At 40.7% G+C, this 72,089-nt stretch overlaps 1 protein-coding gene across 1 annotated transcript; it reads right to left on the minus strand.

Moving 5' to 3' along the window:
• Positions 1-6,244: 6,244 nt before the first annotated feature.
• Positions 6,245-55,075, minus strand: SUSD1 (sushi domain containing 1). The gene is made up of 16 exons (XM_054397432.1): positions 54,997-55,075; positions 53,074-53,205; positions 51,818-51,973; positions 51,073-51,225; positions 49,680-49,856; positions 47,220-47,399; positions 44,449-44,628; positions 34,538-34,632; positions 32,351-32,540; positions 31,293-31,387; positions 29,991-30,177; positions 21,300-21,393; positions 20,063-20,318; positions 12,815-12,854; positions 9,331-9,424; positions 6,245-7,116 (listed from the first exon to the last, which is right to left on the minus strand). Exons 1-16 carry the CDS (start codon positions 55,073-55,075, stop codon positions 6,978-6,980), a joined length of 2,247 nt encoding a protein of 748 aa, XP_054253407.1. The 3' UTR covers positions 6,245-6,977.
• Between the last annotated feature and the right edge of the window lie 17,014 nt (positions 55,076-72,089).

Genomic DNA, 72,089 nt, shown 5'->3' on the forward strand with positions numbered 1-72,089 from the left:
CAACAGCAAAAGAGACAAGTCTTGTTGGGATGGTGTTCTCAAGCATCCTGCCTCTCCAGTGTACTTTTAAAATATGAACTATCCATCCCTAGGACAATTTTTTTCTTAGGTCAATCATTTACCTTGAAGAAATACCAAAGTTTTGTTTGTGTCAGACTGTGAGGCAAGGATTTAAATGATATTAACAGGGACTTTATATCTTTCTGTTTTTTTTCTGCTGCTGGACAGAAAGTTCCAAATTTAAAGTGCATCCAAGCACTTTTTCTGCCCTGCTTTGAAACCTGAGAGGAGCAGTGCAAAAGAACAAACACCACAGCAAGAACATTTGAAATTCTCATCTCTATCTTCTGAATACAACATATTTCTTAGGGGTTTAATTGATGAATTATTTTTCATTTTCCAACAGAAAAGAGCCATAACTCTCCCCTCCCTACAGGGAGGGGAAAAATGTAATCATATGCTCCCACAGGATGTTGATTCCATTGGGAAAAAGACAAAGGGAAATATATTTATCTTATATCATAGGAGAAAATGAATACAAGATAAAAATGCAACAATGTGAAAATCAAAGAACAGTATTGTTGGCTAAAGGATGTCAAAGGCAGGAAGGGAAAGATTTATGTCCGTTTTGAAAGCTGCTTGTTTACTTGCAAAAACAAGGACTGATCATAGTGATTTGCAGTCAAAGATGGCTGGAAAGCAACCTGCTGCTTCTGCAGTTTTAAGACTTGTATCTGTAGCTTGTGATTTCTCAGCAGCTGGTAGCCAGATTTCTACAGCTGTTAGAAAAGCTATGACTGAAGTAAAAGCTTCTCCCAGATTACTCATTTCTCATCAAAAAGCAGCAGACTTTTGCTACAACCAAAACACAGCAGAATTAGAACAGAAACTATAAGCTGCAAAAACAATAGTGAGTTGCAGCTAACACACAAGGACCTGTAATCAGCAGCCTTTAAAACAGAGCTTTAGAGACACAGATACCTTGCAGACTCACTACAGTTCCTGGCAAGAAAAGCAGCATGTAAGAGCATGAATGTGGCACAAAGAGAATGGTTTTACAGGCCACCTTTAAATGCCCACTGTAAAAGTCTGAGACTCAGAGGTTAACTGAATTAATCCAATAATTATCTTGCTTCACATTTAAAATCTTCTATATTGCCCAGTTCGTGATGCATACCTGCATAAACCCATCTGCCTCCTCTATTCATATTTGACACCAACATTTGGCTTGTAAACCTTCTCCCATGCACTGCATCTTCTATGGATATTGCTTGCACTGCACCCATAGTTCCCACAACACCAGAGCACTGGGAAAATATATCGCTTGGTGAAGCCTGAGTCTGCCTGTAAACTCTTTCTGCTTACATGTCATCATTCTGGACCAGCAGCTCCTGGGTAAGACCTGCTTAAGGGAAGCTTGCCCTTGCATTAATGTTTTTCTCCTCTGTTCAAAGAGATGAGTTCAGAGACTACCCCTGCTTTTCTTCTATTGAAAAACTCTTCCATGATTCTCTCTGACAGTCACCTTGAACTCCACTGATTTTCTGACAGGTTTTAAGAATTAACAGACTGCAAATGAGGATTGAAAATAAATAAATAGATAGATAGATAGATAGATAGATAGATAGATAGATAGATAGATAGATAGATAGATAGATAAGTAAATAAATAAAACCTAAATCAAACCCAACCAAACAAAAAACCCAAAACCACCATCACCACAACAATAGACACTGCTCTGTAACTGTTTAAACCTGTCTGCATAAACCAGGCTGCAGACACATTGAAAGAGTTTAGATAACAAGCTGATCTGTGAGCACTGGGCTCAACCAAGTCTAGTTTTCCTTGGATCAGCATCTTGCAATTTACCTGAAATTTTAACAGAACTTGAGCATCACTGTTAAATGATCTCAAGTCTTAGCAGGCACAAGCGACTAATAACATATTCTGCAGTAAAACATTTTCATTACTATTAGCATGCAAGAGATAAAAAGAAGACGTTCAAGAAGCATGTAGATGTGGTACTTCAGGATATAGTTTAGTGGTCATGGTAGATGAATTATGGTTGGACTTCATGATCTTAAAGGTCTTTTCCAACCTTAATGATTCTATGATTCTATGACTGTGCAAAGGATTCTTCTGTATTGCATGTTTCCTACATCATGGACAGAGCATTACTAACACCATTTACTTGTGCACTGAATTCTCTGCTGTCTGACCAGAGTAGAATCTGGGTTGCAGTCCTTCTCAACTGTTTTCACCAAATTCACAACATGTTGTCTTTGTGATTCCGGTTGCTCTTGAGTGTGCCTACTGGCAAAGATACTACTATAGAGTGAGAGTTTGTAACACTCTAATTTCTTTAGAAAACGGTAGAACTGTAAAACACTTATAGCAAATAATCATAGAATCACAGAATCATAGAATCAGTCAGGGTTGGAAGGGACCACAAGGATCATCTAGTTCCAACTCCCCTGCCATGGGCAGGGACACCTTACACTACATCAGGCTGGCCAGAGCCTCATCCAGCCTGGCCTTAAACACCCCCAGGGATGGGGCCTCAACCACCTCCCTGGACAACCCATTCCAGCCTCTCACCACTCTCATGGGGAAGAACTTCTTCCTCATATCCAGTCTGAATCTCCCCACTTCCAGGTTTATTCCAATGCTGAAAGAACTTTCAACTATCACAAATTAATTTGGACAAACTGATCCCAAGCATAAAAATGACAGCAGCAGGGGCAGCAAAGGGGGAGGTCCCAATGTCCTTTCTCTAGTGACCAGGTACAAGACGCAAGGAAAGGGAATGAAGCTGTTAGAGGAACTTCAGATAAGTCATTAAGAAAAAGTTCTTTCTGAGATGGTGGTTGGTTCTTCTCCCTAGATGAAGTGATAGAACAAGAGGAAATGGCCTCAAATTGCGCTAGGGAGGTTTAGGTTGGATGCTAGGAAAAATTTCTTTACTGAAAGGGCAGTCAGGCTTCAGAACAGGATGCACAGCAAGGCGGTGGAGTCACCGCCCTTGACAACGTTCAGAAAACAACTCTGGGATGCAGCTTTATGGCCATGGTGGTGTTAAGCAGCTGAGGGAGCTGGGGTTGTTTAGCCTGGAGAAGAGGAGGCTCAGGGGAGACCTTATTGCTCTCTACAACTACCTGAAGGGAGGTTGTAGCCAGGTGGGGGTTGGTCTCTTCTCCCAGGCAACCAGCAGCATAACAAGAGGACACAGTCTCAAGCTGTGTAGGGGGAAGTTTAGGCTTGATCTTAGAAAGAAGTTCTTCACAGAAAGAGAGATTGGCCATTGGAATGGGCTGCCCAGGGAGGGGGTGGGGTCAGCATCCCTGGAGGTGTTTAGGAAGAGACTGGATGAGGCACTTAGTGCCATGGTCTAGTTGATTAGTTAGGGTTGGGTGATCAGTTGGACTTGATGATCTTGGAGTCTCTACCAACCTGGCTGATTCTGCGATTCTGTGACAATGAGACTTGATGATCTTAGAGGTCTTTTCCAACCAAAACAATTCTGTGATTTTGGAGCAGCCTTCCCACAAAAGTGGTCATGGCATCAAGAACTCAAGAGTTCAAGGAGCATCTGCATTACTCTTTACAGAATCATATAATGGTAGAGTTCTCTCCTCTGGAGAGCATCTATTTCAAACCTTCAGCTAAAGAAGGTTCATCTAAAACAGATTGCACAGGATCACATCCATGCAGGTTTTAAGTGTCTTTATAGAAGGATACTCCACAACCTCTCTGGGCAGTCTGTTCCAATGCTGTCCAGTGCTGCCCTTGAAGAATTTTTCCTCCTTGTATTTCGTGTCCATTGTGCCTTGTCCAGTTAACATGCACCACTGAAAAAAAAGTCTGACCCCCATTATCTGGATACTCAGCTTTTAGATACCTGAAAAGCATTAAGAGCCCTCTCAGTCTTCTGCAGGTTCCTCAGCTTTTCTTCACAAGAGACATGGTTCCATTTCCTGATTACCTTTGTAGCCTCTGCTGGATTCACTCCAGTAGTTCCTTGTGCCTCGAAGAGGGGAGCCAGAAATTGGACACTCTTAGTTATACCTTATGGATATTCTATGATTCTATGACCAGGGCCAGTCAACACAGATGCACAATGGGAAAGTCCTGCCTAAGTCTTTTGATAATCCTCTGATAAGATCACCTGCCTTGTAGGTGAAGGGGAGGTGGTTCATGTAGTTATGATGAACTTAGTGAGGTTTTTGATACTGTCCCTCACAGCATCCTCCTTCTAGACATGTTGCCCAGTTGTGAGGTAAGAGGGTTCACGGTGTACTGGGTGAGGAACTGGCTGGCTGGCAGGGCTCAGAGGACTGTAGTGAATGGGATTACATCTGGCTGGTATTCTTCAGGGCTCACTCCTAGGGACAGTTCTGTTCAATATTTTTATCAACCATTGGTACAGAGGAGTTAAATGTATCACTATCAAGTTTGCTGACGATCCCAAAATGGGAGGTACTATTGACTCTCTCAAGGGCCAAGGGGCCTTGCAGAGTGATCTAGATAGATTGGAGAATTGGACAATCTTCAATGACATGAAATTTGCCCAGAGGAAGGCAAGCTTGTTTCTGGAACAGACAAAAGTACAGACACTACAGTTTCATGTTACTCTTTTTGTCCAGTCCTGTAATAGTTGCCCTGAGTAGAACTTCTGAAAACCTTCTATTTTAGTTTAGTCTTAATTGAGTACTATTTAAGCCTTTTGACTTTCCTTGAAAAAAAAATATTTTTAGAAGTGTAATTGAAAAGCTTGGGAACAATACAGTAATGTTTCTGAAAGAGAGAGGCTCTAACAAACAAACTGTTAACATTTGCACTATTTTTGAGGAGGGCAAGGCTAAATTATTTCTTTATGCTTCCCACATTAAGCTGAAACAGATGTAGATGGAAGAAAGAGAAGTACACGACAGATGAAGACAGGCTCACAGCCAGAGGTATATCTGCCAAGAATGACAAAGGAGGCAGGGAGAAGGAAGGAAACTTGAAGGACTGGAGCTGTTTTGGAGAACTTAAGGTGGCAGGGAGTCCTGTCTCATAGCTTCTTCCTTCTCAGTTCATTCCAGGGTATTAGTACTGTGCTGCACTGTTCTGCTGTGCAGAGAAGTCCAAGTCAGTCATTAAATGCAGTAGAAGTGTGATTGTGTGGTAAGAGGAAACCTTGCTCTGAAAACCTTATGATATGAAAAGACAAGGCACACAGAAATTACTTGTTGAAGGTTACATGAAGACCTCAAACTTCCCAACTATACTCAGTGAAAAGATGGGACATCACTGAAAAGATGTTCCTGGTCCTGCATTACATATTGGAACACTGCTGGTCCTAGTAAAAGGCCAAAGACATTTTCTTTCACAGAGGATGGCATGTCTGTCTCTTTAAATAATTTCCTGCCTCTCCAGCTCTCCCTTATTCAGGAACAGCAGCTCATGAACTCTCTTTCAGGACCAGAGTAGCAGGAGAACGAAGCAGAATGAAGTGGTGCAGTTTGTACTGCTACGCCAAACCTTTTGCAACCTACTCTGCTGAGAGAGGGAACTATGAGCAGAATGTGTGAGAATGAGTTCCGCAGGAGACGGTGAAAAAGTTAGCAGTAGCCCAGTGTGAACACTGAAGTTGCTCTTTCTCAACCAGTGAAGGGAAATGTTACCAACTCTTAATCACTCATGTAGACAGAGGTAATCTTACTTGGCTACTAGCTCCTGAAAAGTGAAGGGCAATCTAGTTGGCAGTGGAAACGCTGAGTAACAGAAACTGTACCTGCCTAAATCTGAGAAAAGATGCAGCAGTTAACAGCTCTCTCATGTAACTCTGATTGTAATTCCTGTCTCCTACCAATTATGAGGTCTGCTGTTCCACTTTAAAATACTGTCTTGAAACACCAAAAAGAGAAATTACACAACCTAGAGAGACAGAACACCTAACATTATAAAGCCAGCATTTAAAATTCAATAAACAGGTATCATAGATTCAGAGTTGTAAAACACAAAACATAACTTGGAGAAAATGACAGAACTGAGTGAAAGCTAAAACTCTTGCTTCTCTATTTTACCACTTAACAGCATTATTTTGCTTATGTATCTCAAAGCAACTTCTGAACAGGAGTGAAATTAAGCAAAGGCATTCAATTCTTTCTTACAGCAGGAGAAAATGTTAACAGGGAGTAGAACACAGGAAATTGGTTAATTGTACTTTATTCAGTGATTCTAACCAAATATTACACACCAGCTCATTAATCAGACAACAATTTAATGTCTTTACTCAACTGTAATTATAGAACAGAGATTAACATAACTGCACTTAATGCAGGTAGCTCCTTATTTAAATTAGTTCCACCTGCCACTAAGGCTACTGAGCTTTCTGGCAAACTGTCATTTTATAGATTGGTGTATTATTTGAAGTTATTACTAATTGCTATGAGCAATGGTTGCTGTATCTCTGGAACAGATCTGCTGCTGACACTATTCAAATACGACAATTTAATGGCTAACACCTCTATTCTTGTTAGTGAAGAACCATTACCTGTAAGTGACTGCTGAAAATCTTCCACATTTATGCTTGGAAATACCATAGGACATTTTATCTGATGTAAGGGTTGAACTGCGTTTGCTCTCATCTAAAGCAGTAGTTGATTTTCAAACAGTCTCAACTGGAACAGGGGATGACTTATGTAATAAAGTACAACATGGACATTTGCTATCAGGCATTCATGTGGCTAAAATAGCTGAAAGCCTGCGGCCAACACATGGGATGCATGCTGAAGTCTCTGACACAAACCTATTTGTGAGGGAACCCTTACATACCACACCATCTGGAAACAAGGAAGACAATAAACACCCCACTTCCAGTAACAAACATTATTTCAACTGTCCATGCTATAGTCCATATGTGCTGTGCAGATATGTCCACACCCAACAGATGCTGGCTTTGGTAAGAAGAGTGTAGTTCAGGGGATAACACATCAGAGAAGAGAGACATTTTCATTCTCCAGGAATGATGATGTAATCCCTGTTTGTGCCATGTCCATTGTAGCAGATAAACGTACAGCCTCACAGGCCAAAGCAGAAGGTGGGGAATGCACTGTGCTGTGAAGATAAGAGCTGGAAAAAGAAGAAAAAAAACATCCTTAAGCATGGACCTGACAGAACTTGCATCATTCATACTGATGGAATAAATGACAGAATTGCTACAGTTTTTAAAGACTACAGAACTGGTATTAAGTTCTGAGCATTATAGCAGCACAAGATGGTTAGCAGGAAACGTTTCCATAGGATTTGATGACTACCTGACCTGTGTTCACCTTGGCTTTGACAACAGTAATGCCCAGTACAGACAGATCTTCAGAAAGCTGAAGCTTTGGCATTGTCCTTGTGCACTGAATAGGAATCCCATATAAAATGAAGCAAAGCATTAGGAGAAATGAAGCAAGGTGAATGTGTGACAAGGCACATATCCATGGGCTGATGCATTTTTAAAATGAAATAAATTAATAATGTCAAGGAACATCTGCAGTCAGGCTGTGCATTTTGGGAACCCATTGTGAAACTTCTACTCACTGAAGAACAGTTAAAACTGCTGTCAGCAAACACGCTTGTGGGAATTCACAAGCTGTCCCACTGCAGTAGTATAACCTCTGAGGCAGCAGACATGTGGCAAACTGGTGAGCAGTTGAATACAGTGGTTCTTTGTGACAGAAGCTGCAAAACCAGCAAATTTACAGACACCCCAAGAAATAATCCAAGACCATTCACCTGACACCATGGCAAGATCAGTGTAGCTGTAATGTTCCTGACAGATGTTTGCTTAACCTGCTTTTGCAGACCACCCAGAAGCCGCAGTTTCACAGCACTCACAGCAATCTGCTGCCATGCCTACCTCTCCTACTGTCCAGAAGCACGCAGGTATCCTGCCCACACACATGTACTGCAGGCACTACAGACAGGAGGAAGTTGGTCCTTCTGTAATGGCTTTTTGTGTATCTGTGTATCATCCTTCTTGGCAGTCTCTTCTCTGCCAGGCTAAGCAACCCTGGATTACCCTACTCGCAGTTGGATCAGACAGATCTCATGCCTCTCTTGTCGAGTCTCTCTGTCTCTTTCTCCTGCTGGCCCACATCCTTCTTGGAGTACAGTGCCTAAAACAGGACCATGGCTTTACAACTGGACAGGACAGAAGGCTGACTTTGCATCTTTTTTTAAAAATTACATTCTTACTCAGAAATGCATTAAGGTGATGTATACTTAAAAATTAAAAGAGTACTTGTTATTTATGAATATTACAGCTATTCTTTTGAGTACTGTGAAGAATCGCATCACAAATGACATCTGGGTTTTCCCCTCTCTGCCTCCTACTGGAATGGGCTAGCTTCAATTCCTGCCAAGCATTTTGTTTGATGTTCTCTAAAGCAGGAGAGTGGATTCAATAATTTCTCTCTACACAGGGTCAAAAGCCTAAAACACACTTCTTGAACTTTCAAGTCCTAACCTCCAACATTATACCACATCACTGTATGACCCCTGTTAAATGTATTCAATGTACTCAAGCCCGCTTATGGATGTCACCTCAGGTGGGTTTTTTTTGTTGTTCTTCTTTTAAAAGAAGACTGAAATGCAAGTTCAGGACCTAACCTTCTCTACACTCGTTCACAACCGGTTCATATTCACACGATTCTTCCAGTACTGTCTCTTGTCTTAAATAGCTCTATTACTGTGATGCCAATTGATCTGACAAGGTTTTAAAGAGTATTTGTATCTCTCTGTCACATTCTTGACAGACAAACTGAAATAACTGAGGAGCTTTTTACACCAGAGGCCCAGGGACACCCTTACTCCTGCAATGTGCCCTGTCAGGGTCAGAAAGGACCTCCGAAGGTCATCTAGTCCAATGCCCCTGCAGTTAGCAGGGACATCCTCAACCAGATCAGGTTGCCCAGAGCCCTGTTGAGCCTCACCTTGAACATTTCCAGGGATGGAGCCTCAATCATGTCCCAGGGCAACTTGTTCCAGTGTTCCACTACCCTCACGGCAAAGAACATGTTCCTAACATCCAACCTAAATCTGCTCTTCTCTTAATTTCAAACCATTGCCCCTTGTCCTATCACTACAGGCCTTTGTAAACATCCCCTCTCCAGCCTTCTTGTAGGTCCCCTTTAGGTAAAGCAATGAACAGCATTAGTTGCTACTGTAGGAATTCTTGATAATAGCTTCTGGCCACCCAAGAGACCTAAACCAAGCAGGATGGTGAGAAAAACTATCTGAAAAGAAAAATATATGAGTCTTGTGCAGGAGGACTACAAAGTTATTAACAATACATACCGTGCTGCTGAGAATGACAGGAACAGTATAAGGCAGACAGCAGCAACTGACCCTACTCCAACAGCAGGCATGTATTGCAGAGTGGGTGACAAGTCTGAAAGAAAATACCAAACAATTCAAACAAATAAATAGGAAATATCAAAGCTTCAGTCTGGTGACTGAACAACTGAGCCTGCTCAGAGGACGTACTGAAACAAAACTCAGATGTTGGACTTACTGCTCAGCCACACAGTAATGGAACTGCCTATTTAGTAGCTAGTGGCACATTAAGGAAGCAAAACCAAATGGTGTATTTAAAAAACTGATTATATTTCTCTAGTGTCCTGCCTTTTACTACTTCTTTTTTTTTCTTTCCTTTTTTTTTCCTTTCCTTTTTTTTTTAATTTAGCTACTCACTGTCAACTTTTTCTCCTCTCACCACTGGCAATTTCAGTCCAAATCATGTGCCAAGGTATTCTCCAGTGTCAGAAAATCCCAGTGTTTTATTAAGTGGCTCAACACATCTCCTTCAAAATTTTTATGATCTGGGCATGACTGCTCTCCTCCTTTTTTTTTTTTTTTTTTTTTTTTTTTTTTTTTTTTTTGATGAGACAAAATAGAAATAAGCCTGGCAATGACAGCCTTACCCAGAACAGAACCCATTTGAGGACAAACAGAAGGCTTACAGTGATTTGCTGTCAAAATCAGAATTACTATGAACTACTGGTGAAGGTAACCTGAGGAAATAGAAACTCAGTCCCTTCTAGCCATCTTTGGCCACAACAACCCCATGCAGAGCTACAGGCTGGGGTCAGAGTGGCTGGAGAGCAGCCAGGTGGAAAGGGACCTGGGGGTACTGGTTGACAGCTGCCTGAACATGATCCAGCAGTGTGCCCAGGTGGCCAAGAGAGCCAATGGCATCCTGGCCTGCATCAGGAATAGTGTGGCCAGCAGGAGCAGGGAGGTCATTGTACCCCTGTACACAGCACTGGTTAGGCCACACCTTGAGTACTGTGTCCAGTTCTGGGCCCCTCAGTTTAGGAAAGATGTTGAATTGCTGGAGCATGTCCAGAGAAGGGCAACGAGGCTGGTGAGAGGCCTTGAGCACAAGCCCTATGAGGAGAGGCTGAGGGAGCTGGGACTGTTTAGCCTGGAGGAGGCTCAGGGGTGACCTCATTGCTGTCTACAACTACCTGAAGGGAGGTTGTAGCCAGAAGGGGGTTGGTCTCTTCTGCCAGGCAACCAGCACCAGAACAAGAGGACACAGTCTCAAGCTGCGCCAGGGGAGGTTTAGGCTGGAGGTGAGGAGAAAGTTCTTCACAGAGAGAGTGGTTGGCCATTGGAATGTGCTGCCCAGGGAGGTGGTGGAGTCACCATCCCTGGAGGTGTTGAAGAGGGGATTGGACGTGGCACTTGGTGCCATGGTTTAGATAGTCATGAGGTTTAGGGTGACAGGTTGGACTCGATGATCTTTGAGGTCTCTTCCAGCCTTCTTGATTCTATGATTCTATGATTCTATGATTCTATCCCATTTTTGGCATTTATCGAAGATTACCTATTTCTTACTAAGTTTGCCACAGGCACCTAGGCTGCTGGATCTTATTCCTGCAAGATTCTGCAACTCTATTTGTTTTTAAATCTTACTAGTGTGAATATTTAATGTTCTACCTTAACTTTAAGTTCTTGCAAAAATGGTACTTATTCAGTCAAATTCCTATCTATGATCCACAATGAGAATCCAAATGCCTGAATATTTGAAAAGCAGTATCTGTTAACTTAAATTGAACTCCTTTTTGGCTCACCTGAATGCACAGGCACATCACTGGCCAGGCATTCACCCAAAACACTCTTAACTACTGATCTGAAGCACAACAAAATCATTCAGAGCCTTAGGAAGAACCTGACCACTTTACAAGCTTTGCCCTAGCACTGCTCAGTGAAGCAAGCCTTGTACCTGTGTAGTGCCTCTCACATGTAAACTTATAGTAAGTCTGGCAAAATAAGGAATTCCAGACAATAATCCTACAAGCAAAATCTCTTTAACCTACAAGCATGTTCAGTTCTGGTAAAAGTTATACTTGCCCTTGGTGAGAACTCTTCACTTCACTTACACGTGACAGAAAGAAGTATGCTTTTAACAGCTTTCTACCACTTTTTATGACAATTATTTATCATACAATGTGTAGCATTATCTAGATGGCATCTGACACAGGCCCATTTGGTTTAGATTTAATTTACGGATTTGCCTTCCACACAAGTTGAATTATGAAATGCTCCTCAAAGGATTCAGTGAGCCAAAAATACTCTAAGCCTCTCCAGCTGCAGAAGTACATCAGGCCAAGGACAGTGCCTGGCTAGAAGCCTATTCAAGATAAAAACAAATAGCTTTACAACAGAAAGCCACAGGTCTGACTTGTCCCTACTCCCATTTTCCAATGCCCATTTTTTTCATCTCCAAACCAAAATCCACCTATACATAAGACATGCTCTGTAAGCTGACAAATGATCAATTCAGGAGAGGACACTTTCATTCCAAAGCACTGCCTCACTCTCCAGTGACATTACATTTCTTAGCTCCAATTCATTAATCTCTCGAATCAAAAGCAAAATTTAGTTTGTAGGGGACTCCAGTGGTGCCACTTCCCTTTGTCAAGAGAGGTTAATGTTTGCTTTTCACTGAAACATGACAAAATGGGTGAAAACAGCAATTTCTACCATGCTGGAAAGAAGGGAAACTTTAGGGAATTCCAAACTCCCCTGACGTAAACTCATTCACTGGAAACATTTTAGAACCAAAAAGTAAAATGAAGATATAACCATACTGAGGAAGTAACTGGCTTTTAAAATTATGCTCTCATACTTCTGAGGAACTACTTACAAGTACAAAAAATAGTCATACTTTTAATTTTTGTGTGGTGTCTTTTATTTCTCTAAGTTCATACAATGACTTAATTCTTCAAGGACCACTTGCACATACCAAAATAAATAAAGTGGCTTCTAAAAGCTACAAAATGTGGGTTGTTGGGGCGGGGGGGGGGGGCGGATAGTGGTTTTTTTTGGTTGATTGGTTGGTTTGGATTTTTGTTTGGGTCGGTTTGTTTGTGTGTGGTTTTTTTGTTTGTTCTTTGGGTTTTTTTGTAATAATCTTTCAGTCAATACAGAACTATTTTAAGACAGACCTCTAAAATTTCACACCTTCTGTGCTTCAACTTCTTTGTGCACAAAAACTGCTGCAAAGATTTAGGTGCAGTGATATATAGAAAGAGTAATATTGAAAACCAGGGAGAAAATAGAGAATCCATTTTAGAATGGATTACTGAAACCATCTGAATGGAATTCTGAAATGCAAGGCAAAATTTCTGGCCACTAACCTTTCCAATCCTCAAAGTCAACCAAACATTAACACAGAATTAAGAAAGAAGACACACCAGTTATTAGTAGTTTATGCTGCCAAGCAAAGTCATGACAACTTCTGCTTGCTCATCGAAGGAAAAAATGGACTTACGTTTAATTTGTGCCCAAACAGCACAGGACTGAGTTCTCACCTGAAAATGAAAACATAAAATCATGTTTCTCATGACAGACATTTATTATCACTAACACCCTCTGCGTAAAGCAGCTATCCACAACACGCTGTATTTATTACTCTTCGTAATGAAGTTTTTTGTTCCCCTGGTAGCAGCCTCTAGTTTGTCTGAGAAGATTATAAAGGAAAGGTTAGAGATAGAGCTTTGATGAAAGGCTGGCTCTAAGTCTTTCAGATCACCACTCTTACTTTCTTTCCATAACCTGGGCATGTGAGTAACACAGAAGGATCTTTGAAGCTGCTTGGATAAGAATTCAGAATTTATGGAATGCTAAGATAAGGTAGGATATACTGTGTTGAACTTACCTCCAAGTAGAATTTGTATGTTAAAATATGGTACCTATTGGCATGTGTTTTGAATACTAGATAAAAGGTTCTTCCATTTATGATAACTTGCTTGGTAATTTTTAACAAATTTAATTGAATACTTACAGTAGTTGATGTTTACAGTAGTTGAATAAATCTTTATCAGAGGTCTGCTTTTGCAGACTAGTTTAACAAGTTTGGTTTTTTTCACAGTGAACTGGTCTCTGTAGAGCCTTCTCTCACCAGCATTTTACACTCATGCATACACAAGAACTTCTATTGTCCATTGCTTAATTACTGTGCTACTTTCCTGCTGAATGACTTTCACAGATGTTCATAGAATACATACACATATATAACCATAGAATGATAGTTTGGAAGAGACCTCTCAGGACTCGTACTAATTCCCCCTTATCTTTTCCACGTGACTTCTTGTGAAAACAGTCTACATCTCAGAGCCCATCAAGCCTGACCTTGAATGTCTCAAGGATGGAGCCTCTGTCACCTCCCTGAGCAACCTGCTCCTGTGTTCCACCACTTTCAGAGTAAAGAACATCTTCCTAATGTCTGAGTCTACCCTTCTCTAGTTTAAAACCACTTCCCCTTGTCCTATCATTACATGCCCTTAGAAACAGTCGCTCCCCTGCTTTCTTGTAGGTCTACCCCAAGCTTTCTTTTATCAAAGCTGAACACAGTAGTTCAAATGTGGCTTGACAAGCACTTAGTAGAGTGGGACAAGGACTTGTCTCTGCTAGTGATGCCCTGGTTCATGCAACCCAGTATACTGCTGGCTTTCTTTGCCACTGCAGCACACTCTTCACTCATAATGAGCTTGTGGTCCACCAGGTCCCTTTCCACAGAGCTGCTTTCCAACCAGGTAGAAGCCAGCCTGTGCTGCACTACTGGTATATGGTCAAGGTTCAAGGCCTTAACTCATCCTTGTTCAACTTCATAAGGTGCTTGTTATCCCACGTTTCCAGCAGTCTTGCTGCAGGGTAGCTCTCCTGAAGTGTGCGTTTCCCCACTTAGTTGGGTGTTATCAGCAACCTTCATCAGGGTACACCAGATCAATTATGACAATATTAAACAGCACTGGGCCCAATACCAATCCCCAGGGTGGTCACTTGTGACAGGCTGCCAGTCTGAAAAGGAGCCTGTACCCCCTGGGTACAGTCTGTCAGCCAGTTCTCCATCTACTGTATGGACCACTTGTCTAGATCATAATGTATTCGTTTCTCTTGGAGAAGGTTGTGGGGAACTGTACTGAAAGCTTTGGAGAAATCCAAGTAGACAATGTCCATTGTTCACCCTGCATCAACCAAGTAGGTTACTTTGTCATAGAAGCTGATCAAGTTTGTCAAGCATAACTTGCTCTTGGTGAATCTGTGCTGACTTTTCCCAGTCAAGTGCTTCATTTCACTTCTGGTACCCACCAGAAGGATTTGTTCCTTAACTTTCTCAGGAACCTGAAGTAAAACTAATGTAATTTCCTGGCTTGTCCTTTAAGCCATTCTTGTAGATGAGACTGGCATCAGCCTTCTTCCAGTCTTCTGGGACATGCCCTAACCTCCATAACTTCTCAAAGACTATGGAGAGTGACCTCACAACAATGTCAGCTAGCTCTCTTACCACCCTCAGGTGGGTAACACCTGGGCCTGTTGATATTTTAGAAATTAAGCTCCTGTAAGAGTTCATATATCATCTCTTCCTTCACTGACAGTGGGTCTGTGTTGGCATCAACCTGGATTTTTGTTCTCAGGGCCTGGAGCCTAATGGTGTTGGTAAAGACAGAGGTGAAAAAAGCTTTGAAATCCTTGGTCTCTTCAGCAGTATTGATGAATAATTCACATCTCCTGTTTAACAAAATGCCAGTATTTTCCCTCTCTTTCTGCTTGTTGTTTATATACCTGAAGAGTCCTTTCCATCTCTGGCCAACTTCAATTCAGGCTGAACTTTTGCTTTTCTAACTGCATCTCTGCACATCCTGGCAATGCCCTTGTAGTTTTCAATGGATTTTGAGCAGAATCTGGCAGTTAAGCCAAGGGGGCCTGCTGCTCCACCTGCTTCCCCTACCCTTAAAAGAGATGAATCCTGTTTGTGCTTCCAGAAGAGCACTTATGAAAAACTCCCAGCACTCAATGTAGCTCCTTTATCCTCCATGGAAGCTTCCCACAGAACCTCTCCCAGCTGAGGTCTGAGTGAGCTGAAGTTTGCTCTTCTAAAATCTAAAACCTTTCTAAAATTTTAAAATCTACAACCCTTAGTGGACTCAGTGGAATTCCAGACTCCACAATATTGTGATCAGTGCAGCCAAACCTGTCACGAACCAAGATACTACAAAATAGGTTTTCTTTGCCTCTAAGTAGCACATCCTTTAGTGCCTTATTTCTGCTTGGCACATCTAACATTTCTATGAAGTCCTCTACACAGGAACTTGATGGCTGACATGTGAGCTGCTGCACTGCTCTTCCAACAAATGTCTGGGAGTTGAAGGCACCCATAAGAACCAGGTCCTGTTGAGCTGGAGTCTACCATAAGATTCCTCCATTGGAGGTAATCCTGCAGATTTTGACCCAGAGGCATTTGATAAGGTTTCCACAATTGCTGTAGTTGACTTCTCCTTAACACAGTGTCATTCTTCCAGCTCTTCTTCCCTGCCTGTCTTTACAAAACAACCTATAGTCACACATTGTTGTCTTCCAGTTGCTTGAGCTGAATTACCATGTTTCAGCTATTCCTATAGTATTGTAACTTTGTGACTGGGCACAAAGCTCCAGTTCCTGTTGTTTGTTCCCCAGGCTGGATACATTGGTGTAAATACACCTGAGGTAGTTGATACTCTGGTTCTCATCCTGGAAGACAGCCAAGGAATGTTTGCCATAGCTCTGGTTGGCATGGCTTATTCCCCAGCTGGCTGTGAAGACATGAATATTGCCACTTTTGATCCCAGCCCTCGAATCCTTCAGTTTAAAGCTCACCTCACTAAGCTGGTCACCCTGCTGCCAAAGAATCTCTCGCCTCTTCCAGACAGATCGATCTCATCTTTCCATAAGAGGTTATAGTCACTGAAGAACATCCTGTTGTCATAAAAGTCAAAACCCTCAGGACAGCACCAGCCCAGATTCTTGTCGGCAATGTCATTCATGCCCTCATAACAGAGTAGCAGTGGATAGCAGCCTGTGGTCTTGACAATTGCAGCACCATCTTGGCAACATCTCAGACCTCAGGTCAGAAGGCTGCAGACATCTCATGACTCCTTGTCAGGCTGGCAGATGGGCACCTCAGTGTATCCACTACTAAGCACTCATCACTTGCCTTAGTGGTATCCACTGTGTGGTGCTGGTACAGTTTCTCCTTGCAGACCTTGCTCGTGGGTGTCTACATCTGTTAAGGAATCTTATCTGGTTTTGGTTGTAATACTGGAGGGTATAGGCTGAAGCAGAGTTCTGCTTTTGTGGGTCACCAGAGACCAAGGTGCCTCATTCATAAGCTACAGAGCTCCCAGGAATCTCAGCAGCAAAATTCACTGATCTGCACTTCACACTCCATTAAAGTATCAATCCTTTCCTCTGATGAGTCAGCACCTTTCTGGAAAGGTACCAGTGGAATTACTCCTCCAAATACTTGAGTATCCATGGATCTCAAAATCTGTATTTCAACCTGGATATTCACAGGTAACTAAACTGGAGATAGAAACCCCTTCCACAGGTGGACACTTGAAAGAGTTTTGGAGAAAAGAGAAAACATTTTTCCTTGCACATACACCTTTCTCAGGTGATTTTTTTCACTAGGCCAGTTTTAATAGACCTTTCTCATACTAGGGGTCATTTTGATTCCAATTATCCAAAAAGATCACATATTTTTTCCTGAAAAGAATGCATGTCTTCTCACCTTTCACAGCACTGCTCTTACTTCTGCTATATGCACAAACTGTTTGATCCAAAAAAGCTGATGATGACCCTGAACCTATGCTAAAGAAATTAATCTCACGTAGTTCAAACTCCAAAAAGCGGCACTGTTTTTTTTAGCTCATGCCCTTCACTGTGTGCCTTGGCTCTCTGCACAGCATGGAATCCATAAAGCAATCACTAGAGATTAAAATAGGTACCAGATGGGTTTGAGTTATTTAATTAGCAGTATCCCTCATGGAGAAGAGCACTTCCAAGCGTAGACAATTTGTTCCACTTAAGTACAATTTTCATGATAATGACAGCAAATTCTCCTATGTTCTCAAATCCTCCTTTGGTCTCCATGCTCCCTATATTCCAAATGCCAAACCCACTAATATGAAAAATAGTAACTTTCCCTACCTTTGGCTTCCTAATTGCTTTCCTTGTACATCCCAAATGATTTCCTCAGATCATCTCAGTAACTTTTTAACTCATTTGAATGTCCTGCCCAAATTAAGTATGTTTTAAATCCTCCATCTTGAAAAAATAAACAGGAAATAAAAAATGTGCAGCAGGTACCTTTTGCAGGACCTCCAAATGTGAGCAAGGGATGAATGAACGTGGACTCAGTAAAAGAGAACAGCTTACTTGTCTTAACTGTGTCCACACAATTTTATGTGAACTGATTTTCTCACCCTTGCCATAAAGAAAGTATGTCAGAAATAAGGGTAACAAGAAGTCACAACTACAGCATGATTTTGCTGCATGTATGATATAAACTGTACTATTCTCAGCACAAAGGGGGTTGAATCCAGAAGAGACTCTGGAGGATGCCAGAACATAAAAGTACAAGGAGAACATGGGTTCGGAGTCTATGACATATGTCTCTAATGCATCTGTATTCAAACAGAAACTTGTTTACAAATAAAATACACTACAGTAATGCTGATTTCACATGTATTAATAACTTAGGGCAAATCAAAAAGCATACCTTTTTTAGAAAGCAGACTCATAAACATTAAATCTTGTTTCCAAATTCACCTGCTTAAGTAATAGAGATTTTCAGAAACTCTCAAAACTCAAACAACCCTAATTTATAGCTGTGAATTTCCTTTACTTAATACCAGCAACTGCACAAAACTAAGGGCATGAGAATTAAAGACAAACCAGTACCTTTGAGCCACAGGTCTAAGTTCCATTTCAAAGAAGAAGAGGGGGGAACCAAAGCTGTTTGGTATTTGTAGTCCTAATAATGATTTATGAAGGTATGTAACTTTGTGTACTTCATACAGGAGAATGTATATAAAGGTGCTGATGCATTCAAAATGGAAGGAAGCAAAGATCTCTAAATAACAACAGTATTATTCCATTAAGTCAGTGGCCTGGAAAATACAGGTAGCATTGCTGGAGATGAAACATCAGAAAATAATCTGTATGATACAATAATGTAACTTAGAAGCAGTTTAACAAACAGGGGCAGAGATGCATAAGCAATCTGCACTGTTCTGTGCAAGAAAAGCCTCAACACAAGTGAAAACATGGCATGCTCCCCAGTATCAGAAAATACTGAAGGGAAAGAGCTAGGAAAACCAATGTATAAAATCCAAGATTACATAAATGGAATTCAAGGAATTTAGGAGTGCTTCAAGAGGCTAAATTTGAATACATTCGACTCATTAACAACTCTGCTACGTACAGTCAATTTTTCTACAGAATACATTTGCTGTCCAAATTCCAGGATATTTTAAGCTAATTTAACATTAAAGTGAATGATTTTCAAATGTCATTTCTGCTCTTATACCCTCACACATTAATAAAAAATTTATGATAAACAGACTTGTGTCAGCATCAGAAACCACTTTATCTGTGCTATAAAACCCTCTTTGACTACTATTGTAGATGCCTCCTAAAATTTATGCTGCACAGATTAGTAGATATTAGTAGATATTAGTAGCAGCTATTACATGTACTTATTTTATTTTGATCACTTTGGACTGGGATGTACAAGAAATGAGACATACATTTCTTAATTAAAGCTGGTTTAACTGACTGAGATTTGGGCATAGGATTCCAAAATTGTAGAAAATAATTTTTAAGTGACTCACAGATCAGCTTTTGCTGATGCCTCCTTGTTTTGTATAGTACGCATAGAGCCCCAAAACTCTGTTTTAATTTTTTGGTGTGGCAGGGTGAAGTACTATTTAGGTGTTGGGGTTTTTTTGCAGTAGGGCTTGTTTTGTTCTGTTTCTACATTTGACATTCAGGAACCCTATGCACATGAAAAATCTGTCATCTGGCCTATAGGAGAAAAATTTTCTACTGCTGAATGTTATGAAAAAACTAAAAGCGGTTGACCTGTAAGACAGATGAGTGGAAAACTAGTGGCATAATGGCATCAAGGGAGGCAAAACACTAGAGAACAAAACATGTAACTGTACAATGTAGAAACTTTTTGTTTCCAATTGAAATATGTTTACTTTCAAATGACAGGGAAAAAAAAAATGCTAGCAATATATTTTTTTCCACAAGTCTCTCCCAAAGGAGCTGGAGTTGACATTCACTGCTACAGGAATGGTAATGCACATGAGATTTTTCCTTGTCATTTGGAGAATTGAAATATTTTCATATAAAACATTCAATTAAAAATTAAACTGAGTGAATTTCAGATTCTGTTATTAATTTCTGTCAGTAAATTCTGGTCCAATAAACATGCCCTCAATTACTAAGGGCAATGATGGTCCTTCACTTTCATTTTTTTCCATTGTTTGCCTTTTGGCAACCAGAGTTGCTCCAACATTATTATGATAAAAGTATCTGTAAGGAATTACAAGATTAATTTTAAAATCTTCGAACTTAATCTGTCAACTTGCAACATGACAAAAAATTTAACACTAAGCTACATTTTCTTTTATTATCCCCAGCAATGTTTCATTCAACAGGCATAAAGAAAAGGTTTTAAAACATCCATTACCTTATTCCACTCACTTATTATTCTCAAAAAAACACAATACTCTTCTCCCAGCTTTAAAGGAGCATTGTAAAACTTCCCGTAGTAATGTCTGTCTCCAAGAGCAATTGACATGTTATCAGCAACATCCTTCGCCCGAAATTCAGCTGCCACATATCCTTTACCGTCAGTGGTGTTACTAAAGAAAGTTGCAGCAGCAAAGGAGTCACAAATAAAAGTGCTTTGCAAACCCAGAGGAAGTACAATCACTTGATAAAGACTAGAGTGAAACAAAAAAAAAGACCAAACATTAGCCCTCATTTTGATGTACCAAGCATGCAACATTCACGTTGTCTATTAGCAGCCTCTTAAATGCTTTTTTACTATGAACACCCAGTACTAGCACTTCTTACACTAAAACATTTCTCTGTGTGCTCCACTGTATTTCAAACTAAAACCACTGCACACACAGCATAGAGCTGGCTCTCCTCATCACATGCACACAACTTTGTGTTTATTCACGCTCAGAAAAGTATCAGAGCCATTACAGCCTACCTCTTACTCCTCTCATCTAACAAATATTTCACCTATGAAACAATACATCATTGGCTTCTAGAAATTATTTATTTCCCTGAAACAAGGATAGATATCATTTGTTAAAATTTAATCATGTCTGTCTTCAGACCTCTCAAAAAATGTTTCATCCATTTTACCCAACCATAAAGGACTAATTGTTAAGGCTGCTACATTTGCTACTTCCTAAAAGGTTGTTACATTCAGTTACAACTACCCTTTCCTTCTATTATAAGCAGCATTTAGTATGGTGCAAATAATTTTTAGTAGTAATGTACTAATATGAAAACACTACTTCAGAATATGAATAAATACCATTTCCTCTGGTTCCTGGAAAAAAAATATGTGCTGGCTGCACAAGTTTGCTGGAAAAAGAGAAATTATATGGGTAGAGCTTGGATCCATCTGTAAAATTCACTGTGACTCCATTATGGCTAAAGGAAAGAAAACCCCAGACCAACAGTGAAAAACTCAGGATTTACCAAATCCAAGATTTTGTTTCAGAAAGTAGGGACCAGTCTGAAGCCAAAGGAGTCTGAAGCTAAGGGAGGAGAAACTAGGAGTTACAGCTTAAGTTTTCTTCTCCCATTGCTAATAAAAATAATCAAATCTCCACAAAAAGTTCCAATATGTAAGTAACATAAATCTGGGGTTTTTTTGAAAGGGTCAAGAGTGTACAGACACAAACCTGATCGGTCCATTTCGATCTTCTGCTTTCCGGAGTCTGAGCAAGGGTGCAGAACCCTTTACTGCAATAAATTCTACATCTGGGAAAGGGGGATCTAGAAAGTGAACAGACAGCAGTGCTTCAGAGAGGTTATAGAAATATATCAGGCATGAGGATTCCTAACTATTTTTTCCCAAAATATTTCTGCTAACTGAGCCTCAAACCCTTGATAGCTAAAGTCTGCAGACTATGTTGTCTGGTCAAGAAAAACATAGAGGAAAACCTAGCACAATGTCATGATAGACCAAATTCAAATCCCTGTACTGAAGTATATCTGCTAGCTGAGAAAAACAGAGATGCCCCAAAATGATGGCAGATCACAGAGAAATGAGACAGGAAAGATTTGTTGAAAGCAGTAATAGTATTTATTAAAGTAACTGAAATGGTCAAGGAGAATATAAGGATAAAACTCCAGGCACACAGCCCACTACAAGAAATAAAATTGTATGAACAAAGGAGACTCTATGAACGCCAAAAAGCACTTTCCAGAAGCCAAATGCCTTAGTTACTGCTCACATTCAGCTAGCAATATCCAGTCCCTTAAATTGGATTTCAGTATGGGTACAGAGCTCTAATTTGGTTTAGTGTGAATCTGAATTAAGGCCAAAACTGAACAAACACTCCTGAATCTAATTTCAATGGCAATAATGGCAGCTGCACAGGCTGAGAATGGTGCTATGATAATGAAAATCACCACTATCAGCATAGAAATAAAAATCAGAAGAGCTTCACTGTGCACAACTGAAGGGGCAGAGTGCAAAGCAAGGATACCATCTATACCAGAAGTCCAAAAAACTTAGTACAGATATGGCTAGGTATTTTTGAAAACTGGTTTAATCAAGCTGCTGATACTCAGCTGAAGAGTAACAGATGCAGTCATTATACACACACACACACACACAAAAAAGGCCACAGAGCACCATTAAAAAGAATACTCAAGGACACAGAGATACAAAAGAAAGCCAGAGTGGATTTGCTGAACATCAGGCCCATCAGGCAAAATCTTGCTGACATCCATGCAGCTGGAATATGGGTAGCTGCACATGTATAATGAAATACACAAAAATCATTAATTCAGCAGGAGAAAATCAGGCTTCATAGAAACCCTGACAAAATCAGTAAATAACTACTAAAGAGGGAGAAAACTTTCAACCTGGGAAAAGACAGTATTTAAAGAAGGAAGGAGATGAACACATGCACAGAAAATTATTATTTAAATCTTCCTTACAGACTGGCCATGTCTGGCAATCCGTTTCATGTGACTCCCTCTGCTTACTGCAGCCTTTGTTCTCCTGCTCTGTGGCTGAATGTCACACCACCCTGTTCATCACAGCAAAGGTGTGAAGTCCACAAGGCAGAGACAGAAAAATGCAAAGGGAACAAGTACCCAGCACTGTGCCACCAGCCAGGACCAGCTCTGTTGGCAGTGCTGCGCTTTGTCTCCTGTGGGTTTGACTCCTGTGCTGTGTGAGACTAAGGGAAATTGCTCCCCAAGGCAGAAAGTCTTTGGAGTGAAAGGTTCCTAGGGAAGGAAGAATGAAAGCAGGGAGATGTGGTTTAGGGGATCTCAACTGCAGCCCCTCAATCTTCAGGCCACCTGCCACCATGCCCACCAGTCAGAGTAAATCACAGCCATACCACTGACATGAAGGCAGCTTCTGCACCAACAGGCATTTCTGTGTCAGAGCAAGGTCTGGGATGGTGCTGATTCAAGTGGCAGATCACATCTGGGCATCAAGGAGAAAGCATACCAGGCAGGGAAGAGCTTTGTGGGTCCCTTCCTCTGCAAAGCCCCAGGGGCTGCAGTGAGGTTGGGGAGCATGGAGACTCCTGTGTTATGTCATGAGTAGGACAAACAGAAGCTTCATTGAGGGGCTGCTGACACCCGACTGAATAATAACAAATGAGGTCCTTATATACAAAAAGGAAGGCTACAGAGCACCATTAGAAAGAAAATTCAAGGTTATGCAGATCTAAAAGAAAGCCAGTGTTGATTTGCCAAACTGAAGGCACATCAGCCAGAATCTCCCCAGAGTTTATTAACGCCAAATACCATGGGCTAAGGAATGTGGTGTCTCAGGAGGCTAGGAACAGCCTAAATCTGCTGAGAGATGGAGGCAGTCAGCATCTGTCAGAAGCAAACCTTGAAAACCCCAAATCTCTGTGTACTTAGCTCCATGCTTGGTCTCTGCCAGCAGGCAGCTCATGACTTTTCCTGCCAGACAAAGAGCTGATCTCTGTGAAGAGGGAGAATATATGAGCTTACAAGAAAAAATGGAAAGCAAGAAGATAAAGAGGCTGCTGAACAGTTCATGTCACAATAATGACACAAGTTGGGACTTCCTTAGCAGTCTCTCCAATAGGCTGTGATGTGCTGAGCCTGCCCAGGCTTTCCCCAGGGGACCTGACACCACACACTCACTGTTGTGCTGTGAAGTGGCACAGCCCTGCACTGCAGCTGTTCCTGGGGGGCTCACTCAGGACTGGTAAGAAGGAAATGGAAAACAAGAGCCTCCTGGAGGAGATGAGCCTTCCCTGGCCACACATGGAGTGCCCTACCCAGCAGGTGGAAACTTCAGATGCATGGCAGAGGCATGAGGCACAGCAGAGCCAAGACAGAACTGGAAAGCTGGCACAGGCTCCTTTGTCATCCCATTGCAGGTCGCTCTGCACCTGATTATTTCACCTCATTTTGCTGCCAGGTTTACATGAGCCCCTTGAAGCCACATCTCCTGCCCATCTCTACATGAACAGCAGAACTGGAGCTGGGTGCTAGCTGCTCAGGGGGTTTGCACAGCACTGGTGTGCACCTGGTGAGGCAGCCTCCTAAGCTCAGCTACAGAGGTCTGTGCTGGGATCCTGCACACAGGCTCCACTGTTCCAGCCCCACTTCCCAAGCCCAATGTTAGGACCTTGCCTGGGCAAGCAGCCTCCTGTGCTGGAGCTGCAGGCCGAGCACCCAGCCCTGCAGGGGCAGAGCTTCCTCCATCCCCTGCCTGTGCTCCCTGCCCATGCAGGGCTGCCTCACATCCTGTCCTGCACAGGGCCTGGGACTGGCTACACAGCACGTGGCACAGGGGCAAGCAGCTGTTCACCTGCACCTTGGTGAAGGCACTGACACAGGACCTGGACACCAAAGTAGAGGAAACTCTGGTGCTATTTCAACTGTGAGGCATGAGGAAATTCACCACTTTTTTCTTTTCCTCTTTTATCAGCTGGGAAACATCCACCCAAAGGGAACAGCATGGAAACCAGCTGGATTCCTTGCAGTGGCAGGCAGTGGAAAAATTTGCTAGTGGCAGCTTTCATGCACAATGCCAGGCACTCACTGGCACTGGCATTTTCATACAGCAAGAGTTACAAACCAGGAAGGAGCTCCAGCACAGGGACCCTGGGGGAGGAGCAAGGGCCACACCTGGGAGCAAAATGCAAGAAGGGAAAAACAGGGTGCACTGCTCCACATTGAGGTGGGGTGGGCAGAACACGGAGGCAAGCAGGCTGGGAAGATCTAGTGACATGGCAACTGCAGCAAGTGGCCAGGGAACTTTTGCCACTTCCCTGCTGAGGCTTCAAAGCCCCCCTCTGCTCCTCTGGGCTGCAAACCCACAAAACTGAAAGCTTCAAGTGAACAGCAATTGTAGAGCAAGGCAATGTGTTACAGGAAGTGTTTCCCTGGGTCCTTGCCAGGGTAGTTTTAGGCTATGGCTTTAAACATTTTTCACAGATCTGAAACAGAAAGTGGTAGAATGCAAACCAATCACTATTGGGTGTAAAAAGGAAAATAATGATAGTTCTAAACAATCCCATTGGAGAGATAATGGACTTAAGCTGGTTGTACAAAAACAATCTCTCTCTTTTTGCTTCTTCACTCTGGGAGAGGCTAACTCACTTCTGCTTGACCTTGGCTGGGCAGGGAGGGGAGAAGCTGTAGCAGCTCCCCTGGTCTTTGGCCAGGAGGCTTCCTGTGCTGTTTATTAATTGTAAATATCTGTAAATATTGTAAATACTGTGTATTTGTACACATTCGTTGCATTGCTTTGTCGATTGTAGTTTTGCAGGTAAATATAGCTTCCTTTGCTTCCAGCTGAGCTGGTCTGGCAAAATTTAATGTTGGGGGGAATTTTCAACCCACCACACTCACAAGGAAGGGGGGTTGCAGATGGATTTTAGATCTACTCTTACTCTTAACTGCTCTCATAGGTCTTGCTGCGTCACACAGGCACCACTAAAAACAAAGCAAGACAGCACTAGCAGCAGCTTAGCCAACCAGAAAGCACAGCTGTAGGCAACTCGGCTTTAGGAAACTATTGAGCTGTAAATCATCAGCTTGATGACACCAGGGCAAGTGGTGTGGTTTGATACACTTGAGGGACAGGATGCTGTTCATGGGGACAACCTGGACAAGCTGGACAAGAAGGTCCATGCGAACCTCATGAGGTTCAAAAAGGCCAACTGCAAGGTCCTGCGCTTGGGTTAGGGAAACTCTTGGTTCTAATCCAGGCTGGGGGATGAAGAGATTGAGCAGAGCCCTTTGAAGAAGGACTTCGGGGTACTTTTGGATGAAAAGCTGGGCATGAGCTGATCATGAGGCATATGAAAAAAGCCAGAAAAATAATGGAGAAACAGAGTTCATATGAACGGAAACATCACACATTTCAATAGTCTGTGCATGTCAATACAGAGTGTGTGCATGAACATGTTCTATAGGAGTGTTTACAGGACTGGCAGCCAATTTCATCCCTGTATTGAAACAAAATAAATTATTCTCACATTTCAATCACTGCCCTTTCCCCATTACATAACCCCAAAGCTGCCTTCTTTGCAATTCTCATGGCTCTGCAGCTGCATACTGCAATGCACTATCTCTCTGAAGGCAGATGATGTGCTGTCAGAATAAGAGCTGGCAGATCAGCACATCCAGGCTTTCGCTTCCTCATTGGAAAGTAGATTAGTTTTTTCCTGCCTTTTCCAGTCCTTAAAGAATTTCTTTTAAGAAAGAATGAGTCAAACCTTTTCCATCACACAACTGAACATGACCATAATGTATCTTTTATGTGTGTGCACATCCATGGGTGGACGAACAAATCAGACATTGCATCCTGATTTGTAACTCATTGCATTTTTCACATACCCAGACATAAGGGAAGGGCTGTAGAAGATTATACTTCGTATGTGATGGAATTCATTCCTCTAATTCAACTCACTTTCTGGACTTCCTACTTGTGAGTCTACTGTCTAACTTCTGGGTTCACATGAAGAGAGAAAGGATACACACACAAATATGGGGCCTGCAAATATATCCTGGACCAAACAACAACAAAAAAAAGAATAGCAGCCAAGAAAAACAGGAACTATAAACTGCCAGATGTACACAGGCCTTAAGTCAAACATATCCAAATGCACTACAAAGCAGAAATATGCAAGAGATGGCAGCAGGTGTATGGTAAGCATAGAACAGACTCAAAATACACCTTCATTCTAAGAAAAAAAAAAAGAAAGAAAAAAAAGAGAGGAGGAATAATAAGAAATCATCACTGAATCTAGTATGACTTATTTCAAAAGGACATGTAATTTAGTCACAAAATATCTCTTTCTACTATCCAGAAAATTTTCTGTCTCTTTCTCTACTATCCTGTTTTTCAAATTTCAGTTATTGTAAATTTGTATATGTAAACAGACTATGAAATTAAGAACAATGCCTTGCTTGAGCATGAATTAATAAATGATCCTCAAAAAGCAAACAGAACAGAGCTATGTCTAAGTCATGCAATCTCAACAGAAATAATGAATGAGAAGTATACCCACAAGACACTCCTTCCCTGGAAACAGACACAAACTCCCTTCTTCCTTAAAAGACAATCTTGCTACCATCTTTCAATAACTACAAGGCAATCACTGTCTCATTATTTGTCCTAATTGACTCAATTTCCTATCTCAAGTAGACAGGTGCTGAGAGCTTGTCAGCTTGACAGATGCTTTATGCTTGAGGCACAAAAGCCTATTCAAAGATTATCTGTTACTAGAAGCATGAAAGGAGGAGAATTTCAATGATCCATGAAGCATTTGATAAACCATATTCACCATCCACAAGATAATGAGCAAAACTAACTTTGTGCTCAGGTTAAAAACAGGCATTTAAGTCCCAGGTTCTTGATATTTTTTTCTTTAGAAATACCATGGATATAACAATCCTCATTCACGAGACACATAGATGTAAACATACATTCAGGATATAGAAGAAACTTCCTTAACACACATTTTTCCAAAAATGGGGATTTGTAAAAGAAAGAACAAAAAGAAAAGAAAAATAAAAAAACAACCCACAAAAAAACCCCACTCCCCAAAGCACTCAAAAATACTGCTAGCATTTGCATGCTTAGGCCATTCTGAAACAGTCTTTAAGAATCTAAACAGATGACTGTCCTTGCAGTGTTCACCCAGTCCTCTGGGAAATACCTCTTCACAATAGTGGAAAACCCCACAGTTAAAATTTCCTGAACTATCAAAATGCAGATGTGTGAAAGTCAAGGAGATACAACATCTGGATTTGCTTGCAGCTGGGGAAAGCAGACCAACTGACTCTGCATTTGTTAAAAGATGCCACAGGAAACCTCAGACAACAAATGAGGCTGCCTCCAGTACACTAACAATAAGACATCCTCTGTGCTTAAAGCACATCTTGCATTTTTACAGTACCATTTAGCTAGAAAACCACCTGAGAGAAAAAACACTTTTCAGACAAAACACTTTTCACATTCAGACTTGGCAGATAAATTGAGATCATTCCACCCATCACAGAAATGTGACTGTGTGATTATAGGATAACTGGACAAGTGACGATGCAAATTATACACCTACTCTAATACTATAAATAGTTTTTATATAAATTAAGTTGCTTGTACAGATATTGCAATTCTTGAAACACAAGGCATGGAAGTCAAAGGGGCACTGCCAGAAGAATTATTTTAACTGTATCCTTTTCATCTTAGTGAAGCTGAAATTGATCCTAATTTAATGTCATGTTTACAACTCATTATCTAGTGAGCTTTACAGAAAGATTGCTGTTGGCTTTTTAACTTTCACTTAATTTTAACCACAAAAAGATCTACTTTCATTTTTTGGCTTCCACTTTAAAGTACAGTATTGAGTGTTTGCATGGCAAGTTCTGGGTGAAGAGTCCTAATGACAGAGCAACACCTACCTTAGTATCATTCACTGAAAAAAAAAAAAAAAAAACCAACCAACCTAACTACCAGATAGAAAATGGCTCTTCTTTCAAAATGGAAATGACCTTACTTTTTATGCAAACAACCTTTTCAGGGCCATGCATGTGCATTTGCTAAGCACTAAGTTAGTGGAGCGGAAAACTCGCCAGCTGCCAAGGCACAAATACCACTTCACACAGCACCTGCTGCAAAGCCTTCTCTAGAGCTCTGCTGAGTAAGCAGCCTGATGCAATCCTGCACATCTTAGGAAATGACACAGGATGACAGAATAAAGCTCTGCACCTTTACACTGAGTATGTACTAAACCATTACCTCAGACAACCAAATTCTGAGGCAGATTACTACTTTTTTACAAAGCTACATGTACTCATTAACTCATGGATGCTACTTCTGAGTGCCAGATAGGGAAATTCTGAAAATTAATTATCAGCTAACTACTTTAATTTAAAAAGTAATCCAGATCATTGCATATCCTGAACAATAAGCTTCAGGAAACAAATTAAAAATACTGCAAATCTATCAATTTCAAAAAACACCACAAATGCTTTTCTCAGAGCAGTCAGAAGAGAGTTGGTTCCATCTAGTGGAAGCTATCAGTTTCAAAACCACCACAAATCCTTTTCTCAAAGAGCATCAGGAGACAGATAGTTCCACCTAGTGGATGAACAGTTACAGACACTGAGAGAGCTTTCCTGTTTCTTACCTAACCCAACTTGCAGCCCCAACAGGAAGAACAGCAGCACCAAACTGTGCTGCACAGTGTTAACAGCAATAATGAAGTTTGATGGTACAGGGGTAGTACTACACTATTCTAAACAAAATTAGTTTTAAAATGAAGGATGGTTTTTTATCACAGCATTTTAGTACTATAGAAATATTTTGTTAAATACTGAAGCTGAATTTCTCCCTATAGAATGTGATTATTCGCTCAAATGCCTTTTATGTTCTGTACTCAGTCAATTATAGATGAAGGTACCTGTCTAAGGTATTTTCAGAATTCTGCACTTTGGTCTCTTGCAGACTTCAGTGACATCTATTGTCACAAATTCCCATACAAAATGCAGTTGTGCCATTACCTCTCTACTTCACAGTGGCAATAACTCATACTGAAAAGGTGCCTTAGCCTCTTAACAGGGCAGGGAATTTAACCCACCTTCTTGTGTCTAACCCACCAAACTATGTGTTCCCTGCTGATATTCCCGAAATGACACTTCAAAACACTGCACCCTTATTTCTCTCCCCTTTCTGCTGCTGGACTTTCAACCCTATATATCTGTGAAAATAAGTAACAATGAACGTTTTTAAGCATGGAAAAAGCACTTTGACAACCCACCATACCATACTGAGATCAACAACGTTGTTTCATTAGAGCCCTTTGCACCCAAAAGGTGCTTTTGTAAATACATAAAATACATGCAGGACCTACCTGTGATTTCTGTTGTCATGGAAACAAGCAGTGAAAAATTCAAAGCTACCATAGAAATATTAACAGAGTAATTGGTGCCTGGCTGCAAATCAAAACAGACTTCTGGAGCTTGCTTGTGTGTGGTAAGGTTGAAAGTCATTTCATGAAAGAATTCTTTCTGGTACCAGCGCCGGCCCTGCACATGAAACTGCAACCAAACAATCACATCACAGAAATTGTAATGTTTTAAAGTATCATTTACATTCAGTCATGCCATGTTCTAAATGTGTTTTTCTGCTGAAACAGCAGAAAAACACATCACTGCATACAGACTGCCAAACATGTTGGCACTGACAGTTACTTAAATTCAAGTGATTCCAAAAATTTGACAGGAATTGCAGTCCCTCTTGATCAGTTCTGACATTGTTCTTTCAGTTCTCCTCTCCCTAGTCTATCATCTTTTTTATTTAGTACTGTAATTTTCCCCAAGTGTTAATTGCCTGCTAACACATGAGCTTCCAGTAATAGTGACCTTTCATTGTGGTATGTCCTCATGGTGCAAAGTGACAAGTTATAAGTCAGTTCACATGAAGACTTTTCCGTTTGGACCCTGATGATTCAGTCAAAACCAAGTCATTTTGACCTATGCCAAAAAAACCAAAAGCTCTTCAGGATCCACCTACAGACAGCTGTTTCCAAGGAAATTGCCAGATCCATGGGTTGGGCTTTTTTTTTTGTTTGGATTTTACACATGTTTGTTTTGCTGTGATGACCCGAATGATCATGAAACTATAACTTCCAGCCTCTCATGGTTAGAAAAACTGAATATGCTTACTCATCATGTGCTAATTTTCCTTTAAACAGACCATGCTTTTAGATAATCTTTGAGCACCTCTTAGCACATGGAAATTCAAGACAACAGCAGAGTGGTCAAGAGTCCTGGCAGAGACAGTTCATGTAGAAATTGGACAAGGGAAGATTGAAGGCATATGACAAGACAGAGCAGACTGACTCCATAGAACTGGAAAAGAGTTTTCTAAAGCCTGAACATGATGAAGCTGAAAGTACAGCTAGGGAAGGTATGAGTATGAGTAGACCAGGAGAAAAAAACTAGCAAGAAACAGGAGATTACAAAAGAGCTTGGTGGTTTGCCTTCTTTCTTGAAGGTTGCTATGCAAACATACTCATTGCGGTTTTATGAGAAACACTTAGAATGAAGAACATTTGAGAGCAGTGAGTTTTTGAAAAAATACTACTTCTTTTTTCCACAGAGGTGATGGATATAAATTCTTTTCTAGATTCAAAATACAGATTGCCACTTACCAAGTATCTGTCTTCGACCTCAGTTCCCCTGACATTCCTCTGCCATTTCAAGCAAGTATCATTAAAAATTAATACATTATTGAAGGCTTCCTTTACTGTAAAGACATTTAAAAAGGAAACAACTTATTACAAAAAATTCAACTTAACTGAATGAGAGTAACCAAAAAACTGGAAAAAACAAACAAACAAAAAAGGCTTTTATTCTCTTCTGAGAAGGAGGTAGAATCTCATTCCTTTTTGAATGAACCAACACAGCAAATAAAGCACCAACAGTTTTTCAGAGAGAATGGCTTTCAGAAAATCCCAAGCATGCTATTCAGAATATCAAGATAGGATTTGTTTATCCAGACCTAGGGAGGTTACAATGACAGCAAGATCCAGGGGTTTAGTGGAAACGAAGTAACTTGAACAATTTATCACAGTTGATGCCCTTTAGGAAAAGGCATGTAAAGCAGAATCGGTTTTGTGGATTCCAAAGGCAATTATTGTTCATGGGCTCTCTCATCTCATCTGATTGGTATGTCAGAAAGCAAGCTTAAAGTTTTCATGACCAAAATACCACAGGAACCTGCTGTTAGAACATGCCTTCTCTACAACTACTGAAAAACAGCCAGAACACTGTGCATCACTGCTAAACATAGCATTATTTTCTAAGATGTTCACATCATTTACATTTGTATCACACAGCTTGGCAGTGAGGAATCCTCCCACAGGCATAGAACCAGTTTTAAAGACAAGGAATGGAAACCAGAAAGCCCTGTAACACAAGCTGAAATTCCTGCATGTAGCCAGGAATTCCAATGCTCCAACCCTGCCTCACCCAGAAGACAAATCCTGAAGAAGCAGGTTTGCCAAATCTTTCTGAAGGGCACTTACTGCCATTGCTCTGTCTGCTTGTAGATTCAATGGCTGATGGTGGCTACAGGTGTGTACAGTCAGCACAAAGAATTACACAGTCTAGGAGACAGCCTGTTATCCTGTTTGCTAGACTCAGAAGAAGGAACTCTGCCACACACTAAGTTACTCTATGAGCACAGACAATATAAAACGCAACCTACCCCTTGCTTGAACTGCTACTGCAACTGAGACAGTGGTGTTTGAGGAAGAGGTGGTAGTAATATTCACCATGTAGTTACTTCCAGAGTGGAGATCTAAACACACCTTTGGATTATCTTCACTGGTAGTAATGTTAAATGTTGCATCTTCTGAGAACAGCTTCTCGTCCCATCTCTGGCCCAGTACGTGAAACTATTGAGGAATTAACAAAAACAAAGGTGCAGTTGGTTGTGGCTCTCCAAAATTTAGAATACTAGTTCAATTAAACTCTGAGAACCCAAGATTACATCTGTTCAAGAATATCAACTTAATTTAAAAAAAAAAATAAAGCTTGTGTTGGTACAACAAAATGACTTAATAAATTAGGTATTTCACTTCTGGCTATTAAAATTACAATTTTTTTTCATGTAGTTCTACAACAAATAGCAGGAATTTATAAAGTGAACCCTGCAAACACCTCTAAGACAAATAGTAAGGCATAAGCAAATGTTTTTTCTTTAAAACTACATCTGCTTGCTAATTTCTTTTTTCTAGTTCCACGCCCCCTAACCCTTTCCCTACAGAAGCAGTAGCAAGACTGAATGCCAGTAAGAGACAGTAAGAGACAGGCTTCCCTAAGACTGGGTGCCGTGAAAAAGAAACCTGTTGTACATAAGCAGTGAAGCTACATAGTTGAGCTCAAGTAAGTCCAGACTGTGTTCTGAACTTCACTGCATACAACATAGGCCTACATCATCCTCAGCTTTCCTTAGCTTTGACTATTCTGAAGTGTCTCAGGTACCTGAATTCAGGCAAAGCCATGTGCAGAAAGCACATTACACTACAGGTCCACAGCTTGCTAGCTGCCACTGGGTACATGAAAACCACTGGTTTGGAGTTAGTAACTTGTTTTTTCCACCTCAGCAATACTCCGTAAAAGCATTCAAACTAAAAATGCATTGGTTTATAATACAAGAGGAGAAAGACAGGTTTGTTAGGTTGTTTTTTTTTTTTTCAAAAATGCTGTTAGCACTCAACCTTGAAATTTATTTTTCATAGTAACCTACCCACCTGCAGACACCAAACTAACCTCTTTTTTTTGTTTCTCCCTATTTGTACATACTCAGAAAAAGAACCTTTCTTGGGATGTTGTCATTCTAAAAATACGGGAATTCTTACCACATTGTTCTGGTTTTCAGTAACACTGACTGAATTACTTGTTTCTGAGAACTTTCATCTCACTTTTATTTTTATCACAGAATCAAGGAATGTTAAGGTTTGGAAGGCACCTCAGAAGATCATCTAGTCCAACTGCTCTACTAGAGCAGGATCACCAAAAGTAAATCACACAGGAACATGTCCAAGTGGGTTTTGAATGCCTGCAGAGACACAGACTCCACAATCTCTCTGGGCAGTCTGTTCCAGTGCTCTGCCACCCTCAAAGGGAAGAGTTTTTGCCACATGTTTATGTGGAATCTGCTGTGTTCTGGTATGTGCCCACTGTCTCTTATCACAGACCACTGAGAAAAGTTTGGCTCCGTCCTCCTGATGCTCACCCTTTATATATTTATAAGAATTGGCAAGATCTCTCCTCAGTCTCCTCTCCTCTGGGCTAAACATCCCCAGTTCACTCAGCCTTTCATTATAAGGTAGGTGTTCCAGTCCCCTACTCATCTTAGTGGCTCTCTGCTAGACTCTCTCCATCTTATGTTTATAAATGGGGGGGAATGAAGTTACCAAAGTTGCTTTCAATTTCCATGATAAACAGTTCTAAAATGTTCAGTACAAGATGTTTGAATCTCTTGAGCAAAGCACAGTATTTCAGTATACCTTGCATTTCTACAACAAGTTACATCCAGCACTTGCAAGTGATACACTGTTTACTTGAAACCTTTGCAAAGCAGAGAGGGACAGAGCCCAAGTTTTGCAGTGTTTTCTATGTCAACGTGACCTTGAGCTCTACACCAGAATGTCACTAAAATGTAAACTTGCGATGAAAAACTTCTTAGAGTTTGAGATGTTTAGATGTCTCACTAGAACGGGCCCTGTCTTCAGGGCAGGGATGTGTTCCTTTCCTAACCCAGCCACGTTCAGGTTTCTAGGCAGTGAAGAGTGAGACAAACAAAACCCACAAAACAGAACTCCACTGCTGACTCATGGAAATTAACCAGGACAAAGCTACTCCTGCTCCCAAATGCTGCCCCACTTACTGTGTATGTTTTTCGCACTCCCAGTCTTCCAGTTTTCCTTTGCCACTTCACACAGGTTTCATTGAATATGGACAAATTACTGAAGAATTCCTCCTCTGTAACCAAAAACATGAACACGGAATGAAAATAGTTACTATTTCTCATGCAAATCTTACTATGTTTGGAACCTTTGGAGGAAAAAGGGAAAAACAAGTAAACAGCCCCCCACGCCCCCAAAAGAAGCCTCAAAAAAACCCCAACCCAAACCAAAAACCACTAAGAAAAGGAAAAAATAAACAATCTGGAAAAATAATGTATATACAAGTCAGGTAAAGTTTTCCCTCAACTGTGTCAGCTCCTAAATTAAAATACAAGGCTAACTAAAGAAGAAAGTTCTGAGCTAATGACTGTGAACTTACACACATAGCCAAGCATTATGTAAACTATTATGACTAACGAAAGCAAAATACTTTGCCAGGCTTGCGTTTCAATGACAAATAATTTTAGTTATCTTGAAGAGCACAATAAAACTACATTACAGGTTCCTGACAGCAAAGGAACAAACTCATTAACTCTGTCAGCCCACTAATACTATCCTATATATAGAAGCTTACCTATAAAGTAGCATTGCTTCTTACACAAGGATCTTCAGAGTATATACTGTACTAAATATTAGAATCTTTCATACCAGCTGACCAATCGAGGCAAAAGAGCAAATTACAAAAAAACATTTTTTTCCTGCTTCCAACATTCCTCCTAAAAACATTCCTCATAAAACATTAAACTTGTGCCACGTATATGTGTTCCTGATCCAAGTCTTTCATTCAAGTGTGCTTATGGCATTATTACACCACCAAAGCTGAGGAGTGAAAAATAATACTGCAATTTCACTGCTTCTGACACCTGTTCTACATTATCCTTGAACCTGGGTGCCAGCATCTGGATCCTAGGACACGCAATGGTCTCTCTTCTAAAGAATGAGGCATTCATAAAGCAATTTGAAGATTTGTGCATTTGTTCTCACGGACTAGAAGTCTCATTAAATTGCAACTAAAAAGGTCAAACAGGTTTAAAAACGCTGTCTGTAAGAAAAGGATGCTACAAATAAGTCAACAAACATAGGGGAAAAATGCTCTTCTAAATACAAAAGCCTGCATTAGTGTTTTAAGAAAGCTTCTGTGTTAGGTTGGAATTCTTCTTAGATGAATTAACGTTATTTCCTTGGGTTGCTTTTTAAAAGGTGTCAGTAATTTTTCTTGTTTTATCATAAATGAAATGATTCTCTAACAGAGTCACAGTAAAACACTTTTCAAAACAAATACTGGATTAAAAGAATGAAGCTCACAGAGCTAAGCATGTAGGGAGCATAGTTGTAGAAACCAGAGATACGCTCCTCAACATAACGTGTGTTAATTTACTTTTAAGAGTTGGCTATGCCTCAGAGGAAAAACACAGCCAAGAAGATGAAGTCATTCCTTCTTTTTTTTTAGGCAGTTCTCTTGCTGCTGGTATTGGACACAGAGCAGTTGCCTTAACATAACAAGATAATCAAGTACCCTGACCAGAAGCTAAAAGCTTCTGGTCACAACTCACAGGACAATGAATACATTTGCTCCTCATTTCCTTCACCAATCTTCAAACAGCTATTTCTTTGTCTTCTGTCCTACTACCATATTTTCTTACTACAGTCACTATACAACTAGGGTCATACAAATCCAAACTCATATAGATACGGATTTTAAGATGAAAGCTCTTACTAGCTGCTGAAGGGGACTTATAGGACAGCCTTGGTGGATATTTCAAAAATATTCACACAAAAGTGTCATGCCCTTCTGTCAAAGCAAGCTCAGGACACTCTTCCTCAGTATGTAAACTTCATTACCATTTCACAGGGGCCTCATTTTAGCACATGGACATGAAGTTATCACTGAAACAAATGAACACATTCATAGTCTCTAAAATTTCTTTACGTAGGTGGTTATTTAGAGCTAACGTGCAACTGGTTATGTATTTTGCAGAAATTTATTTTGATTTTCCTTTTTTTAATTTATTACTAAAACTGTTATAAAACTGTTTTCTATTATCTCCCTCTCCACATGCTCAACAAATAGATGCCTCACTTGCTAGAGCAGTTTATGGCCCAACTAATTTTAATTCTCCCATGCCAAACTGTTGTTAAATACAGAAGTGCTATTGAAAGCTTCCTCTTCTCCAGAACAGATTAATCTGCATGCCCTCAAAACCAAATTTTCTTACAAACAGCTGTGTGACTAGTAACATTTAAGTACTGCTTAGTATTACTATGTTTCACAATCATGTCTACAAACTCCACAGTATTAATGCTCCTGTACCAACACAGAGCAAAGAAGTATGTTCAGTTGTTGTAGTCTTTAAATTAGAAACATTTTTATTAGAAGACTGACAGCAAAACCAACTCATTGGAGCACAGCCTCATGAAAAATGTTTGCACATACATGAGATCTGAATTAAAATCTATAGAAAGTCACTTCCAGGACTGCCCAGCAAGAAAATCAGGCACATGATTTGTGAGTTTATAAAAGATCAGTTTAAAAAAAAAATTAAAACAAAGTGGTGAACAACAAGAAAGTGATCATGCCAGGTATGCAGTCAAGGAAAGAAATCTTATGTAGTAAGCCTGAACTAGTAGCACTTTCATCTCTATCTACACCAATTTTTCTGAACTTTTGGAAGAACAAGCCCCATGCAGTCATGGCACATCCACAGAACAGTTGGCAGACTTTATCTCAGCAGTTTTCACTCTAAAAGAGGAGGAGTGAAAGAGAAACAAAAAGCTGTTAATGTGCACAGAATGAGCACCGTAAAAAAAAGCACTGTGCTTTGGCTTTCTGAAGAGACAGCTTTTCCTCCCTTACTCTTACTGACCATACATTCTTTATTTGGATAAGCAAATTTAAACTACATGGCTTGGTTTAATATTAATCCCAGCACCATAAACACAGTATCCAGAAACAGCACAAAGGTACCTGTGAAAAAGCCATTCTCATACCTAGAAGGAAACAGGTTCCCTGACAGGTTAGTTCTCCTCTGAAATCTAACAGTGATGGTGATTTCCAGAGCTTGGGAATTCCCAGTGTGAAACACACTATACATGCCTGGCCTCAAGGTGATGTCAGCATCCAGGTCTTCAATGTAACTCATTTTGATTAACAGCTTTTACTCAGACTCACAAATGAGATGGGGAGAAGACCCTCAACTTTCCCACACTTGAACATTTCCCGTACTAGAAATTTCAACTTGTGATTAACTGAGAAGGCCACTGGATGCCACTGCTACTCTGCTGACCTCCAGGTTACACTCATGATCTACTTCCCAACCCAAGGAAAACGGTCGTGGAAATGGCATGCAAATGCCTGGAGATCAGAGCAGATGGATGGAAAATGGAAGAGTCAAATACTGAAGCCAAATCTGAGAGAGGATAGAGAGTTGCAAACAGCACCTGACTGTCAGCAGCCAGGAACCAAAGGTGCTGGTAAATAGAGCACGAAGAGCAAGCAAAGTGATTGAATGGCACCAGGGAGTGTCAGAGGAGAAGAAATCATGATAAGAAGGCCAAATAAACGAATTCTGCAAAGGAAAACTAAGGATTAAAGGTCTCAGTCTTCTTTAATCCATTTTTAAAAGCCCTGCTGGGAAGGAAGGCTTCTCTGTGTGCCTGTGTGTGTAAAAATCTTGACTGATATTACAGCCAGTGCACAAGTGCCTGTGCTGTCGTGTTCTTCTGCCTTACTTCTGTGCTGCAAGGACCAACCTTAATCCTTCGCTTACCACCCTCTACGAGTTCAGGTTTCAGTAAAAAGATGTTAACAGAGACAACTCTATGTCTAAACAATCACTGGTCCTGAGCAAAATAGTGCTTGAACACAACTGCTCTCAGCTTGAGATATATCTTACAACAAAGTATTTCTGAAATTGCGTAAAACCCCCAGTATTTACCAGAAAGCAGACAGATCCAGCTCCAGTCTGACACTGCATCTTCATCAAGTAGCTAAAAGAGCATCCACATTCACAGAGCTCTCCCCACCAATTCCCACACATATATCCAATTTAAGGAAAATAAATAATCCAAAGACAAGCTTTTTTTTCATATATATTTTGCCTGCTCAACTCTGTGAAAACTCTGAATGATGCTGTAAACGTCAGCTGCTACTAACATGCAACATACATTCAGGAACAGAAATGAGAGCAAGTATTTCAGAGAACTTCTGTTCTGACTACTTCAGGACACTGTTTCATATCATACAGGCAAACTCCTCTTACACAGTAGCTTTCACAAGCATATATGGAATTTATTTGACCAAGAAATTTCTGTATTTTTAGCTTTGAGGATGGCATGGTAAGTATTTATGACTTTTTCACATTTTGAGTAACATAATTGCTTCTACTTTAACGAGGATTGCACAATTTCCCACAAAGAAACAGCAAAGCTGCAAACAGAGACAGACATGCAGGAAGAAGCAGACAGATAGCTAATGACTTACTACATCCTTTGATCTAAAAAGTATTACCAGGAGACAATGAGAAGCAGAGCAATCCATGTATTGAACCAGACTGAAAAACCTAAGAGACGCAGTTGTGAGCACAGTGAAAAGGAAAGGTCTACCTGTCAAGGGTGACAGGATAGACAGGATTAGATGGGCTGGGGTTAGAAAGGGACATGATCCACTCTAAGCCAGCTGAAAGAGTTTCCCAAGACTGAAGACTGGTATTTGCCATCAGGAACTTGATAACTACTAATTCATTTTCAAACAAATGAACAAAAGACTAAATAGCCCTGCGGAAAGCTACACTATTTTGGTCTGTTTTAATTGTCACTGGGTTCCATTACTTTAACCCAAGTAACACCTCTCATAACAAAGACTCCACCTGTGTTTTTCCAGGCAAATAAAGAAATGCTGTATTATTAGATGTCTGAATTTTGCGTATCAAATTAGGCCTTCACAGGAGCTCAGGCCAATCAGATCCTTTTCATTGATGGCTGCAATTATCCTAATTGTTTGATAAAGTTCTTATTCCTACAGAATCATCGATTTTCAATCAATGCCCACAGATGAGACTGACACTTTTTCTATTAAGCTCTCAACTGTTGACATGAACTAACATGGCTGGGAATAAAAACTGGAAGAGTTAACTCATTCTTTGTTGTGTGGAAATTACTGATTCTGCCACCAAAGAAACATTACAGCTGCCTTTCAGTGCCATCTCTTACTGTACAAGACAGCATGTAAAAACTGACATCCCAGTGAATTCTAGCAAGCAGGGAAATAAGTCACTGAGAACAGGGATAAAGCATAGGAGAAGAAGGGAAAGAGAAATGAAAGGGAAAACAACCGTGGATTTAAAAGAGTAACTAGACTCTATCAGTTGCATGGAAATTATCTTTGCTATATACCTACAGTAAAGGTAGGATGATCCTGCTATTTGTTCCAGACTGGATTCAAATTTTGCTTCTGATTTTTTTCCCCAAGGTTTTGGTTTAGTTTTTGGGTTTTGTGGGTTTGGTTTTGGGTTTTATTTGGGGTTTTGGGTTTGGTTTGTTTTTGGTTTTGTTTTTCTTTTTTTTCAGGGGGGCAGTTGGTTTCAGGTTTGTTTGAGGTTTTGGGGTAGGGGGGTTGTTGTTTTCTGTTTGTTTGGTGATTTGGTTATTTGCATTATAGAAGCATTCTTTTCGTCTTCTGCAATATTGTAAAGCTAGTGAGGACAATCCATGGTGCTTTCCCTGGACTGGTTCATCTAACCACTCTTCCTTCAAAATCTACAAATTTCTGGAGCATATGTTTAGCAAGTAACCTCCATCTCCATCAGCTGCTAGGATTTTCAGTGTTTGTGTACAGCACCCATTTTCTGGGAAATGGCTCAAAACCCACTAACACCTTATTTTCTTGATGCTTTGAAGGTACTCCATGTTACCAAGTTCCAATGATTATCTCAACAAAATCTCTAGAGGTCAAGACATGCAGCTGAACTTTATTTATAGATGGGGAGTCACAAGACAGAAAAATTTGACATTCTAAAACAGAAAATTAACTTTTAGTGAAAGGCTAACTCAGTTCACACTGCATTTAGTAGCAGGTAATGTAGAAAAAAAAAAAGCATGCATGAAAAGGCTATGACACAAAAGCTTCAAGTTCAGGATCTGCTGGAATGTGCAGAAGAATAAATTTTCCCCTATTTGAGTTTCAGGTTCCAATACACTGCAACTGGATCATCTTTTCCTCTACACTCCATGCATACACAGCTGTGGAAGATTCTCACAACTGAGCAGTTGCTGTGCTGTCAGACTCGGCACTACAGAACCACAGAGTTCAATTTCCCTTTTGACAACAAGAGCTATTTCCCCCTGCCTGAGTGCTGGAATGCTTTACCAATAGCATATTGTCTCTCCAAGGAGGTCAGAACCACTCCCTCTTCCAGCCCTTTATACATATCCATGGATGTTTCCCACTCATGCACAGCAGTTGCTTCTTTTGCAAGGACAGTATTTCACGTAATACATAGGAAAACCCCACTTAAGTAAATGCATTTCTAATAATAAAGTGGATAGTGGTACTGGAGACTTAAATACTGGTAAGTTATTCTTTAATGTGCACTCATACTTCCTTTTACTTGGATAAAAAGAAAGAAAATGGACAAACTTTCTAAAGACACCATGTTGTTGCTGCACACATCAATAGATGCTAAGCAGAATGAATACAAACAATGTCCAAAGAAAACAGACTCAGAGTTTTCTAGAAAATCAGTTGTCTAAGATCAGAACAATGAGCTACATGATTATAGCTGGGACTAAAGCCAAGTGTTACAGAAAGGATAGATCAGATACTATGAAAGAAATCTCCAAAAAAAAGGATATCTTTGGAACTGGGGACTTGATGAACAGAAGAAAAGGAGACTGCTAACAGGATGAAGATAGCTGTAGTAAATAAAAGGACTACTTCCTTCCAAAACATCTCTAACAATTGCCCAGTTAATATAGAAAACTGCATCAGACACTGCCCCTTCTGTGCATGAAGTGACTCCTTCATAACTGTGAAGAAGACTGCAAAATTTACCAAGCTGCACAAGGAATTAAAAGCAAGGCAACCCTGTAAGCACTCCATTCACTGGTTAGCTTCCCCTGGGTGCCCAGGAAGTTCTCAAAAGTGTGTATACATACCTACAGGCACACACATACACAACCTACACATACTACAAATGGAAAAGAGTTTAACTCCATGTCTATGTTAGGCCTTCACAACCTTTTATTATCAAATACTTGTATCCAAGCCCAGCGAAAGGAAAATCCAACTCTGTTACACATTTTCATTTCAGACAACCTCCATTTTCTCTCCCTGCCCTTCTCACAACTACATATTTCTCCATGGACTTAATAACAGCTTACAAAACACATTGCACACTGTGCCAATGGAAGTGCAGATTCGGGAACAACCATCTCAGATAACTCAAGGCACCTGTCACCTTTTTTCTGGCCTCCTTACTGCCATGAAAAATAAAAACTCAACCCCTATCTTTGACATCCACTCAAAAAGAAAACCATGGGTGGAAAGGTTTCATTTTATACTTTTTAATTAAAAAAAAAATGTAATTGCAAGGCTTGTAATACCTTAAATCTCATTTTGAGCCACAGAGTAACCTCTGTCCCAGTAGGATAACCATTACTACCAAAAAAGCTTTCACCTCTGAAATTCACAACACAAAACCCAAGCTTCTTGTTTCTGATAAATCTGTGGTCCACCACTGCATGCTATAGCACCTTAGAGCCAAGCCCTTCCCTGAAGCAAACCGAAATCTTACTCTCATAAGGACATCTTGGTTTTACTCTGAAAAAAGAAGAGTTTCACAGATTTACCGTGAAATCCCATGAGAACTCAACACAGTATGTGCCTGGAAAACACAGCAATGAAAGTAAATGAAACCACACATTTCTACCCTACAGGGGAAGAAAAGTTCTTCCAGGATGAGCTGTGCAGGCTGGCCAGTTTCACACACTGAGCATACTGGACAGCAGGTATTTAATTGCTGATATGCTCTTTGCATTTCAGTCTCTGAGTTTATGCATACAAATCAAGGGTTGGGAAAGGAAGACTATGATCCAGCTGACTATTGCCAGACTTCACTGACAACAGCTTTACCCAACCAGCATCTCTCAGTAAAATTAATTTTGTTAAGCAATTGTTAAATACTAATAAAGTACTATTAAATGTACTTACACACACATGCACACACAGTTACTGTAGACCTCACGAGGCAATGCAACAGACAACACATTCTGAAGCAACCACTGCCTAAGAAACAACGAAGTTATTCTTCGCCAAAAAGGGAGCATGCTCAGGGGAAACTCTTAGTTCTAATGAGGTTTTGCAGGCAGAAAGAAAAGACAAATGATTTTCCAACTTCTACCATAATTTATACTAGAATGGTAGATATTTTTTCTCTCATTTTAATGGAAATTACTGATTACACACACGCTTTAGATGCTACACGTCTGAAAGGCATCCTTGCTGAAACACAAATTTAATTTCAATTGACAGTGAAGAAGCTGAAGTCCTTTGTAGTTATTTTCTATTCATGATTTTTATAATTATTTTCCTCCAAAGAAGTCTGGATTAGTTAGACTATTTTTAAAAGATTTTTCCCATTCTACTTGACCACAGCTGTGACTTTTTGGCCCTCTGATCCAATAGTGAGAGCTGGAGTCTATGTTTTTGGCCTCTGATAAAGCTCTTGCTGAAATTCATGGTAATCCTGTGAGTGCAGTCTGCAGATTCAGGCCGTTCAAAGCTTCACAGTGCTCAGTACAGAAGTGCTGGCACTGCAAAGTGGACATATCTAATTAACTGAGCTGCACTGCACAACACTGGCTTCAAAACCAATTCGGAAAGTACAGCTCTGCAAATTGCTGCCTAAATTAAATATGAATTATGACTTCTAACAATAGCAGTTCCAGTTGTATTAGGCCACTATAAAAAGTGAGAGAACCGGGTTTTTTACATGCTTGTTTTATGTGATGTCACGTGTTTCATATTCACAGTGAATGCTAAGGACATCAAATGAAGCAAGAGAGGCATCAAGCGGCAAATCTTTGTATAAAGGTTCTGTCTGTGAAGTGGTAGGAATCAGGCACACTTTTAGTGCTTTTGAAAAATGCCTGGATATTACAAAGCTACAGGAACACAACTGTTTGCAAAAGACAGCACTCACTCTTAAGAACAAAACATCATCATAGATCTACCTTGTGACACCTCTTTTCAAGGACACAAAACACTAAGAAGCACAATACCCAAAGTCCAAAATATCTGCTGGTTTTTCTGCTATTATTAAAGTGTCAGTACATCCTATTTCCAAGACCACAGTGAGACAACTTCACTACAGATCTCCCTTCTCAGGACTCATTCTTTTCTAAGAAAATCCTGAAATTCAGACAACTAGATCTAAAATAGAAAGGCAATCATGTGTAATTTTTACTTTGGGGATTATGAGGGAAAAAAAATGGAGAAGTTTAATTCCATTGCCTCTAATTTCATCACAGTATTGGGCCCAAAACAAAGCATTGTTAAGTACCTTCTGTTCATCTGGTAACACTCCCATGGCTTGTAAAGCTGAAGGTTCTCAGTACAGAAATAAAACTCCAGTTGCATTAGTCCCTTTCTGTTTCAATTGTAAAGCAAGACAGCTATAGAAAGATCTGTAGCATCCACTACAACCACTAGAAATTTATGTATCATTGCCTTTCTTTTTCACACCCTTTCCATCCAAAAGTACCACCCTGTTCCCTACATAATAAATTAGAAAGGGATTGTTTCCATTATTCCTTTCTCCTGTTCCTACCTTCAAAACTGGAACAAGAAACCATTTAAACATCACACCCCACAGCAACTTCCTACAGTAACACTTACCTTTGCATATGTATGTAATATTCTCCCACAACTGATCTATTGTGCATTCTGAGAAATTCCTGTCTCCATTAAAATAATATCCTTCTTTACACTGATAGTACACTCTGCTCCACAGAGTGGTAGAGTTGTCCCAGATCATTTCTGTGTGTGGAATCAGCAAAGGTTTGCCACAGTCTATTTCTGGAACAGAAAAAGAACAGCATAAAAACTCCTGAAAATCACAGAATCAACCAGATTGGAAAAGACCTCAGAGATCATCAAGTCCAACCTATTACCTAATACCTCCTGAAAACTAAACCAGGTCTCCAAGTGCCACGTCCAATCTTTTTTTGAATACCTCCAGGGATGGTGACTCCACCACCTCCCTGGGCAGCACATTCCACTGGCCAATCACTCTTTCTGTGAAGAATGTTCTCTTCACCTCAAGCCTAAACTTCCCCTGGCACAGCTTGAGACTGTGTCCTCTTGTTCTGTTGCCGGTTGCCTGGGAGAAGAGACCAACCCCCAGCTGTCTACAACCTCCTTTCAGGTAGTTGTAGAGAGCAATGAGGTCTCCCCTGAGCCTCCTCTTCTCCAATCTAAACACCCCCAGCTCCCTCAACCTCTCCTCACACGGCTTGTGCTCGAGACCTCTCACCAGCTTTGCTGCCCTTCTCTGGACATGTTCAAGTATCTCAATGTCCCATGAAATAAAAACAGGTAAGCATATTTAAGGAAGAGAGATGAGCTGTCCCAGCAAGTACCAGTTCACTTTTTTTATCTCTTGTTAAAGGTTTCTAGAAGGCAGGCCAGCTGTTTTAGAACCGAAAATTTTGTGGCTGCAGACTTTGTAGCAGGATGGGGCATTAATTCTTCAAGATGAACCATAGAGTAAAACAGTGTTCTGTTACAAAATGCAGAACAAGGATGTTCAAGTGAATTTTTACAAGTGGATCTATCTTCCCACTGTACTCTCTTATTCCCTACATGCTGTTTATTCCTGTATTTGACCTATTATTTGTAACTATAGGTTTGAAAAATAACACACAGTCCAAGGAGTGGTGTAGAAGAATCACATAAAAGGTTTGGGTTAGAAAGGACCTTAAAGATCATCTAGTTCCCCTTGCCACAGTCAGGTACATCTTCCAATAGACCAGGTTGGTCAATACCTTGTCCTCTTGGCCCTGAACACCTCGAGGGAGCAAACAAGAGGAAACGAGTAGGTTCTACTCCTTTGCCAATGGATTTAATTCAGCTTGTCGGGGGAAAAAACAAAACAAAACAAAAAGGAGAAGCTGCTACAGGCAAGCAGAAAGAGCACTTCTAGGGGGAAATCTGATGGATTATTCAGACCACTTTAGAAGTAATTATCTGGATGACGCACTCAAAAATTAATTTGCATGTTTACGTTTTTTTCAGAGGCTTTGCAAAAAAATTAGAGAATATAAAGAGCGAACTGAGTAATTGGAAAAATATTATCTTGGGTTAAAATTCCCTTTCAAATCCACAATGAACACTACACTTCAGTAAGATTCTGCAACACTTTAATTGTAAGCAGTGTAAGAATTAACATCTTACGTTTACTAATGCCTATATACAAAATACCAAGTGCTTAATACAATAAAATTAAGTGATTCTGAAATTCTACTCAGAAAAATAATTCAAAGAGGTAATACACAAAGTTTATAAAATCATGACCTCTACAATCTTAAAGGCAAAGTTAAACATGTAATGGGCAATAAATCCACCATCATGACTACCTTCCTTTTCATATCCTACTATGTGTCAATGTTATAAACCATCAGAACCAGATTTAGAATTAACTAATGGACATGCAAAGAATCTGCTTAACTTACAGAAGGACATAAGTGGTAAGACATAAAAACACTGCTTCTCAGTGCCAGTTATCTGCCCACAGTCATCCTGTAATCAGACTGAAAAGCATAAATGCAGAAGTATGTTTCTGTGCAATACAGAAAACTTTCTACTTAGACTGGTGACCCAGAGTAAGAATAAAGAAGATTCTAAAAGCAGAGAGTGGTGGTAAATACACGGTGCAAATTCAAAAAAATTCCTACATTTGATTGCCACGAACAGAAGATGCTGCTGGATCAACCTGAAAAGATACTTACCATCCAGTGAACAGAAAAGCAAAGTTGTGCCAATGGATAAACTAAAGACTGCCACTATCCTGAGGTGAAATTAATTAATAGTATGAGCTCAGAGTAAAAATATACCAGAAATTTTCTTGGGCAAAATATTTGTGTTTTAAAAGTGCCTTTGTGCTGCTTCTTATCAAGGAACACTTAGGCTACATTCTTTAAAATCGTAGTAACAAAAGGGATTTATGATTCATGTGAAATAAAAACAGCATACTTGAGTAATCATAATCTGCAACCGGAAACTGCCCAAATATGGGAATTTTAAGGGGATGCTAGCTGCTAATAGTACTACCATTTCTGAGTAGTGCATTAAACCACAGAGTAAATACTAAGCTAGAGAAAGGTCAGCAATTTAGTCCGAATTTTTATCTCATGGTAATCCCAGTGCCTGACACACATTGCGATTTTGTCCTCAGAATGTTAACTTTTGACAATTTATTGCTACATCATTAGCAATACAGTTAAAAAAAAAAAACTTTTTAATATATAGCTTTTGTTTTGTGACAACTGCACATGCCAGAAGACTGTGTGAGCTGAATGCCCAGGAAGTCCCTAGTCAATGACTGGTACCTATTATGGTGGCTGACACAGTACCTGTGCTAAATAAATCTGTAGGCAGCTTTGACTTACCTTTGCACACCAAATCAGCACCATCCCACTGTCCTCTGGCATTGCAGACTGCAGTCCCATGGCCACTTGCAATAAAGTAGCCATGAGCACAACTGTAAGTGACTTCACTTCGGTATGTGGTGCCACTTACAGATATTTGATGTGCATTTAAAACAGGAGGTGGAACCCCACAATCTACACCTAGGGAGAGGAAGAAAGAGGAAGATAAGAGGAAGACAGTGAAGCAGCAAAAATAATGAAGGTTTCACTCCCTTGACTACTTCTTTCTACATTATCAACTAACCATTGTCTCCTGTGGTAATTCAACACTCCCTTGTGCTCTCTGGGGTGTACACAGCATGACAGTGCTATAGCTATAGCTACTTCAGCAATGCTTCCAAAATAAAATGATTTCTCTCTGCCTTTCTCTCAGTATGGCATGCTAAATCTCTGATTCCTTCCAGAGCCTAGCTGCTAGCATACAGAAAATGTCCTGGATTGTTTTGGGGTTTTTAATCTTTAAAATTCTTCTGCTTTTACAAATCTCATTATAGTTGGAAAGCTGGCTCTGTACTATTTGCAGTGAGCAAATAAGCAGAAACTGCCTTTAGGAAGCAGTTTTAAAAAGTGAAGAAGGACCAGAGAATGCAAAACTGTACAAAAGGTTACAACATACAACACAAAAGCTTCCTGCTAAAGCAAGAGTCTACACGGTGCTCAAACCGCGTTGCAAAACCTGGCCTCTACTCACAAACATGTCAAGTAGTCATTTACACATACATAAAACAAAGAAGTCAAGTAGCACAAAAAAAGCTATTTTTTACTATGATGTCCATTTTCTAAGACAAGAAAACATTTAAAAGGTTTCCACATTGGCATGACACTACACTCACATTCAATGGTTCGACTACAACTCTTCACATAGGTCACATCTTCCCAGTAAATGATCTGGTTTTTCATCTCAAGGGAATTCTCTTATTAATATTCAAGGAAAGCTATACTCTTCAAAGACATATTCACATCCATAGACTTATGTTTAAATAAAAACAAAGGGGATCTGGTCCACTTACAGAACCCTGCTGATGTCAGGTCATATATCTTACCAATGTGAGCTACTTTAAATGACCAGTTCATCATGACTATACAAACTCTCAAATTACCATACGAAGTATGGTACCATACAAAAGACAAACATAATTTTTCCTGGAAAAGATCTTACACCTGGTCAGGAGAAATTCTCAAATTAGCAAAAAAAGACTTACCAAGGAAACTCATGTTAAAAGAATTATTTAAAGATGCCTTTACTAATAGTTTAAATAAATAAATAAAATTAGACTTTCTGGGTTCACAAAAAGAAAAGTCCTAACTGAAATCCGGGAAAAGAGTTGCAGTACAATAGGGAATTCACTTTGTCATTTGAGACTCAAGTGCTATTTCTTAGTATTTAATGTATTTTATTTCAATTAACCACTAGAGGTGTGCCCAGAAACTCTGACCTGACCTACCATTTGATTGTAGAAATTAAACAAAGAATTGCAAAAAAAAAGCAGTCCCTGAAAAATATCAATAAAAAACAAATGTAACAAGGACTTAATTCCACAAGCTTTCCTTAAGGACCTCTTGAGTCTTTTGGGTACTTCCTTTTAGTTTTCAAATTCAGTCTCTATATTTTGAAAAAAAAAAGTTATTTCAGTTGTTTTAATTTGTATGCCAGCAATTTAGTATTAAGTTGTTTTATCTTTTCTTATGAACTTTCTAGGGATATTTAATATTTCACTTTTTCCAGCCACACTGATTTAGCATCCTTATTCTAATTTATTCACTTCCCATACATGCACACAGAAACAAAAAGAAAGAAAACAGGAAAAGAACTGGAAATAAAGATGGCTTTTGTATTTTGGTAGAAGGAACTCTGCTCATTAAGTGGTAGCTTTCAGGGTGACAATTCTTCCCTGTGTAACTGGTATACACTGTATACCTAGTACCCCAAATGTCCTTTAACTAATACACAGACTTTCTACCAACTCACAGGAACACAAAACCCTGCATTTGTAAGGCATAATATTTTAACAGAATGGGCAATTAGAAACCCAAGCAAGTGAAAGGTTTAAAGATGCTCACAAGAAACTTTACACTTCATAAATTACCAGAATTTTTTTTTTCTTTTCCTAAGTGGCCATTGACGCCATCCAACTCAGTGGCCTTTCTCCTGAAATGCTATAGAACCTTAGCTGTTTCCTAGGCCTTGTTTCACAGGTATGAGGATACATTGCAGTGTCTGTAAAAACGCAAGAACCTGCCTCAAAAATGTCATTACACTAACAAGAGGTGATAAAAGTAGTATAAGCTGTTCTTTTCTTCTTTTTTTCACAAACAGCCAGATCTTCGAAAATTATCCTTCAGACTGTGAAAGTGAACACACCTCCCCATGCATAAACCTCCTTAATGAAGAATTTAAGAAAGATTTAAAACTCTTTTCACCTTTACAGCTTAAAGTGGCAGGTTGCCAAGTCTCATTTGCAGTGCAGTATGACAACTTTTCCTCGTTGCTGTAAAACCCTTCTTCACATTCATAATGAACCACACTTCCTGGTACCAAGCTGTAGTTTCCCACAACGTAGCCATGCTTCATTTCAGGAGGAGAACCACATCCAATTTCTGTGAAGAGATTGGTAGACAACCATTTGAAAACTGGATGGTCACATCACAAATTACATGCATTCTGATGCATCTGAGGGGTTGCTAAAGGAGTAGAAAATTAGAGTTGATGAATTATACTGGCCACAGTTGGAGGAATACAGGTATTGAGCTACCTCTTTACTAATGTACAGCTGGAGCCATTCACAATACCAAAGAGGAGAGACACTGTAACATGATGGAGCTTTGCATGTACCAGGTTCATTACAGAAATATTTGAATAGTCAATGCTTCAACACTGGAAGAAAATTTCTGGCCTAAGTTATTTCCCTGTGCATGGAAGAGGTCAATCCTTGCAGACAGGCTGAAATGAAATCGTCTGCCCCTCAATTCCTCAATCTCACTGAACCACCCTGCATACAAAAGCTATATTTCTTCAGCACAGCTGCTTGACTAGGGTGCCTTGTCTGACTCTGCAAGTGCACACTACTTCACCACAGCATGTGGAGGGAAAAGCCAGGGAGATAAGCAGCTCTGACAAAACAAAGTGGAGCACTCCAGATGGAAAAAATGGATGAACTACAGGCAGTGAGCTTCACTGACAGTTCTTGTAGTAATTCAGAAATGGAAGCTAGATATAAACAATGGATGCCTGGGTTCATTACATACTCTGACAGCTACAGTTTATACTGCTGCCCTTTGCATCTGTGAAAACCCACACTAGAGCAGAAAGAAAGACTGGTTTAAAATAAAATTATTGTTGTTATGGCAAGATAAACAAAACAGATTATTTATGTAGGTGCAGAGTATGTAATAACATATAATAAAAATCTAAATTATTTTATTATTCCTTTCCCCTAGGCTTGTTTCATTCATCTGACCTCTCTTACCAGCTATTTATTCTCTCTTCCCTTCCCATTCATGCAGTGTGATTACACAAGCAAGTGGGTTACACCACACTTCCTTCCTAATCAGAAACTACCTACCTCACCTTCATGGCACTATTAAGCTCCTCTGACTGCACACCTAACTACTGCTGAGAGCCTTTAGAAATCCTATCTAGTGTCAACTATACCATCCAAAGTGAATCCAAGAATAAAAAACTCATAAAACAGGCAAAGTCCAGAGAGAGGGCTTTTGTCTTGCAGATGCAGAAACAGAGATTAAAGAAGGTACTACTAATTCATGAAAGATCCAATTTCATCTGCTAGCAAAATCAGCATCCAAAGACTCTTACCTTTGCATGAAACTATATCCTGATCTGGAAGAAAAGAATGCTCTCCATTTTCTAGCTTATAACCATCATTGCAGTAGCACTTGTAGCTTCCTTCAGTATTCACACATCTCGCATTGCGACCACATAGCCCAGACTCCTCACATTCATCTATATCTAAAAATTCAGAGAAAAATATATTTTAAATTAAATAACATAGGACCCAAGCTTAAAACAAATACAGCATTCCACGAAGAGTTCTATGTAGCTCCTGATGGCTCTTCTGGGAAAAAGAGGAGCTTATCATTGTCTAGTGTTCAAGCATCTGGAAGGAGGGGACTCTCAACTTTGTAGCTAGTCATCTCTTAAATTGCTTCTGTTTTACATGACAAATACTTTCCAATGTTTCTCCTGCTACAGGAGGAAAACCTCTGTATTTGCAAATATCTTAATCAATTATAATAGTTCTTTCCTATAACAAGAAACTGGCTAACATTTTCTTTAACACAGTTCCTTGTTCTGGAAAGATTATTGCTTGAATGTGACTGTGAAGCAATGATCTGTAACACAGTGAAGAATGCAAAATGGAATTAGTTCATAGCTGTCAGAACCTAGATGTCAAATATGTGTTTGCATCCACAGCAGAAAGTGTTTTGATATAACTGCAGAAAATAAGATGTAGCTTTAGAAAGTCCACCAATGACAGGAGAGGAAAAAAAGATTGTGCAGCAAAAAATTTCTGGTGCTCAAGATTCTTTGGGACGTCTACCTGTACAGTTTGTGCCATCATTGGGAATAAATGTCTTGTTGTTGTTGGAGGCTCGATATCCATCCAGGCAGACACAGTAAAAACTTCCATGTGTATTATGACACATTGTATGATTTCCACAGATCTTGCTGGCTCCAATCTGACATTCATCTTTATCTGTCAGCACATTTAAAAGATATCAGAGAGAGATTAAGTTGACTATCCTCCCTTCTTAACTCATTCTTGTGTAGACTTTCCCTTATTGTTTTTTATTTTCTAAAGTATTTGGGATGTAAACACTCCTAGCAAAGCTGGGGTATTTAGACCAACAGAGATCGTTGTCCCTGGACGAAACTGAATACTTTCATGACACAGCTTGAGTAGATTTAAGAGCTGTTGAAACCAGAGGATTCTGCCCTCCACTTCTGCCCTTCCTTATGGCATGCACTGGCTGCATCGCTTGATGGAGCTTGTGCTGATCTTGTCCGATTCACTCAACCAGCAGAGAATTAACAACAGCAAAATATGCATCCTGTCTTCTCCCACAATGAGACAACTGAAGTCTAGCCAGGGCCAACAGTTCCCAGTTATTGTAAAGAAAGGGAAAGAGATGGAGTGGAAGAGATCACACATGGAGAACCTTCTCCTTTTCCTGGTAAACTGTTATATACATTCAGACACAATATTAGACATCATCCTCTGACTCATATATTGGTTTGTCATGTGTGAGATAGTACTCACAAAGGACATTACCAGCTACATCGATAAAACAATGCTGAACAATACTCTTCATGTAACAGATACTTCCACTTAAGAAATTTGTACACACATGCACACTCATTAAAAACAGACCTTCAACTTACTAATTCTTAGTTACCCAGTAACCTGAGAGAACTGAAAAAATCAGCTAATATGTGCTAATCTGAATTGTCAGGTTTCTGTCCAGTTTTCAGTGAGGCATAGGTTGAAGAGCATAATAAAGCTAAGCCCATCATAACTTTTTTTCTGAAGCTAAGCTAAAAAAATATTAAATAAGCCATTCCAATATTCTGTATTTTAAAAGTAAATCTTTGATAAAACCATACACTTTCTAAGACAAAATTAATTTAAATCCTTTACTAAATAGCAGAGACTGAATTAAGTGGTTAAGAAACTAAGTAATTCTGCCAGGTAACGGCAAAGCTTTCATCCTGTTTTGAAGAACTCAGTAGTATTACTCAAGAAAGAACATTTTATGAATGCACACCACTTCTTGCCATTTTACACAGGCAGCCTACCTTGACAATGGGTTCTTCCATTGCCTACAAATCCATAGTTACAGATGCAGACACTTTTTCCATCAATTTGATGACATGTAGCATGAATGTGGCAAGTTGCACAGACATCTGGAACTGATCTGTTCACAATTGCTTTAAGAACAAAAAGATACAATTACTTTTTTTTTTTTTTAAATAAGGGACCATAAAATGTGGTTTGGTCTGAGTAACTGGCAGAGAACTTAGAATGGAGATAAAACCCAATACAGAATCAGAATGGAAGGGGTTGGAAGGGACATCTGGAGATCACTGAATTAAATCCTATCTCCTCCCACTTCGTTTTCATTTTCAAACTTGCAGTAAAACCTCAACCATAATATTTGGAGAACAAGGACAAAAAAATAAACAGAAAGGATTAAACAAAGTAACTACACTAAATATGTTTTCTCCATCCATCTGTTCTCTGACAGCAAGCAAACCAGCTTTTCAGCAGTTACTAGTGCTAATGAGATATATAATATATAGCTCTACTCAGTACTATCAATCTGTTCTCTTATTAATTTTCTTTCCCTCTGGTTGCTATTTCTGTTTCTTCATTTATTCTATTATTTTGTTTCTATTATTTACACATAGACATTTGGGCCGTTTATCAATCTTTTGCAACCTGTATCATCAAAATGTACATAACTGCTATTCATGAAAGAATGGTGACAGAAAAAAATTATCTAATTTTAGAGACTATATTAGAAGTAGTTTAGTAGCATATGACACACAATCTAACTTACAGTAATTTGGTATGGCTATAAATATGCATTAAAGCAGAAAAAAATATGAACTTATTCCTCATTTGTATTCACTTATAGTGTATTATCCGCATCTCTCTCCATTTTTTGCAAGCTCCTTTTGTCATCATCACACATGCACTGGTTTTCCAAATGATAAACCTCAGAATGGATGGCTTGAATGTAGACAAAGCATGTATATGCTTCTACCTTTCTTACAGTGCTAAATAAACAACTAATATTGCATAAGATTATGTTGTCTCATTGTGCTGGACATACCACTATGGGATTTTTTACTGTTCTAAGACAGCTGAGATTGAGAGTGGTTCTTAGAGAGTACAAATCTTAATGTACACATAAGCAGCTCTGAGAAAATTTTGCCTGCCTATAACATGATGTCTAAATGCACAACTTGACTGGAAGGAGAAGTCAGCTGAACATTCTAGCTAGTTTTTTTTTTTGTCCACACATCAAATTTATCGATGTGATAAAACTGCCCTTCCCCATGTGTTTCAGCTCTATTCCCAGTGTTTGTGCATGCTTTTAAGCGTGAAAGGCTCCTGGTTCTTGACGCTTTCAGTATCCCTTTATGTATGCGTTACTACTAAAAACAGAAAACAAAAACTGTCATCATGCAGTGGCAGCCAACATAGAGCTGAAATTTTAAAACATCCACACTAAGAATTTTCTCATGGTACCTCAATCTTCTGATAAAACATGGGAGTGTCCTCAGATTGCTGCTCTGGGAGATAAAAAAAAAAAAAAATTCCCCACCTCTCTTTTACTACTACTGAAGGACGTTCACAACTTATGTATGGTTACTAACACATGATTTTTCACTTCAGTACGGAGATTCCCTCACGGCTCTGGCCGGAGCAGGCCCTCTCCCCGGCAAGCACACGAGGCCGCTGGCGCCGCACAGACCGTGCGAAAACACAGCGTCCCGCCGGCTGCCGCCAACCCGCGACCGTCAAGACTGACCTCCGTCGCCGCCACCGCTGGGCCCTCGACGCAGGGTCACGCAGACGATTACTGTCAGGCCACAGTCCTCCTGCCTCTCCCTTCGTCCCACGCCCTCCAGCCCTTCCACACCTCTCCCGCCTCACCCGTCGGGCGCCGCCCTCACGACCCGAGATGCCAGAGGCCGGGCCGCACTTCTTACCCCGTGGCCGCCCTGCGCATTGCATCAGCGCCAGCAGCAGCAGAAGCGGTCCCAAGGCCCGGCCGCCCCTCGGGCTCATGTTCCCGCCGCCGCCTCCGCGCTCCTTGGTGCTGCTCTGCCCCGGTACCTCCGCATCCTCCCCACGGCGTGGAGGGTGGGAGGGAAGGCCAAGGGGAGGGCGAAAGGCTTCGGCCCCTGGGCCGAGGGCGTCGCGTTACCCCTAGCGCTTGCCTCTCGGCGGGGAGGAAACACCCGCGGGCGGCCCTTATCTCCGCCGACGTGGTCTCGGGGCCCTACGGCTTTTCCCTCAGCGAGGCCCCTTTCCTCCCTCGACTCGAAAGTGCTTACCCGCAAAACCCCTCTCTTTTCTTCCTTTTTTTTTTTAATTTCTCTGTTCCCTGGCACAACCCCTTTCCTTCCCCAGGACACCGCCTCTGCCCGGCCTGGCGAGTGGCACAGCTGATAAGGGCTGCTGCTATCTGCAGCGCCTAGCCCTCACCCCCAGAGAAGTAGAGGGAAGGGTTATTTACGATTCCTGGGAAAGGCAACGGGAAAGTTACTTCTATTTGTACATGGCAGCTATGCTTCCCCCTGCCCGCCCACGGAAACGCCACTGAGGGGCACCTCCTGGCTAGTGTCGTGGAGACTGAGTGGCACCTCCTGGTGATGGCAAGGAAAAGTGGCTACTGGAAGTCCTCGGAGCCGCTGGGCAATGCCCAACATCTGGAAGAGGCCTGTGTCCCTTTACACACAAGAGGGAGCTGCTCGACAGATCTGCCCGACGCGTTTTCGGGCGTGCCTGAAGTTGGCATATCAGTTCTATTACACATATGAAAATTGTGTAACCTTCAGTACTTTAAATTAAGTACTTTCTCATTGTAGGCCTTTGCCACAACGCAAGTGAATCCCAAAACTTTGTTTCCAGTCAGGCAGCACTGCCTGAAGAATTCTGTGCTGTAGAAGAAGGTAATTCTCCTAAACCGTAAAGTTCTCATTCAGGTCTACAAGCCCAAATTGTTGAAAGGTCCATTAATTTCTATTCATTTGCAGATGCAGTTGTGCAGCTATCACCACTACGATGGAGAAGTACCAAGGAGATGAATGGGGGAAGCCTAACACACAGATTTAGGCATCTTTGCTGTAAAAAGCTTCCTGAAGAAGTTTTTCTTTTGTGCTGTGTTGATAGCATATATGATAGACTGATGCCTTTTAATGCTAACATGCTCAAGGTCTCCATCAAGACTCCATTTAAGTGGCATAAACTGATCTTACTCTGCTGTGTCTACTGTGTGATCAAACAATCTATGTCTCATTTCAATGCAAACAATCAGTTTCATAGACTATCATATGTAATGACTTATTTTCATTTATGTAAGTTGATTTGTTACAGAGCTTTAAATTACTGCTCTGCCGGCTTATGCATGTATAAATTTTTAGCCATCTTCTGCTACCCTTATTCATCTTGACTAGGACACAAAATGACCTGATTCTTCAGCAGTGGCCAGTTACATCACAAACAACCTTGCTTTTGGAATAGCATATTACAAATGTCAGGACTGTATATTTCTATCTTAAATTAGTGAAACTAGAGGCATGCATTTTCAGTGGTGGCAAGTAGTTTATCACTATATGAAATTATTCAGAGAGGACTTTTTCTGCACAACATATTAAGAATTACTGGGAAATGACATTTTTTTCTCCCCTGTAGCAGCCCACCAACTTGTAAACCCACTCATCACTGCACTTTCTACTGTTCTTAAAAAGGTGTTTATAATTACAAACACCTCACACAGAAAATGGTTTTGGCAACAAGCCTGAAGAAATACATCATTCTTTACATAAAATAATATGTAAGTCATCAGCTGAAGAAAATAACGGGACCTAGACCTGAACAAACCACCTTGTTTTGTTCCAGGCTAGTATGTCTTAAATGGCCAGTTAGTTGCTATTTAACACATTGTGGTGGATTGACCTTTGCTAGGAACCAGGTGCTCACCAAAGCCACTCTCTCCCCCTCCTGAGCTGGACAGGGGAGAGAAAATAGAACAAACAGGTTGAGGTAAAAATGGGGAGAGATTACTAACCAATTAATGTGACAGGCAAAAGAATTCAACTTGGGGAAAAATGATTTCATTTATTACCAATCAAATCAGGGAAAGTTAGTAAGAAATAAAACAAAATCTTAAAATCATCTTCTTCTCAACCCTCCCTTCTTCCTGGACTCAACTTCACTCGCAATTTGTCTATCCTCTCCCAAAAAGCAGCACAGGGGGGCAAAGAATGGGGGTTATGATCAGTTCATCCCATGTTTCTGCTGCTTCTTCCTTTCTCCCTCAGAGACAGGACTCTTCACACTCTTTCCTAGCTCCAGTGTGGGTCCCTCCCATGCGAGACAGTCCTCCATAAACTTCTCCACCATGAATCCTTCTCACAGGATACAGTTCATGAACTGCTCTAGCATGAGTCCCTTCTACAGGGTTACAATTCTGCCAGCAAACCTGTTCCATCTTCTTCTACTAAGAGCCTTGTCCAGTGTATGTTTCCCACAGGATCATGTTCTCTTTCAGGCATCCACCTGCTCCAGCATGGGGTCCAACTGAAGTTGGTGGTGGGTGTCAGCTCCACTGTGGACTTACATGAGCTGCAGGGTGACAACCTGCTTAACAATGGTTTTCACTACATGCTGCAGGGGAATCTCTGCTGCAGTGCCTGGAGCACCTCCTCCCCCCTCTTTCTTTACTGACCCTGGTGTTTGCAGAGTCACTGCTTTCACATTTTCTTACTTCTGTCTCTGGCTGCAAGTGCTCCTCTGCAATAACTCTTTTCCCCTTCTCAAATATGTTATTGTTGATGTGCTACCACCACTGCTGTTGGGCTCAGCCTTGGCCAGCAGTGGGTCCATGTTGGAGCCAGCTGGCGTTGGCTCCATGAGACACAGGTAACTTCTAGCATCTTCTCACAGAAGCCAGCCTCGGTGCATCCACGATACCAAAACCTTGCCATGCAAACTCAGTAGCTTCAGTACCAAATAATTAAATTACATACAAAGGGTACTTTAAGTTACCTAGGTGTTGTTTGCATGTCTAAATTCAAAGGACACTCATTTAAAATGTCGAAAGGGTGTTGAGTGGTCATCCATTCTGTTTTTCTACCCTGTGACAAGATCAATTCTGCATAAATGATTTCTGACATACTTCCCTCACCTGCTTTTTTGTGGTGACACTGGTATAGAATTCACAGCATTTCCAAACAATCTGTTCCAGTGCTTCGCTCTCTTTGGAAATCTGAATGTGGTAGTCTAAGTTTCAATTTTACTTCTAGCTGTAATTGTTGTAAAATTGTTTTATTATTACTATTATTATTCACAACAGACTCCCAGTAGTCTTCATCTGAACCTAGATTTGAATCAGCCACTGAAATGAGTCACACATCACTTCTGCTCTTAGGTAACCTGCCCAAGTACTGAGTTAATTTGTTTAGAAAGACAATTAAAGGTTCAGAAGGCTAAAACAGGTGTGTCCCAACATGCTGATCCTTACAGCTTAGGCAAGTGTATTTTATTTCATGCAAAAATCTGTCTAATGGAAATACATGGTAATATCCACATAGATTTTCTGTTCTGGATAGGATGAAGTTTTTAATCTTTTCATTATCAAAGGACCTAGTTTGTAATTACAATGTTTCCTTTGTCCCTAATAGCATTAAATCTCACTGCCTAGAAGGCATCTGTACCAGTATGTGCATCCATTTATTTTCTTGGTGATAAGAATACAGTTATGGTCAAAATAATTTAATTAATCCACAGTCACTTTTAAGTTTCCTGTGCAGTTTTTCCTTGCAGCTGTCTATACAGAGGTAATTGAAAATCAGAAAGGCAAGCAGGACAAAACATCTCCTCAGCCATCTGAGGAGGGAGTGTCACTGTGTCATCTACACCACATTCTTTTTGTAAGGATGTTTGGCACAGATTACTTATATAGAAAGACAAAATATTTGATACTAGTGGCTCCTTCAGCAAACAGATTTTTAAAAGCACAGCAAACATCTTCATCCAGAGTGAATAAATGTAATGCAGTTGCATTCTCCAACAGCTGCTATCAAACAAGCACTTCTTTCCAGCTGGAAGTGAAAAAGAGTAATTGTGACTTAATAGAAGGATCCTTCCATCTACATTCTGCCTCTCTTGCTTATTTAAAAATTAATCAGATTAATAACTGGTTGCTGGTTTTCCACTTAATTTCCAGAATAAGCAGCAGCAATTGTTGAAGTAGAAATAACTGAAAAATTGGTCGACTGTCTTCAGCTTTTAATGAAAATGCTTCAGTAAATACTGCACAGAAGAAAAGCTTTCTCTTGTAGTAAATTTTGCTACAAAGTATTACCACTCAAGTTGTTTGTTGCATTTCTGTCTGTACTCTCAGGTTCCCCTATGCCACCACCTCAACACCAGACAACAGATTTTCTCCAAAAGAATTCAAGTGAGAGCAACCTGAAACTGAACTTTTAATATTGAATGCTTCTATACAGTTTCCCTGGAGGATATGCCTTGGATGAAACAGACGCCAGAGCACGCCATATACATCTCATAGCAGGAACATGGTGGGTGATAAAGCCTGCTGACAGTTGCTGCTAATCAGAGAAGCAGTTCAACAGAGGAAAAGGGCTGCTATCTGTTAGCTTTAGCACAGAGAAGGAACCCAAACTGAGCTTTGCCACAGACTCACTGTGACCTTTGATAAGATAACACCATTCTGCCTCTTTCTGCTTCTCCCTCCCACTTAGTTGTGAAACAGGGATAGTATTCTTAGATAGATGTGTTCAGGGTTAGTACCATAAAAATGGATCTGAGATGATGGAATGTAAACCTCTGTGACAGAGGCTTTGATGTCACTTCCAATTTGCTCCAATTTGTAAACTGCAAGGACTTTGCATCAATCAGTTTATGAAGCAGTGTCCTAATGTTGCTGGATCGTGGATTATGATGCAAGGAGGCTGCTGACCAGTCATTGCTTCTGATTGTTCCATGCTGTTATATACAAGCTGTATCATTATTGTGCAGGCTACATTGACTGAAAGAAATAATTAAAAGGAGAGAGGCAGAGAGTCACAGATGAAAAGTAAAGAAAAAAAGAATAACAGTTCCCCCTTCGTGTGGTATTTAAAACCAAAAAGTAGTGTTGTTTTCTTAATTCCAGAAAGATAAGTAGACAGCTTTTCCTTTCTGATCTTAGAGAACCTGCTAAAATCAGAAGAGATAAAACTGAGCAACAAGCTTAGTGCTTCCCTCTCTGCCAGGCTTCTAAAAGTTATCTACAGGGGTGTTGGCATTACTAGCACAGCTGCACAAAACTTAATAACAACTTATAGCTAAGCAATAACTAATGATAATTGCTTTGATAGGTACAGAAAGAAACCCAAATCCACCAACTGTATTATCCTTCTCTTGACATTAGCTTCACTATATTTTGTGGCAAGCTATAATCAGTAGATGGGAAATATGGCTATATTTCTATGGCTTTATTTCAAGGTACATTATCTATGATAACATACTCACGTCTTATGAGAAGGGAAAATCAAATGTTGACTAGAGACTATAAACCAAACAGTTCTCCTCGAGCTGTTCCAGCAGCTGGGAGTTCTTTTCCCACAACTTCTTTCCCTAAAGACCAACTTTTGTCACCTGGTAATCTCATATTTGTGTCAACATTCTGTAGTGGGAAAGAAGAGGGGAAGAATCTAATAACCAAACCTTTCATAGTAACTACCTAGACCTTCACTCCCTGAGTTGTTTTGTAAGCAATACAGCTTCAACATGTTTATCTAGCTTAAAGAAAATGTTATTATCTCAAAGCAACTGAAATTACTTTATTTTTAGACTCTGGGAACAGAAAGCCTGCATGATGAGCTGAATTTCAGATTCAGAATATTATGCATTATTTTTTTTTTGGCTTGTAAAAATATGAGAGTGCTTTTGTTTGGTTACAAAACCAGCACAAACTTTGCTCCTTGGTCTTTCAAAATTCAGTTAGGTCTAACTATTATTTCTACATTTACTGGCAATTAGAATAGATGCCATTTGTACATTCTCATAAATTGTAGCAAAGATACAAGGTTTTATTTTCTAGGAAAATAAAAGGATACCTAGTCTTTAATATTAATTATAAAGCTGACAGCCATGTTTATCTTCATGTAGTTTACAATATTCCCATAAGACTATTAAAAATTATCAGTAATAACTCTATCCAGAAATTGATTGTCAATAAGAGACAACTTGACACGGTACTTAAAGGCTGAGTTCTGCCTAGTACTAAACACTTATTACTACATTACAAAAATACAGTGGCTAAAAAACAAATTCATTAAACTTTACTCAGATTTTGTCTACTACCTGCTTCTTCCCACCAGAAACAGAGTACGTGTTAGTCAGCATGACCTAAGTAAAAATAATGGGTCACAGATGTGCTTAGAGATGGTGGGAAATTCTCTATCAAAGCAAAAGAAATTGTTATGAGGATAGATGTTCACATTCTAAAGGGTGCTAAAAATTTGGAGGAAAAGACTTGCACAACTAGGCTAGTCAATTTTTCCATTTTATATTAACCCCAAATTAGCAACATCTTTGGTAAAGGGTCTGGGCATAAAAATGTCTTTTTTGTATGTACTGGCTTTGGGACACTACTTGTCAAAGCATAAACCCACAAGTATTTGATAGAAGTATTTGCTGGCTTTTAGAGAGACTGTTTCAAAGTACCATCTAAGATTAAAATATTTCCAAATAATAAAAAAATTCCAAATCAAATATTTCCAAAATGAAAGTGCTATTTAAATGTTATCAACACTGCCTTAATCTGAAAGTTTTGGCAGAGAAATGCTACTGTAGGCCACACAATGACTAGGAAACAGGGAAAATGTATTCAAACCTAAGCTACTGCTTGTGATCAGTGTTATGGTGAGATGTTTGAAAAACCAAAGCATTGCTGGCAGAAAAACACTCAGAGATGTCTGTGTATTAGAAGTGTAGAAACATCTATAGGCATTCTCAACCTATCTTGTGCCTACATTAAAAAAGCTACATCTTGGAAATCATGAAATGTAGAAAGAACTTGCTCTGCCTTTATAGCTCTTTTTTCCCGTCTTTGTATACGAAAAATGCCTTTTAATGATAAGTGTTTAATGATGAGTGTTTCACTGCAGATTATCACAAAGTTAAAATACAGTGCATATTAACTGTGTCTCTGTAATGGTCTCTGAGTAACAGATTTGTTCAGCACAGATTTCTCAAAGAGCAACTTTTCTAAATATTGGGAATCCAGGTTTAGGAGCATTATTTTTACTCAAATTAAAAAAAAAAAACATATATATATACATATATATAATTTTTACTCAAAACTGTTCAACTTTCACTTATACTTAGTGATCCTTCTATACTTAGGATTTTAAAGACAATTATGTGGAGGAGAACTTCCTGACAGAGCTGATGAAGGAACCAACTAAGGAAGATACTCTGGTGGACCTGCTGTTTGTGAAGAGAAGATTTGTGGATGGTGTAATGGCTGGAGGCTGTCTTGGGCACAGTGATCATGAAATGACAGTTCTCGGCTGTTAAGTAAAGAGGGGGCTGCAGAACTGCAGCCTGGGACTTCCATTAAGCAGGCTTTGGCCTCTTTCAGAGACTGCTGGACATAGTCCATGGGAGGCAGCCATGAAAGGTCAAGGAGACCAGGAAGGATGGACACTGCTCAAGGGGGAAGTCTTAAAGGCACAGGAACAGAGCATGCCCATGTGCTGAAAGACAAGTTGGTGGGGAAGAAGGCCAGCCTGGATGAATAGAGAGCTTTGGTTGCAGCATAGGGAGAAAAGGAGAGTCTGTGGTCATTGGAAGAAGGGGCAGGGCACTCAGGAGGACTACAAGGTTGTCGTGAGGCTATGCAGGGAGAAAATCAGAAGGGCCAATGCCCAACTGGAAAATAATTTGGCTTCATCTGTTAAAGAGAGCAGGAAATGATTCTACAAATACATTAGCAACAAAAGGACTAAGGAGGATCTCTGACTTTTGTTGGATGCAGGGGGAAAAAAGAGTGGTCAAGGATGAGGAAAATGCTGAGGTACTCAATACCTTCTTTGCCTCAGTCTTAATTAGTAAGACAAATTGTTCTCTGGATACCTGAGCTGGAAGATGGAATGGCGAACGGAATGAATCCCTAATAGTCCAAGAGGAGGTGGTTGGTGACCTGCTGCACTACTGAGACACACACAAGTCTATGGGTTTGGATGACAGACACCATAGGGGTGCTGAGGGAGCTGGCAGATGTGCTCACCAAGCCACTTTCCATCATGTACCAGCAGTTCTGGCTAACCAGAGAGGTCCCAGCTGACTGGAGATTGCTAAATAGGATGCCTATCTACAAGAAGGGCCAGAAGGAGGACCCAGGGAACTGCAGAGCTGTCAGTCTGACCACAGTGCCAGGGAAGGCCGTGGAGCAGGGCATCTTAAGTGCAGCATGTGCAGGACAACCAGGTGATTGGGCCCAGTCAGCATGGGTTCATGAAGGGGAGGTCCTAATTGCCAAACATGATCTCCTTCTACAACAAGTTGACCTGCTTAGTGGATGAGGGAAATGCTGTGGATGTTGTTTACTTGGACTTTAGTAAAGCCTTTGGCACTGTGTCCCACAGCATCTTCCTGGAAAAGCTGACTGCACATGGCTTGGATAAGTGGACACTTCACAGGGTTAAGAACTGGCTGGCTGACAGGGCTCAAAGAGTGATGGTGAATGGAGTTAAATCCAGTTGGTGGGTAGTCACAATTGGTATTCCCCAGGGCTCAGGTTTAATTAATTCTTGTTGAATATCTTTATCAATACTCTGACTGAGGTGGTTGATTGTACCCTCATTAAGTTTGCAGATGATGCTATGATGGAAAGATGTGCTGACCTGCTCAAAGGTAGGAAGGCTCTGCCAAGGGTTCTGGACAAGCTGAATCAATGGCCAAGGTCAGCTGCATGAGATTTAACAAAGCCAAGTGCCAGGTCCTGCACTTGGGTCACAACTCCATGCAGCACTACGGGCTTGAGGGAAAATGGATAAAAACTGCCCAGCAGAGAAAGACCTGGAGGTGGTGCTTGACAGTCAGCTGAACGTAAGTCAGCAGTGTGCTCAGGTGGCAAAGAAGGCAAACAGCATCCTGGCCTGTATCAGGAACAGTGTGACAAACAGAGCCACAAAAGTGATTGTCCCCCTGGACTTGACACTGATGAGGCCACACCTTGAGTACTGCATTCAGTTTTGGGCGCCTCAATTTTGGTTCAAGAAAGACCTTAAAGTGCTGGAGTGGGTCGAGAGAAAGGCACTGAAACTAGTGAAGGGCCTGGAGAGCAGGTCTTATGTGGAGAAGCTGAGGGAACTGGTGCCAGTTAGTCTGGAGAAGAGCAGACTGAGGGGAGACCTCATTGCTCTCTACAACTCCCTGAAAGGAGGTTGGAGCCAGGTGGGTGTTAATCTAAGTAACTAGTGACAGAACAGGAGGAAATGGCCTCAAGTTGCACCAGGGGAGGTTTAGATTGGATATTAGAAGAAAATTCTTCACTGAAAGGGTTCTAAAACACTGGAACAGGCTCCCTAGGGAGTTGGTTGAATCCCCATCCCTGCAAGTGTTTCAAAGGTGCATAAATGTGGTACTAAGGGACGTTGTTTAATGCCAGACTTAGTAGAGGTTGGTAATGGTTGGACTTGATGACCTTAAAGGTCTTTTCCAACCAAAAAGATTCTATGATTCTATAAAGTGAACACTTAGACCTCTAATAAATATTTAAGGCACAGAGTCTGGCCATTTTTTAAGGTTGTTGTTGCTTGCCTTTCTGAGGAATGCATTGCCAACTTGCATTCTAGGATATTCCTCCAAAACCAACCTGGACAAGTCAGTTAAATAAGCATATGATGCACCAGTAGCAGCTTTTTCTAAACTACTCTCCTGGCCTTGTGATTAAAACACACTTTGGAGCTGCAAAAGTTTTGGCCATGTGCAATATGCCTCTCAGAACTCCCGTGATGGCATTACTAAGAAGGAAACAGAAATATAGAACCTGTCTAAATCCCATGGATTAGGCAAAAAATCAGTTTGTCCTGTGTTGCACTACCAGCTGTGACCTTTAAATCTGTAGGCAAAACGACTTCATACAAAAACATAATCTTTACTTAGAAAAATGTATAGAAACCCAACAAATAAAACCTCCCTTTGTTTCTTCCCACAAGAAACCTTGATGTTGGCAGTAAAGGGCTAATATGCACCTCTAATGGGTAGTTAATGAGCTCTCCCACACTTAATCCTCATTTTATCTTCTTGGAGAATTTCCTACACAGCAGAAAAACCTGAGATTGAAATAATGTAAGTCTGTGGCAACTAAATGAAGACTGTCTGTTTAGTCCTGCACTAGGCTGAGTATTTTTTTCTTGCTACGTGCTACATCAACTCACTAATTACAATTACAGAATTTTGTATTTCATATCCATCTGAAGTACAAGTATTTCACCTGTGACATTATAGAGCCACATAAATCAAACACTCCAATTTATAATTGTCTCAATAATGTAACACTGTGCATTAACATAGCATTAAGATCCAGGCAAGTGATTTTACAATTCCTACCAGGCTTTAAAACACCAGGGGATGTTTTAAATGTAGGCTGAAGGTGCAGTCCCATCATTGGGAAAGTAAGTGAGAAGTTACATGTATTTAAGTTTAGTGATGTATTTATTTAGGTTGAATCCTAGACTTTAAAAGAGAAAAAGAAAATCAGGATTAGTCAGCAGGATTTCTCATCTTACATTCAGCTTCTTAATCAAGCTCTTTTTTTCCATGCAACTGATCTGCAAAGTTATCAAATTTCAAGTGATCAAGATGTCCCAGGCAAGACAGGATGTTTTTGCTGACATCTTACAGTTGTGTTAGACCCTTCAGAAGTAATTTCTTCTTTATCTGTTTTCCTGCTGATGAGTGGCAATAATGCCTGTGAAAATATTTATCTAGGGCCTCAATTAAAATCTGCTGTATCAAAATAAAAATAAACGCAGGGGGGAAAAAAAGTGAAAAGTAACACAAAGTTAAGAGACTCTAAATCCCACAGAACAAGAAACCAAAGAAAAAAGATACACAATAATTTAACACCTTCTTCAAAGAAAAGGAATTTACATAAACAGCAATCCTAGTCCTGCACTGAGTGCTGAATAAAGAGCTTCAGGAAGTTCTTTGGGAATTTTACAAGCGTATACATGATGCCCTGCAGGTGAAATTAGCCCAGGTCATCTTGTGACAGGCAGGCTGTAAGCAGCAGTTCCAACCCAGAGCACAGAAGGAAAAAGACATATATGCTGTAACAAGCATATATGCTATAACATCAGTGTCTGCTGTATATTAACTTTTCTATCCCTGTGGTTGAACTAACATTGAAAGATCTTATACTGGGAAGTCCTTAAACTCAGGAAATCAAATGGTGTAATGCATTGTGGGTTACTGTTGAAATAGAAGACACTCAACATCTGGGACAGATCTCCCACCAAATTTCAACCAGTTCAGTATCTGATAGACCACTGCAGGCTCCAAGAGGGCAAGATTGTTGAAGCACATACAGGAACAGTGTGAATAGTTTATACTTTTGAAAAGATAATTGGAGCCTTTGCAGTAGAGAATTTGAAGCTATCCTGTCACTCTGAGAACATGCACAAGAAGGAAAACAGTATGTAACACAACCAGGCTTCGTCTATGAATGTGTCAGAACAACTTCCAGTTAATAGATGTAATAAAATAGAGTACTTAAGTAGCAAACTCTTGTCAGAAACCTAGTGCGCTCTTAAAAAGAGAAAAAACTACTTTCACATCTTTGTAAAACAAGGAACCTCACGTTTCACAAGATATTTCCACATCAGTTGAGCAGATGAGCCAAATTCTGCATGTGCAGCAATGACACTTTGCTGAACACCCTGTATTGCTGCTATTAAATCACGTACTGCTTTTGGGTAACTTTCCTTCTGAGAGAATTGGAAATAAGAGGGAAGGGAAGAACAGGTTGGAAATGTTGAAAATCCAGCCAGTGACATTGCCAGATTTATGACAATTCCAATTTTGTGTCAATTAATTAAAAGTTTTTAATTAAAAAAGAACCCACAACCCTCCCTCTAAGCACCTACCTATATTGCAGTGGCTAAAATAGTTTATGGAGCTACAGACAGTTCTTTCCAGGTCCTCAGCAGAATTTGTAGTACTTAACAGAAGAATTATCCTAATTTCTCTAGCTTTTGAGGTAGCCCTCTGTGTCATTTTGTGTTACAGTCCTAGGTGTTTTTTTTTTAAAAAAAGGGTTCAGGGTTCATTTTTATTTTTCAGGCAATGGTACTCACCAAGCAGTGTTTGCAAATGTATTCTACAGGTATGTGCTAGGTTTCAAGGGTAGAGTAGAAATAGAAACTGTTTCAAACTACACTGGTGCAAGCTTGCAGCATTATGTAATATCCTGCAGTCAGTCACAGAATGACAGAATCGCAGAATGTAAGGGGCTGGAAGGGACCTACACAGATCATCAAGTCCAATTCCCCTGCCCAAGAAAGATCACCTGGGACAGGACACACAGGAACACATCCAGGGTTTTAAAAGTCTCCAGAGAGGGAGCCTCCACAATGTCTCTGGGCTTCCTGTTCCAGGGCTCTGTCTCCCTCACCATAAAGAAGTGTGGTGGAACCTCCTGTGTTCTAGGTTGCACCCACTGTTCCTTGTCCTATCACTGGGCACCACTGAAAAGACATTGCCACCTTCATCTTGACACCCATCCCTCAGATATTTGTAGACTTTTATAAGATCCTCTCTAAAACAGATTTTGGGCATGGAATAACGCGGCTTTCCAGACCAACATCTGGAAAGGAAAAAAACATCCAACAGAGAAAATCCTTAATAAAAACTTATTAGAGACCCTTCATCATTCAAGTAATATGCACACACAAGGCAAATAGTTAAACCAGCACTTGAAAAAATGTGCTGTAGTTGCAGTACATTTAATGCAGGTACTACAGAAGATATGTCTTTGCTTTTCAACAAAATAATTCGAACTTTTAATGCTTTAACTGAAAGCTAAGATCCTCTCAGATAGACATGGAATAACTGTACTTGAAGTAGACTGGAAATAAAAAAAAATCCAGGACCTAAAACCATTATCCTGATAGACTGACTTAGATTAAGCATGAAATATTAAGGAGCAGGAATTATCTCTGACTTGTGACTAAAGTATTACTCTCTGTATAAGAGCTCTTCTGGAGTCAAGCAGCTCACATTGTTTTCCCTACAAGGTTTGCCCTCATTGTCAGTGTACAATTTCCATCATATTTTTCAGTGTCTGGGCTGGGTTTATGGTTGACAGCAAAGGTGTTTGTCTTTTGGAGGATTCATTTCTCTAAAGTCTCTTTTCCACTCTGCCCCTACCTCCCATGCTTTGTCTCACCTCTGTATTCCACTATACCCCTTCCACCTTCCTATCTTTTGTTTAGATATCCTTGTACTCACTTGCACCACTTGAAAGTGGTGGAGAATGGTGTTTAAATCCAGCTGGTGACTTGTCAGGAGTGGTATTCCCTGGGCCTAGTCCTGGAGTCAGTTCTGTCTTTATTGATGATCTGTATAAGGGGATTGAGTGCACCCTCGTTAAATTTGCAGGTGAGAGCAAATTGAGTGGAAGTGTTGTTCTGCTTGGGGTTAAGAAGTCTCTACAGAGGGATCTGGACAGGCTGCATCCATGGGCTGAGGCCAATACTATGAGGTTCAAGAAGGCCAAGTGCTGGGCCAAATGTTGTGGGTCACAACAACCTCATGCGATGCTCCAGGCTTGGAGCAGAGTGGCTGGAAAGCTGCCCAGCAGGAAAGGACCCGTGGGTGCTAATGAAGCTGGTGAAGGGTCTGGAGAATACATCTTATGAGGAGCAGCTGAGGGAACTAGAATTGTTTAGTCTGGAGGAGACTGAAGGGAGACTTTAGTGCTCTGTATAACTACCTGAAAGGAGGTTGTAGGGAGGTAGGTGTTGGTCTCTTGTAGGTAACAAGTAACAGGATGGCCTAAATCAACACTAAATCATGTCCCTAAGCCACAGGTCCATACACCACTTGAGCACCCCCAGGGACAGTGATTCCACCACTGCCCTGTGCAGACCATTCCAAAATTTGAGAACCCTTTCAGTGAAGAAATATTTCCTAATATCCAGCCTAAACCTCCCCTGGTGCAGCTTGTAACCACTTACTCTGGTCCTGCTCCTTGCCACCAAGCAGAAAAAGCTGCCCCCTCCTCACTCCAACCTCCCTTCAGGTAGTCGTACAGAGCAATAAGGTCTCCCCTCAGCTTCTTCCTCTCCAAACTGAACAACCCCAGCTCCCTCAGACACTCCTCCTATCAGCGGAGTCCCGCAGGGATCAGTGCTGGGTCTGGTGCTGTTCAACATCTTCATCAATAACACTGATGAGGGGACAGAGTGTCTGCTCAGCAAGTTTGCTGATGACACCAAACTGGGAGGCTTGGCTGATACAGCTGAAGGCTGTGCAGCCATTCAGTGAGACCTGGACAGACTGGAGAGCTGGGCACAGAGGAGCCAAATGAGGTTCAACAAGGACAAGTGCAGCGTCCTGCGTCTGGGGAGGAATAATAAACTGCACCAGCTTGGGAGGTGATCTGCTGGAGAGCAGCCCCGTGGAGAGGGAGCTGGGAGTCCTGGTACATAACAAGTTATCCATGGGACAACAATGTGCCCCTGTTGCCAAGAAGGCCAATGGGATCCTGGGGTGTATTAAGAAGAGTGTGTCCAGCAGATCCAGGGAGGTTCTCCTCCCCCTCTACTCTGCCCTGGTGAGACCTCATCTTGAGTACTGTGTTCAGTTTTAGGCTCCCCAGTTTAGGAGGGACAGGGACCTGCTGGAGAAGGTCCAGCAAAGGGCTACAAGGATGATTAGGGGAGTGGAGCACTGCCTGATGAGGAGAGGCTGAGGGACCTGGGGCTTTTTAGTCTGGAAAAGAGAAGACTTAAAGGGGATTTAATAAATGTTTATAAATATCTGAGGGCTGGGTGTCAGGAGGGAGGGGACAGGCTCTTCTCACTTGCTCCCTGGGATAGGACAAGGAGCAATGGATGTAAGCTGCAGCACAGGAGGTTCCACCTCAACACAAGGGGGAATTTCTTTACTGTAAGGCTCACAGAGCACTGAAACAGGCTCCCCAGAGAGGTTGTGGAGTCTCCTTCTCTGGAGACTTTCAAGACCAGTCTGGATGCATTCCTCTGTGACCTGAGCTAGATTGTATGGTCCTGCTCTGGCTGGGGGATTGGACTTGATGATCTCTTCGGGTCCCTTCCAACCCCTGACATCCTGTGATCCTTGTAGGCCATGTGCTCCAGGCCCTTCACCAGCACCTCAATGTCCTTCTTGTAGTGAGGGGTCCAGAACTGAACACAATACTCGAGGTGTGGTCCCACCAGTGCTGGGTACAGAGGGATGATCACCTCCCTGTTCCTGCTGGCCATGGTGTTTCTAATACAAGCCAGGATGCCATTGGCTTTCTGTTGACTCATATTTAACTGTCAACCAGTTCCCCCACATCCCTCTTCGAGTTACAGTTTTCCAACCACACATCCAACCACTTACACATAAGTCTGTAGCTCACCATGGGGCTGTTGTGACCTGGGTGCAGGACCTGGCACTTGGCCTTATTGAACTTCATACAATTAGCTGTGGCCCATTTGTCTAACCTCTCCAGATCCCACTGCAAAGCCTCCCTAGCCTCCAGCAGATCCACAGACACAGCCACCCAGTTTGGTGTCACCAGCAAATCTACTGAGGGTGCACTCAATCCCCTCATCCAGATCATTGATAAAGATATGAAAGAGGACAGGCCCCATTACTGAACCCTGGGATGACTGGGTGCCAGCCAGATTTAACTCCATTCACTACTATTCTTTGGACCCAGCCATCCACCCAGTTTGTAATCCAATGTGAAGTGCACTTATCCAAGCCTTGTGCCATGAGTTTCTGAAGGAGAATGCTGTGGTAGTATTTTTATGTGGCATTGACATTTATTAGTAATCTCACCCAAACTATAGCGAGATAGAGGAGGAAACTTTCCCAGCTTTTGAGAATTTTGAATATCCTTGCAGTGTCTCCAAGCCAGCATAATCTTGTTGCTGTGTCTCCTGAATGTGTCCCAGGTCTTGTTCAGGGCCATACAAGCGTTTTTCAAGAACACCACCCAGAGATCTGCCCCAAGGCTGGATAGTTAGGAGTAGCAAGGTATATGTGAGAGTACAGGCAAGAGCCTAGGAGAGTGGTCACTTCCAGTGTTTTGGAATTTTACCTTGAATAAGTCCAGAATACTGATACTCTAGTGAAATATTTGGAAAAGGATATTGTCAATCCAGCAGATCCTGAGAGATACAAATGACTGCAATGTGCTGGGGTCTCACATCTACATAATGCTTTTCAACACTCTTCAATGCCCTCAAAGGGAAGAGCAGACATTGGGATGAAGTCTCTGGGCCTAAGAGAGACTGGCAGGTGCTGTGGCTTCTCAAACCCCAGCAGCAGGCACTGCAGCCACAATCTGTGCTGGCACCAGTTGCTCCTATCCAGAAAAAGAAATACACAGGAAGATCGATTTGCCTCATGAGGGATGATGATGAACCAGGGCCATCACAAGAACAGGAGGAAGAGGCAGAGGTAGTCACCTGATCCCCATGCCTGGGTGAGCTGCAAGACACAGGAAAGGATTTCAGTTGCCATCCAGGCAAGCCCATTATCACCCGGCTGCTCCGATGCTGGGATAATGGGGCCAATAGTCTGGAATCAGAGGGTAGGGAAGCCAAGCAGCTGGAATCCCTGTCTAGGAAAGGGAGCATTGGCAAGGACATTGGAAAATGAACAAAAGCCCTCAACCTCCAGAGGTGACTTCTGTCAAGTGTGAAGGAAAGGTATTCTTTCAAGAAAGATGCTACATGTCAGCCAGGCAAGTGGACTACCATGGACCACCTACAGGAATTAGATGTGCTGGAGGTGATTTATAACAATCAGGATGACAAGC

The sequence above is a fragment of the Indicator indicator genome, chromosome Z (genome assembly GCF_027791375.1).
Source record: "Indicator indicator isolate 239-I01 chromosome Z, UM_Iind_1.1, whole genome shotgun sequence".
Classification (NCBI taxonomy): Eukaryota; Metazoa; Chordata; class Aves; order Piciformes; family Indicatoridae; genus Indicator; species Indicator indicator.

Coding starts and splice junctions, on each gene's coding strand:
- SUSD1 (XM_054397432.1), bottom strand. CDS start 55,075: ATGAGCCCGAGGGGCGGCCGGGCCTTGGGACCGCTTCTGCTGCTGCTG. Junction 31,388..32,350: donor AGTAGCAGTTCAAGCAAGGG/GTAGGTTGCGTT, acceptor ATGTCTTTACAG/TAAAGGAAGCCTTCAATAAT. Junction 7,117..9,330: donor CTGTCATTCTCAGCAGCACG/GTATGTATTGTT, acceptor TTCTTTTTCCAG/CTCTTATCTTCACAGCACAG.